Genomic DNA, 72,089 nt, shown 5'->3' with positions numbered 1-72,089 from the left:
GGTAATTTCGTTGTGTTATATTCGGGTATACTCGTTGTGTTATATACGGGTATACTCGTTGTTTTATATACGGGTATACTCGTTGTGTTTTATACGGGTATACTCGTTGTGTTTTATACGGGTATACTCGTTGTGTTTTATACGGGTATACTCTTTGTTTTTTGGGTCTTAAGTTTGCAATGTTTCGCCGACTGTTTTCAGTCTAGCAATACTTTGATAACGTTTCTAATTGTTTCATCAAATCTAATTTTCAAATGTATGCTTTCTTTTTCCGACAATAATTAAGTTCTTGGCAACATGCTGCTAATGAACCCCAAACACTACCACTTGGTGTTAAACGTGTATATGTCAGATTTAAATAAAACGGAATTAATTGCTCTAGAACGTGCTCAGAGATTCTCTGTAAAACTTGTTCAAGGCCTACCTAAAACAACGCGAACAGATATCTGTAACGCTTTGACAGGATTATATCCAATTGAATCTTACATCGATGCTAAAAAGCTGCTGTTTCTGGGACAACTGTGTAATAACCCAACACGCTACCTCAGCAGAACATTATTCACCACACGCTTATTCCTGCTCAGAAAAGGGTGTTCCTAAAGGTCTCGTGGCTTTGTACCAAACATTGTTCAGATTATACAGAAGTACAACATGTTTGAGCATCTAACAGCATTCATGGACACAGGGCAGTTTTGCAAACCATCATTCTGGAAGAAAAAGGTCAAGAAGCAAATCGAAGAACATCATGACTCGGAGTGGCAACAGCGTCTACAAACAGACCCGGACCTACACCATTTTTCAAAAATACACAACAAAATCAACCCTCACAAAGCATGGAAAGCTGCTAAGCATTGGCCCTTACTAAAAGACTCCTGCAAATTTGTTGTGGACATGTGCGCACTCTGACGGCCAGCCAAAGTACATAACAAAGGTTATAATGATCTTCTGGTCCATATGATATGCCACTGCAGAGCATCAGAATTCATCAGGGATCGTATGTGGTGTGAAATTGTCAACTGTTGTCCAGTAGAATTGAGTGTTCCCTTACACTCCATGTGTGACCTTTGACCTAGTGTGCAGTCTGTTGTCATGCACACCTCCTGTACAAGCGGGTGAAGAAGACAATGAGCTGTTTGCAAGAACTGTGATCCAGAACATACACCAACTGTGTTTGACACTATATCCTGACCCTAAACCTAATCTTGTTATTTCTCTTGTTAATATCTGTATAACCCCTAATGAACTGCATGTATCTCTCCTATGGAGGAATAAGGATGATAATAATAATAGTTTGTTATAATACACGAGCCGTTCCTTATGGTATTAAGCGAGACTATTATTAATCAAACATATATACAATGATATACGAACTGTACAACAATACAAGAGGTTTCTACGACGTTGTAAAATTAAAAGCAGGTTTTGGCTAACGACGTTTGCAAATATACACTGACCATAAACAATTCAATTGTTCTAAACGTTGTAAACTGTAAAATGGTACGTCTATGTTCGATGGATGTTAAAAATGGTTAAAACGTTATAGTGAGTATAGTTTTACGCCAGTGTCAGCAATATTCCAGCAATATCACGGCAGGGGACACCAGCGATGTGCTTCACACATTGTTGCCATGTGAGGAATCGAACCCGGGTCTTCGGCGTGACGAGTGAACACTGTAACCACTAGGCTACCCCACCGTCCCCTGAAACGTAATAACTCGGACAGCACATTTAAAAGGCCATAGAATCCTTATATACATTGTACTAAGAAGTGGTTCACTGGTCTTTTGAACTATATAGGCCAAGGAAACGGCAATTATACTACGCACATATAAACTGCTTAGGGACACACTGACCGTAAAACCGTATGTTAGTATGTTAGCAATGGGTCTAAAAGCAGTATAGGATTTTGGCACTCACCGACTAGAAATTACACTAGGGTAGATATATTCGCTCTGAAATCTTTGTTCAATAACGCTGTCGAAGATGGAGTACATTTTCCAACTGACTGCTCGTCTGAGACAGATTTGAGGCAAGTTTCATAGAAATTTAACCCCATTAAATTCACAATTAAATTTACGTGATCCTCTTACGGAAGACACTGAACAATCCCTCTTTGTAGTCTCTGTCTTGTATATTTGGTACACAAGAGGAAGGGTCCATTCTTGTGAATCACAAATAGTAAGGAAGAGAATATATGGATGTCAACTTCTTTGATAATAAACGCGAGGGGCGGTCGGGTAGCCTAGTGGTTAAAGCGTTCGCTCGTCACGCCGAAGACCCGGGTTCGATTCCCGACATGGGTACATTGTGTGAAGCCCATTTCTGGTCTCCCCCGCCGTGATATTGCTTGAATATTGCTAAAAGCGGCGTAAAACCATACTCACTCACTCACTCACTGATAATAAACGCGACGTATATAACTTATGAAGGAGTAAGTAGAAACTCCGAAACGTTGTGTTCCTCATAATAAAGTTGACATCCATAAATTCTCTTTGTATCCCTTCTGAATGCCTTTCTAAGACCAGAACTAGTGTCATAAAAACATGCAACTCCTATATAGAGCTGCCATGATGTTTGATAAGTCATTTACAGAGAAAAATATCAGACTGTACAATAATATTTGAGTCCATATATCGACCATCATCACTGATTGTTTAGCTAGTATTAGGGAGAAACAGTTTTTCTTGAGTTGGATATATACAGAGATATTGAGCAATATGAGGTTTCTAAAGTATGAAAAACTTGGGCATTCCAGCAGAAAGTGTTTACAAACTCGTATGTGATTAACTTCCATGGTAATCAATGAAATCACAATTGACCGATAATCCCTATAATCCTCATAATAATCCGATAATAACGCTCTGCATGCAGTAATAAATGAGGTAATCCATTCCAACACAAGTAGGTGAAAGAAAGCCTGTCATCAATAATCCAATAAATACTGGGATCGTTCTCGAAACAAACATTATTACGATAGAAAAATAAAATCATTATGATTCCCTCACTTGTGAGTTAAAGAGTTAATTGACCACTTAAATCCCAAATTACGCTCTCAACACTAAAGTGACACTTTCCATCGCAAAAGCATAAAATGAATTTAATTTCCCGGTAATTGTCGGTAATCTCCGGAACACAAACAATAACTGACCATTATGGCTTGTTTATAGCACCGGTCAAGCACTCAGTGTCAGTTTATGGCCAAGTCAGTAATTGGGATCGTAATTGACATACTACTAACTAGCTAATTAGCGGACCATCAATTTGTTATGACATCGTGTCAATGTATTTACTTGTTTATTACTTTTTAAAAATATATGAAAATGTTATTTTATGTTTTAATTGGTCTCTCATCACCCAAAATTTGTGGTTCTTGTATATCATGGTGACATATACATAAGTAAACTTATGTGTTTTGAAATCTGAATAAATATATTATCCCTGTCTAGGAATATTGGTTGTGAATGAAATTATCATAATTGGCATATTTGATCATATATAATCATCACTACGAGCTCGCCTCCTACATCAAGCTGGCACGCCGTGGTATAACTGGAATACTGTTCAAAGCGGCGTTAAACCCAACTCACTCATATATAATCAACACATGTGGGGATTTGGGTAAGAATATAAGCCCCTAGCTACCTATGCTTGTGGTAAGAGGCCTCTAAAGGGATCGGGTGGTCAGGCTCGCTGACTTGGTTGATGCATGTCATCAATCCCAATTTTCCACAACTACATCAATTTATTATAACATTTCATAATCTTCTCTCATTTTATCAATATTAAAAAAAAAAGAGGTTCAAATTAAGTTAATTCTTTTACATCTACGTATACTGCCGGACAAAATAAGCATACACTTGGAAATTAAATTTGATCTAGAAAATACAACGTTATCAAAACTTGTAGAACGGTGCTCATGTCAACAATCACTTCAGTCTCTGATCCAGACTCGAGATATTTACAGACCGCCGTTATACAAGTGTAATATTGTTGTTAAAGCGTTAAACAAGCAGCAAACATGTATGATCAAAGCTGATGCAACTGTCCCAGTCTTCAGACAATTTTACTCTATTTCTCAGGTCATCTACCGACATACAGTAAATACACTGCCGAGCAAAAGAAAGTATACAACCACAGACCTCAAGTTGACAGTGTTTCGGTGAGTGTTTTCAGCCAAGTAACGTTTTGATAACGTTGTATTTCTAGATAAAATTCAATTTTCAAGCGTATGCTTATTTTGTCCGGCAGCATACGTAGGTATAAAAGAATTAACTTAATTTGAACTTCTTCGTTTTTGAATATTGATAAAATGAGAATGTTCTAATAAATTGATGTAGTTGTGGAAAATGTACAACCTAGGTTACTTCATCTAAAATTGATTTTAATGAATTCAAGGTCTTACAAAACACATTTCCAAGACGCATTATCTGCTGTTATGAACGATTCCGACTATATCATGAGTCGATATTCATCAATATTTATGAAAGAAACAATCAAAACAACACCAAATACGATACGCTTGTGATTAATTCACCGATTGAAACCTTTGCACTTATTGGATACATATTTATGTTGTTTTTTCTTTGGCTTTTTACAACGTTAGTGCATATCATTTGACTAAATTCAAACTGAATTATATTAAAAATAAACATATCCAGGCAATAGTAAGACCCAAAGCGCTTTTTTGAAAATTCCTGTTTTCTCGAAATCGAAATTAGCGTTCCTTTTCGCATGCGGAACATGCGGTTTACCAAACAACCAACAATGAAATTAATCCACGGAAATGCATTATGTAAATCAGTTGTAGGTAAACGTAATCCCCATTTACTTAAACATCGCCCGAATCCTAATTTGTATTCTAAGTAATGATGGTTCAAGTATATAATAGCTATCGTTACCACCCGCTATCGTCCATCTGTTAATCACGTATAATGACGTTCAACTATCTCCAGTCTCTATCTGTTGTCTCCTTGTTTACCTGAAGATGAGCAGGATTAATGCAATAATTGCTGTTAATCCATCTATCAGAATCTTTCCGGTGATGACAATATGATTACAGGTTACAGGAGTCGTTAAGGGATCAACGCGTGTAATTGACGTCATCAATGGACGTTAATATGGCGTCGTATCGACTCCTGTGGAAATTGAAAAAACTTGATTGTTAAAGTGTCATTGCTTTCGCATCAAGTGAGTGAGTTGGGTTTAACTCCGCTTGATGTGTGTGTGTGTGTGGGGGGGGGGGGGGGGGGGGGGGGGGGGGGGGTTATGTAAGTGATGCACGTTTTAGATGTTTACAACTTTGGTGAAACCCACGAGCACGGGTATGGTGCTGACAAACCCAGGAACATACTTTGTGCAAACCGGGAATCGAACCCGGCGTACCCAAGGTATGCAATTCTGCACAGATAACTGCCGCGCCTAAGACGACTGGGCTACCCGTGCTCCTCTTTCATATCAGGACATTTATGAAGTGTGTATGTTATATACAGGTTACTACCGTTGAACGGAATGTTAAAGTGTTATGATTCGAGTTAGCGGTCGTGATATGGGAATTCGTCATTACTCCCTGATTATTAATATTCCCGTACTACACATATTCCTTGATTGTAAATTGTCCCCGTGTATTCATATTCCCTGATTATAAATAGTCCCCGTGTATTCATATTCCCTGATTATAAATAGTACCCGATTGTACATATACCCCGATTATGCATATTCCATGATTATACATATTACCGATTCTGCATATTCCATGATTATACATATTACCGATTCTGCATATTCCATGATTATACATATTACCGATTCTGCATATTCCATGATAATACATTTTCCATGATTATACATATTCTATGATTATGCATATTCTTTAATAATGGATATTCCCTGATGAAACATATTCCCTGATGATACATATTCCATGATTATACATATTCTATGATTATGCATATTCTTTAATAATGGATATTCCCTGATGAAACATATTCCCTGATGATACATATTCCATGATTATACATATTCTATGATTATGCATATTCTTTAATAATGGATATTCCCTGATGAAACATATTCCCTGATGATACATATTCCATGATTATACGTATTCCATGATTATACAATTTCCAAGCGTATATAAATACTAAACGCGTTCTCATTAGATACCGCACAACTATACAGTTTATGACTGTTATCTTTCTATCAATGCACAGAAATAGGAAAAACCAACCTACAAGTCATCATACCCGGAGAGAAGAGGAGAAGAGAGTACAGAGAAAGGGAAGGGGAGAAGAAAAATGAGAGGGAGAGAGAGAGAGAGGAGGGGGGGACTATATACATCGTACAGAAACTATATACATCGTACAGAGAATATATATAGTGTACAGAAACTATATACAGTGTACAGAGAATATATTCAGTGTACAGAAATTATATACAGTGTACAAAAACTATATACATCGTACAGAAACTATAACCGTTTGGTTGGGATTCTAGGAGAGTAAATAAGATATCGTACACCTTTAATGAAAACAACTTGTTTGTACGAATATAGAAGTTGTTATCGATACAGGTGTACGATTTCTTGCATAGCAATTGTTGTGGAGAGAGCAAGAGTTTTACAAATGCGAGAGGTTCAGAAAGTAAAGATATACATATAGATAATGGATACTTTTCATATCAATTATATACAAAAATCGATCACCGATATCTGGAGAAGCAAGAAAGGTTTTGCTATCGAGTACAATGTGTAAACTATGTGATCTTGTTACCATAGTTACAGTAGTATGTCGGAACAATTCTGGACATTGGTATTACCCAACCAAGTTGATCAACTTCCGTAAGCTTAAAAAACAGCAAATGACTTGGATAGGTAAAGTCCTTCTCATGCTTAATTACGTCTATTGAAGGACAGTTTTCTTCTCGTATAGTTGTCGTAATTATCTGGGGGAAATATGCCCTAATTTTAAGTTCTCATGTCCCGATAAATATTACGTAAGCTATAAAAAATAGTTTTAGCTTCTTCGACAATAATTACTCGATTTATATCCATACCTACTAAACTAAATATGAGAATAATATTACATTTGTCGAAAATATGCGATTTGGGAAATCAGATTTGTCAGGGGGCTTCATGGGAACGTTATATCATTAGCAGGTAAATACAGGGCGTTTCCGAGGGGAGGTAACTCCTGCTGGCAGTATCACCGCCACAGGGCGTTTGACAAGCTATAATCCCCGAGCTGCTCACATGGCTAGCGATGATTGAATACATGCAGTGAGATAATCCAGGTGTGTTGTGATTACCTGTATATAGGTTTATAACACCTGCCAGGTAGACATCAGGTAATCATCGACCCCCTGCTACAGTAATCGGGGGTCGTGGGTCCTAAAAGCCACGGAGATACACCCCTTTACTGTCATTCTTTTGTTGGGTTGGGAAATTACTTTCAAATAGAAAAAAACGCGACTTTCTCACGGTTAGGGCACACTAAAAATACTCAAGTCCAACAATAAAATCCGTAACAGAAGTATATTTCGTTTGCTTATTTCGCAATCCAATTCTGATTTTGTGTATAGCCAACAACGAACAACATTTCATGTTTTAGTCAATTTTGGTCCGACAAGGTAGAGATAGTCCTGCAGCATGACCGTGGAATATATTTATTTTATGAAAAAAATTAATCTAGAAACGCATACAAAAGCATGTCTAGCCAGCTCTAGCTAGCTCTATTTCACAGAATCAGCATAGGGATTTTTTTTTATTTTTAGAGTCAAGAAGGATATCGTGTAATATAAGATTTCAGAGACTAAATGTTAGTCTAGAACTCGGACAAAACAGAACAGACAATGTGAGCAATAATAAACTGGACGATTTAACATTGTGCTTTCAAAATAAACAAAGGTGTTTTGGTACAATTCAAAGGTGTTTACGAATATTTGCGTGTTTAGTCTTTCTCAAAATTCTTTTTGTCTAAATGTTAGTCTAAGGTAGAGATAATGTATTCTTATACTTGCCTTGCCTGACAACGGTATAAGGTTCTACACCGAAACGTCGCGTTACAGTTAATACAGAGGTTGTTATCCATACATTCTCTCTACTTTGTCATCCGTCAACTTCGAAGCAATGCCCATCAAATAATTCAATTTTGGTCCCGTAAATTGCATATTTTTGATGTTGTGCAATTTTCATGCCATCAAACGGACTTGATAAATGAGGTTCTTTTGGGTTTAGTTGGGTAAGTGCCTTATGCTATCAAATAATTTTCTGTATGAGTAAAACGTTTTACAGAAATGGTTGTTATCACGCCATATCACCGCGCACGCTGACAATGAATCAAGGATAGACGTTATTGTTAAAGAATGTAATAGTCTCACCGTTGTTTAAATTTGGCACTGGGGTGTAGCAATAAAGTCATTTATAAATAATTAATAAATACGCTCAGTTGAACTAAACTGTGGTGTATATCTGCAAATATACTTTCAGTCAATGGTTTTAACGTGTATAGATATTTCAGCGCGTTGAGAGTTCTGTCTGTATTATTATGTTAAAATGTATCTCACGTGGCTCATCACAGGACGGTGTATCATATTTTTTTGTGATCATTGTTTTATTTCGAGTGTAACATATGCACTGATCACAGATCACACTGACGCATATGTGTTTTCAGTGAAACCCCGTTTAACCAGACTGTACCGTTTCAAGTGAAATCGTTCGAAATATCACATTCCGGATTAACGAATCACAGAAAAGGGCAAATGTCCATAGTATGTTACTATACTTGTCCGAAAAGAAGTATTGTCGGATAAACAAGGTTACACTGTAATATTTTTTTAATGTGAAGTTTTGATCCGTGAAGATCCGAGGTAGAATAGGTCTTCAGTAACCCATGCTGGCCGTAAAAGGCGACTATGCTTGTCGTAAGAGGCGACTGACGGGATCGGGTGGTCAGGCTCACTGATTTGGTCGATGCATGTCATAGTGTCCCAATTGCAAGGATCGATACTCATGATGTCAATCACTGGATTGTCTGGTCCAGACACGATTATTTACAGCCCGCCGTCATATAGCTGGAATATTGCTGAGTGCGGCGTTAATCAACTAACAACCAACTAATGTGAAGTTTACACGTTATACTGCTTTTCCACTGGACGAGAAGTCGGTCACCTCTCTTTTTGAGAAACAGCTGGTTGTTGTATGGCGGTCAGTGTACACATGCAGTCAAACACTTAGATCTAGCGCTACATCCCTCGAGGTATTAAATAGTCATATAAAAAAATATAAGAATTTACTTTCACTATTTACTTTGTGTGAGTCCATTTGAGTATGAATGCTCAGGCGTACAAACAGTTTGGGCATCCATATATATATAAGTTCACATCCATATATTCTCTTCCTTATTTGCAATATCTTTAGCAACTGTCCATCATTTTTTAAAAATAATATTGCAATAATCCAGCCACATTTCGGCACGGTGACACTAGATACGTTGTATCATGTAGTTAAGATGATATGGACAATATACGATGCCTTCTAACATTGCTGTTCAATTAACTATCATGGCTCCACGAACTGGCGACAGGTGTGATTGAAATTGACAACATTCAATCAAGTGTCATATACAACAGATGAAATAGACATAAATGGAACGTAAACACTCGGCAGATTAAGGGATCAGTGCGTCGCTGTAAGGACAAAGCCGCGTGCATACGTAATGAGTGACGTGTGCTGGGTGATCACGTGACATGTTCAATAATTCAAACTACGAGTATCTCAAGGTTTGAAGGTTGAGTATTCAAAATACAGAATTTCTAAATCACCAATCGATAGGAATATTTACTTAACACATTTATGTCAATATTATTTCGTTTGTGTTCAATCATATTCAAGTAGAAGTAGCATCGTTGTCGTCAATGTGGAGGTGAGTGAGTATGGTTTTATGCCACATTTAGCAATATTCCAGCAATATCACGACGGGGGACACCAAAAATCGGCTTCACACATTCTACCCATGTGGGGAATCGAACCCGGGTCTTTGGCGTGACGAGCGATCACTTTAACCGCTACCCTCGTCAGTTTGGACGTTGTTGTCGACGCAGAAGCAGAAATAGTGGCAGTATTCAAGAAAGACGTTAGTGAGAAGGGGTTTTTTTTTATTCCGGGTGCGTTTCAATATTCCAGCAATGTCAAGATGGGTACACTTAAACTGGGATTCGCATGGTGTTATACAGGAAGGGAAATTGATTTTTCGGCGTGACGAGCTAGCGCTTTAACCACGAGGCTACCGCGAGGCCCCGTTGAAGTGTAGAGTGAGTGAGTGTTTTTTGTTTGTTTGTCGGCACAGTCAGCATTATGCCAACTAAAAACGCGGCCTGTAAAAAAATCGAGGCTGACCCGAACAAACCAGTGATTGATATAACGGGAAACGTTCAATTTCGCCACAGTCCGGTGACCGACTCAGTCACAGAGCCTGACAATAATTATGATGATATACATTGTCATAATGCACAATGTTACACTGATTGAATAAAAATATTTTTTTTAAATTACAAACAAAAAACTAAATCCATCTCCACAGAGGCAATACAATTACCCACTGGTCTAAGGTCCAGCGATCCAAATTGTAGAGTTGCGTCCCTTAACTGTGTCTGGATCCGGGAGTCGAAAATCCCAGATTTGCTATTATGAGCCTGAATCTGTCAGCAGTGGCCGTGGTCGTGAGTCTCACCTACGTTAACGTCTACGACCAGCGACGTATCCGACTGTCCTCTCACATCAAGAACCCATCGACATATTAAATATTGTTTTCAAACAGCGTTTAACCTCACTCACTCACTTACCCATCGACATATTAAATATTGTTTTCAAACAACGTTTAACCTCACTCACTCACCCATTGACATATTAAATATTGTTTTCAAACAGGGTTTAACCTCACTCACTCACCCATCGACATATTAAATATTGTTTTCAAACAGCGTTTAACCTCACTCACTCACCCATCGACATATTAAATATTGTTTTCAAACAGCGTTTAACCTCACACACTCACTCACTCAACCATCGACATATCAAATATTGTTTTCAAACAGCGTGAAAACTCACTCGCTCGCTCGCTCACTCATTCACCCACCCACCCACGCACCCACTCACTCACTCACTCACTCACTCGGGGTCAAATTAAAACTAGAATGGCTAGTGATTGAGGGCAACACTTTCTATATTACAAATGTCATTCATCATCCTCTCGTCAAACCTTGTAACAATATTCGTATTAACATGATTAAAGTTACATTCCCCTGCAACTATCAAAATGTTACACATTCAGTAAATATTTGTGTTGTCAAGTGTCTGGAAGTTTGCCGTGTTTCTACAAGGTGTTGTGGTCAGTTCATCAAACACCACATCGACAACACGAGGTCGGGGATCCGGAGCGGAGTGTTGACCGATGTCCAGTGTCCCTCCGCCAGGGGTCAGCTGGACACGAGAACAAGGCGCGTCTGTCACGTCACGTTAGCCAGCCAGTCCGAAAACTTTAAATTATCACGGGATGAGCAATGTGGGCATTTTAAAGATTGCAACAGTATTTCTAAGTGTGACGTCACGATTCACCCATGTTGCCATCCAACGATTCGATGCACAATGCGCCTACCCATGCATCGATTCATTAAGACTATATTTTATTCAAAAAGTAATATTTACGTTTGGCAATGACGCAGCCTGATAATTAATCAGAAAATCATAACCTAACCTGCTATCGGGGCGGTCGGGTAGCCTAGTGGTTAAAGCGTTCGCTCGTCACACCGAAGACCCGGGTTCGATTCCCGACATGGGTACAATGTGTGAAGCCCATTTCTGGTGTCCCCCGCCGTGATATTGCTGTAATATTGCTAAAAGCGGCGTAAAACCATACTCACCCACCTGCTATCGCGGGAGGTCCATTACTGATTGAAGTCAATATACATTTTCTTTGATCTCGCAAAAGGGTGTATTTTTATATTAAAATGGTTATTTTGATGAAAGTGGCCTAGTACCTCCTTGAACCATATATATTTAAATGTGTTTATTATCTTTCTGCTTTCAGTTTAATAATATCTACCCTCACTATCGAGCGGGTATTGATGTCAACCATTGGTGGTTAAACCTGATCGATGTATCGCCCACGGGCCATGAATACATGCAATGCGTCAATGGTCCACGCAATTGTCACACCCTTTATAAATAACCTCTTCTTGTGCTAGGACAAGCACGTCCTTTGTGCCTAATATTGAAAGATCTGAGTAGCGCATATGCAAGTGTTTGTGTTTTTAATATATGTTTGTACTACCTACCAAACAATACATATGTGTTTTCAGCTGATTCAGAAGTGGATGTCCCCTAAAACTGCATTAAAAAGTTAATTGCTTACTTGATTATTGGAATGCTACTGATCGTGTTTAGTTAAAGACGATTGTTTCTTTATGTGCAGAACATGTGCAGGTGTTTGCAGTTAAACGTGTGCACGTAAGCATAAGGAGGTTTAAAAATGTTAATGGGGTTTTTATAAATCCTTTCCTTTCAGCTTGGACAAAACATCCTACACATACCCCATTAGCCTTCGACCGAATCTTAACCCATGGGCAACGGTTTCTGTTTTTAAACGTAAATTATATGTACTTTAAGTACTAGTTTTAATGGCTGCCTACTAATATAGCGCAAGGGGTATCTCAAGGCGCATTATTTTGTCACCCTGACAAAGGCTCGATGTATACACAATACTTTCTCAGCCACATTTCAAGTGCATTTTGATAAACGACTTATAATTGGAAATAATAAAGTCACAGTAGATCATTATTCAGCTTTAACGATGGGCGACCCTTTGTCGCGTAGGGACTGACCATATGATATTGTGTATTCTGGCGTTCCGGTGAAATAAATAGATCGTCCCCGAAAATTCTTATAAGAAATAATTATATTTGAGACTGTTAAAAAAATAAAAATGCATGCCTCAAAAATGTCATTGCTGCCCGGTATTTTCTTTTTTAAAAATCAGGCTTATAGTTTTAATTTTATTTAATTTAAAATATATAAATATAAATTTAAAATATACAAATATATGTGGCTTTGTAGCTGAAGCTAAAATTATCTAATTATCAGATGGTCGTCCCTAATACACTCAAAGGCAATAGAAAATGCAGGTAATAATATCTGAGCTTTAATGATGATTATGATGATTATGATGATATGGACTTTTCAGGTCGACCGATCTTCAAACTGTTTACAAACATCATTTGTCAAGACGAACCAGCAGCGTGATGATAAAGGACGCTATACCCCCTATTTGCTGTCCTTGTTAGGGGTCACAAGTAACTCAGATGGCTAAGGTGCCGCAAAGCTATGATGTGCCAGAAACCTAGGATTGTGGGTTCGAATCCAATGAGCACTACGTTGCATAAGATCTGCATCCCTTTGGGTCTCCTTCGCACAGTAAGCTGACACGCCGTGATATAACTGGAATACTGTTCAAAGCACCGTTAAACATTTATGTACAGCTCTAAAGAACCAGACATTTCATCATAGCTTGTGTGAAGAATACAGTTACTACAATCCAAAATATGAAGTTTAAATGTTATTTTCGGAAAATTCATTTAAAAGTAACCGGACATTTCACATGCTTGTGTGAAGAGCATAATTATTGCTTGTTAAAATTTAAATTTAAATTTTACTAGATTAAATCTGTTGAATGTCTTTTCAGTCCAACGAAACATCAGTACTTTTGAACCTAAAAAGAAATTGCGAGTGGTGTTTGAGTTGTTCCTTAAGCATAAAAAAGGATGGTTCAGTTACTTTTGCCCCTGAGTATATACACATGGACTATGTACACATGGAATCGCCGTGAAACTGTTTCGTGTATCACCCCGATGATTGATCTTCCATGGATGACCTCCAACAGAACTACTTAAGAAACCAGGCTCAAAGTATCAACCCGATTCACGAAATTGTCAAAGAAAATAAACAGGTATCACTATTTCAAGTCGTTTCACAAAGGATATATGCCGCCTTAGTATTCTATTACTCGACCTGCGCCACATTTCCGCACTAATGTCCATTAGTGAATGCTCACTGTAATGCAGAACTGACCATTTGTGAGAAATGACCACTCGCATGCAATGTGTTCCACTCAGACTGGACACTGGAACGTTGGAATGTCCGGTTGTTAAAGATAACCAGGTCCATTCGAGAGCCCTTTCCTACCCAAGTGGATCAGCAGAGACTTAAAGCGTACATTTATCACGAGAGAGAAAAGAGCGTTACACTTCGGGATTAGAGAGGAATTTGGGGGTCACTCATAGTCGACGGTTTAATGGGTCGTTGATAAACATACATAAACACGGATAAACATGGATAAACGTTGTCTTTTTATCGTAATAAAGCACAATTGGAATCAAACATATCCGATGCTCGTTGAGATTTTGGGCGCAATAGAAATTACAATAGAGGCAGACAGATATTGTTCAAATTAAAATAACTATTGCTGTACCAGATTCCAATAGTTTTACGAACAGTGCAATAGTAATGCTCCAATATAATCGTTAAATAATTAAACAAAATGTAGAATTGGGGATCATCAATGTCTCCCCACCATATTTTTGAAAAATAAAGAAAAACACATTTGTACCTTTGTATTTCTAAAATGACTCATGATTCGACCAATCACACACTGACGTTAAGAAATATAATGTGTGAACCTCACCTCCCACCCCTCCCCCAAACCCCTCCCCCACCCCCACCAAAGACAAAATATAAAGAAAAGGTAAGCTACTGAAATTTAGGTAATGCCATATATAATTAACAACCTAGACATGTGTCGTACAATTCGACTAAATGGATCTGGTGGTCAGGCCCGGCGGGGGGCGTTCGATCGTCACGCCGAAGCCCCGGGCTCGATTCCCTGCATGGGTACAATGTGTGAAGCCCATTTCTGGTGTCCCCCGCCGTGATAATGCTGGATTTTTGTAAAAGCGGCGTAAAACCATACTCACTCACTCAGCGTGGGATGTTGATCATAATATCAATCACTGGTTTGTCTGGCCCATGCTCTGTTATACGCCGCCATTATATGACGGAATATTGCTGAGTGTGGCGTGCAACAAAACAAAGAAACAGAAAAATTACAAAAAAAGAAATTGTCTGCATTTGTTTATTAATAACGAATAAAAGAAAGAGTGTTTGAGTACTGCTTGAATCGCGTATCGCGGGTAGCACACCGGATTTCGAGCAGACAACGTCCAGAGGTGAGTGAATTATGTCATCTGCGATTGAAGGACGGAGTCTGATCAACACGAGCCACCGCACCCATCTAATATGACTCGCGTGCCGAGCTCAACAGGCTGTTTATCAGGCGTTATTGAATAATAACCCACCACTTCCTGCCACCCCTGAAGATGATAACCTAACATTGACACGGATGTCGGACAAGAGAAATAATGTTGTGATAATACACAACCGTCGCGTTTAAAATACCGTGGCTTGTGTTTGACTGGTTCCGTTGTTAGTGCGCGCAGCTACCTTGCGCCTGTGAGGGTCCCACATCACATGCATTTAAACAGTCCGTGCGTTCGATTATTAAAATTTGACTGACATCCTGAGTCAACCGATTTTATCACATTTCTGGTCATCAAGGATAACATAGGGCAGTACCCGAAATCAAACGCATTAAATTGTAACCTTAGAATACAAAACGGCTGCTAAGAGAATAACATACATTACAGCCACGTGTATTGCTTTTACACATAACTATGAGTGAGTGAGTGAGTGAGTGATATTCCAGCAATATCACGGCGGATGACACCGGAAAATGGGCTTCACATATTGTACCCATGTGGGGAATCGAACCCGGGTCTTCGGCGTGACGAGCCAACGCTTTAACCACTAGGCCACCCCATATGACTATGAGAGGTTAACGAGTGTTTCATTGTTTGACAAAACTGTCATTGTGTCTTTTCCTTATAACAGCTTGGAGTGGATCGTTGCTCACAACATCGTTGACACGATAATTTACAGGTCGCCGTCACGTAACGTGAATATTTCTGAGTGCGGCGTTAAAGACAAAAAAAAATAAATCAAGCTTGATCAAGAGTTATTTCGTGTTAAATATAAATATACTTTTTAAAACAGGTCTCCGTACAGTCATACAACTGGTTTTGTAAGCGTTAGAAAGGAAACAATGTTGGGAGCTTGACCCCCGCAGTCATGGGTACGTGACACATCGGCCATGCGTCCACCATTGTGTCCATTCGGTGGTCATTCCAGTCGGCTCTGACCAGCATTAGCACGGTTCGGAAGTTGAATGCAAAGAACAAGCTTAACTCCGGATACCTCGCTCAATGTGGTCGCAGCGTGGATCTTATTTCAGTCCTACAGTTCATTGTGAACATTTAAAAGGCCATGCGACAACTCAATCTCATTAAAATCAGATGTTTTACTCCGATACGATGATTTTGCATCATGCAGACAGGTATCGTATCGGACTGAAAGATCGGACGTTAATGAGATTCACGGTCATCTATCAGCGATTTGAGAGCTTTGACAGTCGTTACTTCATCTAGCTAACAGTGACATCTCCTGTGTGACCTTATGGAAAAGGATGCTAGTTTTATTGATGACAAGACGGCCACAGGAAATGGTTTCACACTTTGTACCCATGTTGGGAATCGAACCCGGGCCTTCGGCGTGACGAGGCAACGCTTTAACCACTAGGCTATCCCTATCCAAAGCGTGGTTTGGAGGGGGCACGGTTGTGCCGGCTATAGGCTGTACAGAGTTGCGTTCCCGAGGTGTTCCCGAAGCGTTACCGGGGCGAGATCGTCCTGATTACGTTTCTAGATTTGCCAGCACCGCATCCGGTCGTTGGTTTTTCCAAAGCGATAAACGTCTGAGACCTGCGCCATTTCGCGCTTTCCTACCACGTCAAGGGCGGCGGGGTAGTCTTGTGATTAAAACGTTTGTTCGTCACGCAGAAGATCCGGGTTCGATTCTCCACATGGGTACAATGTGTGAAGCCAATTTCTGGTGTTCCCCGACGTGATATTTCTGGAGCATACATCTCATCAAGCATACATGTCATGATATAACATAAATGTTCGTCACTCACTCACTCACTCACTCACTCACCCGTTAAGGCCGACTGTGTACCTGAGAGAGATACGGGTAGCAAGACAGGGCGATGCGAAGCTTGAGTCGGGTGACGTAGAGGTCAAGACTGATCTTGGGAAGAAATTATGAATCCCTTAGGCAATAACTGACACCTTCAAAAGACAACAAAACTTAAACAAGCACGGCATCTACGACAATGCCCATTGATGAACACCAACTGTAATGCTGGATTGACCAGTTATAAAGTAGCAGTTAACTGGGCGAGAAATGGCCTCTATATTTGTCCAGGATGACCACTGGAACACCAGAATGTCCAGCTGTGAAAGATGGCTACCTATTATTCTTCTCGACTGTGATAGGGGTACCGGGCCATCGAAGCCTCTCTGGACCATTAACTTCCAACTTACACTCAAACCTCGTTAACCCGAACACTATTGACTGGATATCGTGCTAAGACTGCGTAAACGCATGGTGCCTGGCTAAACCGTAACGGTGATGATGCCACTGCCGTCAATGGTATAATAGGTATATCCCTAACAAGAGGCGAGCAGTATATACTTACAATAGCTACTGAAGTACAGGCACATATAGTGAAACCCTGCTTATCCAGACTCTCAAAATCTGGTCGATCACTATGGTGAATGTAATTGTAAATTAATGTGTTCCTAGGACATATTAATCTGGTCGTTTTCATAGGGCACGATTGATTTTCTTTATTTGACCCTACAGACAGCAATATAACATCTCTCTCATGGTGGTCTGTACGCGAATATTCGAGTCTGGACCAGTGGTTGATATTGTGAGTAACATCCCACGCTGTCATTCTAGAGGAACATATTGCTGACAAGGCCATCAAGTCACCGAGAATGAATCGACGTTTACGACAAACCCCCCTTGAAGATCCGGGTTAGAATAGGCCTTCAACAACGCATACTTGTCGTAAGAGGCTACTAGCGGGATTTAGTGATCAGGCTCGCTGATTTGGTTGATGCATGCCATCGTATCCCATTTGCGTAGAGCGATGTGTTTGATATCAATCACTGGATGTTCTAATCCAGACTCGATTATTTACAGACCACCATCATAAAGCTGGACTATTGCTGAGCGCGGTGTTAAACAAACAAATAAACAAACTTCCCACAAGCACACGTCACTGGGATCAATTCTTGCCGGAATCCCCAAGAGTTCCCCCTTTAATAAATTAATACAAATACACGTATTGAATCGTATTCTGTATTAGCGCCAGGTTAGAGGCGAGAACAGCTGACCATGTGGACACTAGGCTCCCGAGAGGGGCGTGGCACCCTATCATATCGGCCCGGGGGTAGTTGTTATAACTCAACGAGGCGGATGTGGAGAGGGACTGGTGTTTCTACGAAAAACAAACCACACAATTCCAATAACTTGATTATTAATTACATTAGATGTTGTCTGTTACCCTGGTTATGCGGAGACTGGATTGGGAGGGGTTGAGCTGGGGGTGGCTCTTGTTGATCGGGGGCTTGGGTGGGTCTCAAACAAGGCCCTTGGGGCAAAATTTGGTGCTCGAATAGTCAGTTACAGACCCATATGCTGCGAAGCGACAAAGGACACTATTGTTCAAACCTTCACGTAGCTGAGTTACTGAGAGTTTTCTTATTCAGGAAACCCCTTATTTCGAACTATTTAATTTGGAATAAATTATTTAACGAAACATAATCAACGTTTTGTCTGTCGGCACCCATGTTCTGTGGTACATATCGTATTGTAACGACTCGGCAATATGTATTGGAAGACGAACGAGGAATTCGGGATACATTAATCTCAACCTTGATAACGCGATAAAAATTATCAGAATAAACTAGTGAAAATTCTATTGACTAAGTGGTTTTTGTTCTCAATGCTGTCGTCGTTCGTGTCTCTGTTGTAGTTGTTTTCGTTATTGTTGTTGTAGTTGGTTATGTTACTGTTGTCGTTGCTGGTCTTGTCATTTCTGCTGTTGTTGCTGCTGTCGTCCTGCTGTTGATGTTGATGGTGTCGGTGCTGCTTGGGGTCTTATAGTTGTTGGTAGATTTAAACAAAAGTTACAAAACACTTGTCATATTCATGGGAAATCCCTGCAAAATATAAAAGCACAGCCGATTGTATGATTCCGACTATATGCTGAGCACGTGTTTATGAATCACTATCAAATAGTGATGATACCAGTGATGATGTTCGCGAAAATGTCTGCAATTTCTTTCCCCTATCTGACAAATAAAAACAAGAATCAAACTTTACAAGCACCTGAATGACACTAACAATTTCCATTGAATCTAAATTTGGTAGAATCGCAAGTTTCATTCGTACTCACCCATACTCCTTCAAAATAATAAGGGGCTGTCGGGTAGCCTAGTGGTTAAAGCGTTCGCTCGTCACGCCGAAGACCCGGGTTCGATTCCCGACATGGGTACAATGTGTGAAGCCCATTTCTGGTGTCCCCCGCCGTGATACTGCTGGAATTTTGCTAAAACGGCGTAAAACCATACTCACTCACTCACTCAAAATAATCAAACGGTGAGATGTTGAGGTTAAGGCTTATACAAACCATGTTGTGGCATATCTTGTCGACAGGCATATATTGTCTCTGGCAACAATATTTGCCAACGTTCACGGCACATATTGTCGTCAATCGTCACATGTTATCGCCGACGACGATATATGCCGGGGTGCAGTGATTTGAAGGCCACAGATATGATAGATTATTAGATGACTCGGGATATTGTTAATGCGGACACCATTATGAAGATGCTTTACATTATCTTTTCATTGGCCCTCAGTTTACTGTTATTATGTATTTGGGTTTTTTCTATAACAATGGATGTGATCTTAGACTATTTTTTTTATGGAAAAACAAATTTAACTGAAAATATTAATATACGACCAGAAACCAGAAATGTTTTATCTTATGAAATGGGTATATGGAATATACCTCTGATACACTAGTTATATACAAGTGATACACTAGTTAGACATCTATAGATTGCTGTATAAAAAATTATCTGTAAAACTTTAGATTGTCTATGTATATATTACACTATATGACACTTCCATTTTGCTAAGTATGTTTATTTAACTATTCTGTGCAATGAGTGATGTAATTTATATAGGGGAGAGAGATTTTTAGAGGGGAAACCTTGTTTATAAATCCCCATCCACTGTGCATATGATTGTAGAAATATATATGGTTTTATAACTATATAATCCCCCGTGGGTGTATGTGGGGGATAAAAATCAACTCTAACATGTTTTCCATAAATGTAATGATGATCATCATGATCACGACCATCATCATAAAAAAAACATCGTCATCTCCAAGTTTATGTTTTTGCTCAGACGAATGCCGACGATATGTACAGTGAACTTCGGCATATATTGCCGCCTGCGACAATACATTACTGGTAACATTATGCGCCGGCGACAATATATGCCCGGCGACAAAAAGCGCCCGCCGACAATATAAGCCGGAACAAACCATCTCATGTTGACGAAGTCCGTTTGGACGTTCAAAAATACACTCCATTCAAAAGTCGTAAAAAGCTATACATTTTACACGTTCTTACCTTGTCATGTGATTAATTTCTACAGACAGAAGATTAACACACCTTCTAAGAGGCGACATATTTGACAGCAACCGCATCAAAAACTCAACGCGGTCGACAGAACTGTAACACTTGTATGACTTATGGATTTCAGCGTCTTTAATCTTTGTTGATAATACTGCTTCTAAAATGCTACAGATGCAAACGATGATACATAAAAGTCTTCCCTTCGGCAATATAAGTATTTAATAAATACCCATAACAAACAAAACACGTTAATTCTATGAAAAACAGATATACATGTGAATACAATGATTATCGTTACCTTTGTTTTCTTAACGCGCCAATATTGCCGTGAAATATACATCACCCAGACATGTTGATATTAATCATGAAGTGTTGTCAAAACATTGTCGAGACGATCGATGACGAGATGACGAGGCGGTTAATACGCAAACGAAAGCGAACTTAGTAAAAGTAAATAATTTGTTTAGGGTTTGCGGCATTGAAACTTAATTTGCATTTGTCACCGCAATAACGGCTAAGTGCAATTAACATGACTTATTGTCTACATGCTGTCTTTTTTGCTTTTCATGTGTCGTTCAACATTCTCAGAAACACGAAATTATTATAGTTCTAACATTTGCTTCAATTGTTATTCTATTACTTTTTAAATATATAAATACAAACGTCCATATATAGATATGTTTATTTATGTGGAAAGACGATCTTAATGGGCACATATCGCCACTCATTTGTTCATTTTAAAAAGGCTCCACTGGCGACTGTTTTCCATACTCTTACATATCTTTTTAATAAAGACGTTTCACATTAATTTGTACAAAATTCAGCCTAAACAAATATGTAATTTCAATTCCTATGATATATATATATATATATATATATATATATATATATATATATATATATATATATATATATATATATATATATATACCAGGGGTCTATTGCAAAGCGACCACGACTTAAAGCGACTGTGTGTGGTCGCGAAAATAAAGTATGTACTGGAAACCCAAGTGGAAACGCCTAAATATTGTACTGCTATAGCTTCTTAGCTGGGCTCGGAGCGGTGTGGTAGCTCAGCTTATTTGAGGTATATATTTTGTCTCATGACCCCTATAGATCAAACCACATTCCTGATGAAGTGCGATAATTTATCCTATTCTGTAGCTGCACTAATTAAATCCATGTACAAACGTAGGTTATATAACAACGTGTCACAAACCAATTCTTGTATTGTATGCCTCTGTATATTTTATAAAACATGTCATTGTATGGCAATGCTTGTTATAAATTTACGAGTATTTTACTTCTATCAGTATTTTGTGCACCATTAATAAATAAATTCATCACTGTCCACTATAACTATTTTAGCACTTGCAGTGCTTTTAAGAACATTAGTGTCTAATAGGCCCACGCTGGCCGGGCGATGTATATCTTTTAATATAGTTTACCTCCTGTATAAATTGATGTAATTTTATGTATACACCGCTGGACACTAAAATAAACTATTTTTCTTCTTCTTCTTCTTCTTCTTCTTCTTCTTCTTCTTCTTCTTCTTCTTCTATATATTACTGAAAGAGGGGGGAAACACAACGCACTCACTTCCATATACCTAACTTGTCTTGTTTAGCTGGCAAATGCAGAACGTTTTTCAAGTATGCTGTAACTCCAATTACTATTATCATGAAAGTGTTTACTGTTATCCTGTTTACAGCTCGCCATACACAGATGTGTGTCCATCAGTTATGTGAAGGGTGAGAGTGTTGTTCAAAGGTCCGATGTCGTAGTTCCATAATTATTTTGTTGTTTCTTTTGTTGAGTTCCATTTAGGAGATAAACCTACAGTGTTTTGAAATCTGATGTACTCCCACTGTAGAGTAGATACCCCTTTCTTTAATTTTGAACCGAGCGTTTAAGTGATTTGTGTTGTTTTCTTTCTGAAAGAAATTATTAGGGTACACGTTAACACTTTCGCCATTGAGTTTTTAGGCGAACAAGTGTATGTTTCAATACTTAAGGAAAGCAGTTTCTTATATGACATCGGACATTTGATGACACTTTTGTGAGTGGTATGACCAGTAGAACAGGACATGCTTACCCTTCTCTGGAACACCTGGTATCATCACTACTTGATATTGATTCATAAAAACATGTGTTATTATATTGTCGGAGTCGTACAATGGACTTGTGTACTCTTATGATTCTGAAAATGCTTTGTCGCTTCTATTTATATATTTTAAGCTTAGAATTTAAACAATTTCGAATTCGATTTCGGCCTACCATGACAATCGCGCAACAGTCGTAAAATGTCACACGTTTCAATTTGGAATGTCATTTATTCAAACAGATTCACGACAACTATTTTACACCTAACCTTGTTTTTATTTTAAATCAAGTGTTAAAATGGCCATTAGCTCCAATGCACATTTTTCAAAATGACGAACAATACCCGTTTGGGTGGCATTGGATGAAATTGAATTCAGTGTGACACGTTCCTACATTCTCTAGATTGCAACTGGTGTCAGATTCTATGCAATGGTCGTTCCATGACGTCATACTTGAATCTCCCGCCATTCTGGACGTGACTAATGACCCTCGCGTGCCTCCTACATCACCATGGTGACGTAACAATATGTTTAATCCCATAGCAGTTACTTCCCTTGGTATGTTCTGTTGCGCTCACTCACGGGAGTGTGTTCGTGTGTGATACAAGCCCCTGGGGTTGAGTTGATGCGCCGAGGGGGAGATACCATCCTGTCCCCCGGACCAACTCGCCCTGATCCCCCTCACACAAAGGGGAGACAATTTCACGGACGTCGGAATCCCCCGGGGTGCGGAATGGGGGTTGAGAAATCTTTAGACTCTTCTGACACGAGATTCGAGGAACAATGGCCGACAGAAGACAACGTAGCAATTACTACATTAAGTCCAATTAAACTACACGAGATTTTGATTTGGATTTCAATGCTCGAATTGCTTCATTTTGTTCCTCCTGGGGCGCGAATCATCAGTGAGTAATGACGGACGAGGGCGAGGAAAGTAAACACCAGAATAAACAACAGAATAAACAACAATTGCTGTTTAATCTGTATTTGGTGACACGCGTTAAATTAGGGAAAATAGGAAGGCGTTGAACCAGTTTACTTCCAATCCATGACCTGCGTGATCATATTCCAGGCAAGGAAACATAGCGCCAAATTTCATACCTATGTTTTAACACGTTTTTTACACCTTACGCAGAATGTCTCATTGGCCACCAGGATATTGTACAATTAGGACTTTTATGCCTGTTTTTTTCTTGCCAGACATTGTAACCCGTAAATAAAATAATCATATTGTACTAATATGTTTCCGTCTTGACAGCATGTGGAAATGGGGTATTAGATTTTGTAGGGGACGTGCTCACGCCTGACACATCAATAACAAGACTCAATTTTGTTGCTTTTACTTCTTTAGATTTCGTTGGTTGTCCTGACAAGACATCGACTTCTATTTAAACGAGCGACAAAACAAAATGATTACGATATGTTCCAATAGTTACAAGAACACAACACGCTGAACCGTTCTAAAGAACATGAGTGAGTGAGTGTGTATGGTTAACGCCGCTTTTAGCAATATTCCTGCAATATCACGGCTTCACACATTGTACCCATGTCGGGAATCGAAACCGGGTCTTCGGCGTGACGAGCGAAGGCTTTAACCACTAGGCTACCCGACCTCCCCCTTAAATATCAGTCTTCAAGTTTAGAAGTCATTGTTTGATAAAACTGTAAGATGGAAGTATTAAGTACTTAAATGAAATGGGCTATCTTAAAGAGACGATTATTAATTCAACAGCAGTCAGCTGAAAAGATGTTTTTTTAAATAAATCGACGGCCTTTCCCTAAGTCATGGCTGACTGTAGAGGAAGCTGTTCTCACATCAACGCCCTCTAGCGGCAATTGAAATTGCATCACACCGTAATGGCGACCTAGATGAGATTGCAATTAAAGTTCACGTGACCACTGACATATTTGCTTGAAGAAATTAATCGACTGTTAATGACTTGCCTAACTACACACGTCAACTCCATGACATACGATTGATGGACAGGTCACAACTTCATAAGTTAAGTTTAGTCAGGAACTGAATAGCTTGTTATATTGACGTGCTTGACTCAAGTGGACATATTATATGTTGAAACTGTGACCCATGTAGATGAATGACCAACAGTATAGTATACAGTGATGCTAAGCATATCTTGTTTGTTTGTTTGTTATTTAACGCCACACTGAGCAATAGACCAGCTGTATGACATGAAATAGTCGAGTTTTGGCCAGACGATCCAGTGATCGCTAGTGGGAGCAACTATCCACGAGATAGGGTGCAGATGATACGTTTTCAACCAAGTCACCGAGCCTGACCATCCGATCCATTAAGCCTCCTCATACGACCAGCATAGGTTGCAGGGACGATTCTACCCCTGATATCCCATGGGGAGGTGCACCTGTACAAGCTACCATCGTAGGGGATCCTATAAAACAAAAGTATAAATCGTTTTCGGGCTTCTTAATCCTTTAATACATGAAAACTAATAGTATGTCGCACTAAATTAACATACAGATTGTCATCACCGACGACGACAGATGAACTGCTTAAACATATTATGAGAATATATCAGAAAATTATTGTGGCCGTCCTGTCGTCAATAAATTCAGCATCCTTTTCGATAAGGTCACACAGGAGATGTCACTGTTAGCTAGATGTAGTAACGATTGTCAAAGCTCTCAAATCGCTGATAGATGACCGTGAATCTCATTAACGTCCGATCTTTCAGTCCGATACGATACCTGTCTGCATGATGCAAAAACATCGTATTGGAGTAAAAAAGCTGATTTTAATGAGATTGAGTTGTCGTGTGGCCTTTTAAATGTTGACAATGAACTGTGGGACTGAAATAAGATCCACGCTGCGACCACACAGAGCGAGGTATCCGGAGTTAAGCTTGTTCTTTGCATTCAACTTCCCAACCGTACTAATGCTGGTCAGAGCCGACTGGAATGACCACCGAATGGACACAATGGTGGACGCATGGCCGATGTGTCACGTACCCGTGACTGCGGGGGTCAAGCTCCCAACATTGTTTCCTTTCTAACGCTTACAAAACCAGTTGTGTGACTGTAACAAATCCTGTTTAAAAAAGTTTTAGGAAGATAGGTTTTATTTATTATTTATAACATGAACAAATTCGTCATCAAGCTATATATGTGAGTTTGTTTGTCGTTCAACGCCGCACTCAGCAATATTCCAGTTATAAGACGACGTCCTGGATATAGTGAGCAACGATCCATTCCAAGCTTTTAAATAAGATTTAGACACAAACTGGGCTGATATTTGATGAAACGTTAGTCTTGGGTCGCAAACTTTCACAAAGGCAATTGTCGTGAACAAATAAGTCGTTTTATGCAAATTAATCACATATGGATTCGAGCATTGTTTGTGGTGGGGTTTTTGTTTTTCCTTAAAATAAATTAGATGTAGATGTTAGTTGTCTTGAAAAAATATGTTGTAAAATTTGTTTTGTTCGACTTTTTCACACGAAGCAGTGGCCGAAAAAATCTTGCCTCTCACAATCAGCCCAGCACCCAAGTGAGTGAGTGAGTGAGTATGGTTTTACGCCGCTTTTACGCCGCTTTTAGCAATATTCCAGCAATATCACGGCGGGGGACACCAGAATTTGGCTTCACACATTGTACCCATGTCGGGAATTGAACCCGGGTCCAGCACCCTAGTCTATTACATGGTTGATCTGTATATATGTTCTGTATGTTGTTGGCCCGCCTCCCATTTAACCTCACCTCACCTGTATGTTGTTGTATGTGCAATCTTTATAAATGTATATAGACAGCAACATGCATCTGCACAACTGATGTCGTGACGCTGTTTTTTAGATTTCCCAAACAGTAACAGAATTGTACCATACCTCGTACTTTCGGTTTTGGAGGAAATCCCAAATTCCTTTCAAAATACGTTCTATAAATTTGTTTACGTTAAATATGTAATTCACGTATTTACATCTGTCATATATTTAGTACTATAAAAACTATTCTTTCCGCCCTCTATCTTATGACAAAGGCCCGTATATATACGATTAATTCCGATTTTGGCCCATCAAAGCGGTTGATACAATATATGTGTCATTAACATTCTTATGGAGACGAAGTGCCGTCTTAACATGTTGATCACATTTGCATTTGATATGAACAACAAAACAAACAATATTAATGTTAAGCCAATAACATGACTTTTACTGCGGTGGCTGCCTTCCGGGACGTGTTCATTACACAACCACGTGGGTCACAATGCCACTTAACTGTTTGTACAAATTTGTTTCAAAGTTCAGAGTGATAAAACAAATCCTCCTTACGAATGCTTGAAATAGGTCATCTGGTCAATTTCAAAATTTTGAAACAGGATGTCATTTTTAAGAGCACAATGTGACAGTGTCTAGTCAACGACTAACGGGATCGGATGGTCAGGCTCGCTGACTTGGTTGATGCATATCATCGTATCCCAATTACGTAGATCGATGTTCATGATGTCAGTCACTGGTATGTTTGGTCCAAACTCGAACATTTACAGATCGCCATCATATAACTGAATATTGCTGAGTGCGGTGTAAACAATGAAAACAAACTTAACAACTTTATTATTATTTATTATTTGAATACCTTATCAGTCTCTAATCTCTCTTCTTCTACTTCTTCTTCTTCTTCTTATTATTATTATTATTACTATATATTATATATTATTTTTTCCTAATTTGCTTGCTGGTATTTTAACAAGGAATATGAATAAATGGTTAGAATAAGTTTATTTGTCGAAGCATAACTATTTAACATCTACCATAGATTTGTATTTCAATGCAGATGTAGCCAGTGAAATGTTCTGTTTGTTTGTTTTTGTTTTTATCACATCGTCTTTTTATCATAATAAGGTCAGATGTTTTCAAATATAATGGTTAAACGGTTTCACGTGCCGCTCCTTTGTATAGCACCGCTCCAGTGATTGATGGCTTGTCGTGTTAATATCATTAATGCCACTCAAAAGATAACCACGTATATTTCAGTAGAGGTTTGTGAAGAAACGTAACGGTATAAATTATCACGTTAATCTCACAAACACATAAATACACCTTCTTACAAACGGCTTTCACTTTGAAGAAGATTTCATTATACGGACCCTCGGCCGTTGGTCAAATTGACTTTGGGTCAGTTTACAATAATAACTTGACCAGGTCAACCAATTTAATTTCCGTAGTGGCTTTATATTACAAATACCTTGATATCCACATGATTTAATCCTCGTTTACACACGTGTGAGGGTTAGTAAAAGGAAAATTATTTAGCCACGGTATCATCTTACACATTTCTGCGTTTGATCTGTATAGAAAAATCACGAAGATACACATGCATGAAAAACTACTTTCTGTGGAATTTGTTTAGATTATTTTATGATAACAGTAAATATCTTCACTATAAAAATGGCCATGCTTTTACAAACAGTAAATTAATCTAATGAAAAAGGTTCGACACTGAATGCACTTCGCTTTTATAGAAAACACAAACATGTAAATCGTCCAAGTTTCAAATTATAAATTTTGGTATCCTTTACTGCCGCGAGACGATTTATTTCCATGAAGAATTAATTATATCCGGATTAAATAACTCACTAAAATTCGTCTTTAATACAGCAGTTACTTGTAATGTAAAACGATACATTCTGATAAGTTGAGATCGGTCGAGAGCTTCCGTACTTTACGCATAGGCAAGGGGAGGTAACTCTGAAACAAATGTCCAATATTCACATTGCCCGAAATTACAACCAGAACTTTCGTTTTGTGTTCTAAAAAAAGCGCTTTATGCTAACTGTGTTGCATTTTTTTTCAAATGGAGACATATTTATTCAGAAATATCATTTTTCTTAAACCTTTGAAAAGAGAACGGATTTGAGGTTAAATTAATTAAACAACCGGATATTACGCCATGTATGTATTCTCTAATTTATTACATCAGAAGTTATTGTAATAGTATACAACAATTCAACATACGATCTTGTTGAAGATCGTTTAATCTCAAACTTCCGATAGGGGAATGAACACATTACGTATTGTGTAATTTCTTAGGGACATAATCGTGCCGTTATTACTTCTAAATTAACAAGAATAAATGCTGTGTCTAGTTCTGTACATCAAACACGAATCCCGGGGGTGAAGCCGGGGGTTTCTGGGGGGTAACTTCGCATACGCGTGCTCGAGATTATCTATTCTGATTTACACAGATTAGCCTCGGTCACGAGATTCCTCTGCGTGAAGATCCCCACCCCCGGGAAACGGTCTCATCCGCAGCCCCTGGGTGGGTTCGGAGAGATGGCCAATTAAATCCACATACGATCTTGTAATGTCATTAACTAAGTGATTGAGTTATAGACAATGACCTTTCTTAACGACGCCCTTAGAGAATTTCGTTATGGGGAATTATTTTCACTTAAGTCGGATGGTCGCATCAGAACGGATGTGATTTAATTGAAAGAAATTTGAATAACTTCTGTTTAATTGTTTACGTCAAAGATTGTACACAGTTTGGATGTAGAATCAGACCAGGTCATTATATGTAATTATGTACATACCGGAAAGAACTGATGGTGTCTAGCGATGTACAATAACCATGGTAAATTGACATCCAGATTTGAACATATTGAAGTCTACTGGGACTAGACATCCTAGTCTCTGACATGAACATATTTTGCAGGAAAAAAAACATTTGTTAAATTGTAGTTATAAAATATTATAAAAAGGAGTCCAGTGACTTTCTTTATTGTAAGTAATCTGGACTTGCCAAACATTATAGACTTGCATGGGCTGTAGTGGATATATTTGTTTCAGGATCTGTATGCCTATATACACTATGACTATAGACATCGAAACGTTCTACCATATATATCATAATAAAAATACAGCAAGAACTACTATTACTACTACAACCATGATAATGGTGACTGTACAACAACTACTACTACCACTACTACAACTACCACGACTACTACTACCTCCACCGCCACTACTACCACACTCAGCTCCATTGCAGCTATATGATGGCAGCCTAGTAGTAGCAGTGGTGGTTGTAGTGATTCTGATTCTGATGATGCTGATGATGTTGTTGTTGCTGCTGCTGCTGCTGCTGCTGATGATGATGATGACACAAACTTGTACCACTGCTTCAACTACTATCACGGCGTCTACAACAACCGTAACAAATGAGATTATATGACGCACTTCTCATGTAAAATAAAAAACAGAGGTGTGACACCAATTCTATGAAAAGTGTCTCATTGTGGCCGGATATGCTGTGTGAACACTTTCGTAGGTGTACAAGTTGTAACAATGTCATTTTTTTATAAGTTTATTAAACCAAAAAGTGTTAAAAAGTCATTCAATTTCCGAGGCAGTAACTTTTAATTGCCCCATGAATACATTCAAGGGTTATTACTAACTTTTAATTGATTCATTATAACCTCCTGTGTTCACAATTCTATTGTTTAAAGTCAAAGCGTTCATCTCCATACTCAACGGTGCGTGAGCATGGGGCGCGATATACCGGCCATTTCCTGGGAGCGGGCCCTAAATCACGAAACATGGCCCCTAAAACACGTACACGATTCGCCGATGACAATACCCTCAGGTAACATGGCGATACAGGGTCCCTTTAAGTCCCGGTGACTACGCTTCATTGATTCGAAGTACACACAATCACGTTTAAATCAAGATCTAAATTATTCAACAGGCTAATTTTAAACTGATTTTCAGCACAATTTCGCCCTTTCGACCAATAATGTATATGAATGTTTCAGTTATAAAAAATGACAATGTTCATCTTTTAAAACACGTTTACAGTTGAAATTGAATGGTAATAATTCCCGTTTCAAAATCTATTAAATATAAAATTATAGAGGCTAAATATTTCATAATTTCGACCAATAATTTCTGTCATTGTAATCCATAAAGAAATGTCTAGAAAACTATATAGTGCGACTGTTTCCAAAGCTCTAGCAGTGTGATAGTGACGCCACTGTGTTGAATTCTTCCAGACACCCGATCCGTCGTTATGCCCCAGTGCCCGCATTGAAACCCCTCCCCCATCCCCCCCACGAAACCGCGCAGCTGCCGCTATCACCGGATTGGCCGCCAGAGGGAGTCTTGTGACGTCACATACCGCGGCACGTTCAATTCGGCTGCGAATGTACACATTGAACCACGAGAAGTGGAGAGAGCAGGACCGTCGCGGACAGTTGGGACGATATCTGTGTTTATAATTTGGAATATATTGGATTACATAGCTGGAGTGCTTGTGCATACTACATAGACTATCAACAGAGGGGTTGGATATTTGTATTTTCCCTATATACGGTGAGTTTTCAGTTTGTGTTTCTCGGCTTTGTTTCGTCTGGCCGGCAGACGATAGCTCACATCAGCAGACGACAACCGACATCTGCCAGGCCAGTCACTATGGTAACGTTCGCAGTTTAAATGATATCGCTCTTCCATCTAGGCTAGGGGATAATTGTGCCATTGCGTACTCGGCACATATAAGAAATTAATGTGACACTTTTACGAGTGGTAAGTTGTGACGGATTTCAATATTATCTAACAGTGGAGATAAGCCGACATTTTATTTTCATCAATGTCATGTTGCTTTTTTCAAAATTTAGAACTTGCCAATCAATTATTTCCTCCAACTTCGAATTTTGAATAATCGAGATAAATCTGTCATTGTCATTTTGATTGATTGTTATTTGTCGTCTGATGATGTGATAGTCACGTTTTGTGATAGAGTGTTTATTATAATTGTGAGCCAGCTTTACTTGTCAATGAAACCAGAAGTAATGATTTATCATGATTGATTCACGTTATCATACATTATTTGTTATTCATGATAATGTCATTTCGTTTAATTAATCTTATTAATCATTATCACGTGTGTAAATTAAGTTTGTTTACATTTGAATATTTACCAAAGCCCACATGACATTACGCTTTTAGGTGTGAATATATTACACCTTTTACTATATTTCATCATTGCTTCTGATTTGATTGATGTTTAGTTACTTTCACTTTTTCGTCAGTAATATATTTGACATTTCAGTTTATGTGTCACCGCAATAATGTTATCAATATTCATAGATCTGTTCAGTACATCCACGAAGTGTTTGTACTTGTAAACAATTGACAACCCGCATTATTGTCAATGAAGTTATCACATAGTGTTTTTATTGAAGATTATTTTGATACACCTTTTAAAACTTGATACTAAATTCTAGACAAAGGGGTAACTTTTATCACTTAACGCGCCCCTTTCATCACTAAATCCCACTATTATGTCCACTTTAACGAAAACAGTTGGTCCCCAGAAACCCATCTATCGGATATAAAACACGTATCTGCTAACTTCAATATTTTGCCTCATTGTTTTATTCTCATGTTGGTGTTGCTGCCCCCGGTTCTCTGCACCATGGCACGCACTGTCCTCCCCATTCTTCCTGTATTTGCCCCGTGGGCGTTGGGTATCCCACAGTCAACACAGCACGGGAGAGATAACCTCTTCGTCTGAGACCAGGCCTTTGTCTTACGCCATTTTCATCGCTTCATTGCCCCCAGCTTGCAAATATTACGTGAGGGGAGATATAGCGAGGATACTCCTGATATCGGACTACTCATGTCAACAAACATTGCACTCTAGCACTGTTGGAGCAACAATCTACAGTCAAAAACAAACATTATAAAGTGGTTTATACTCGGACATCGAGTTAACATGGCAGATATGTGAACAGTTGACAAGTTGGTAGTTTGAACGGAGTATTTTCTTATTGTTAAACTTATAGATGGAATGGTTTATGACAGTGTGAATTCATGTATATTTGACTGGAGATTTATTCCTAAACACAGACTATATTGTTGGTATGCGAAATGGCATAGAAATGAAGAATGTGAAGAAACTAGGGCAGTTTTCGTTCTTCTTGTTCAGGCACAGATAAAGTACAACAAGTGTGCAGTAGCAGTGTTGGGAGTGTGATTGTGGCTATTAGTGGTTCCAGTAGGAATGTGATTGTAGCTATTAGTAGTCCACAATGGTAGCGGGCACCTGCCAGAAGCGATCTGCTTGTCACAACCACGAATGTGTTGTGATAGACATTAAATTAATGTACAACGCTGAGTGAATAGCAGCTACCGGTCTCTCACTAATGGACTTTCATTTTATTATATATTGCTGAATAAACAATCACGAATGAAATCAGTAATGAATATTTAACATATTTGCTTTACAATCTGTCAATTTAGCACTAGCTTCTGTAATGAAGTTTGACACTTGAAGTAATCATTATTCACTAATTTGACATTAATTGCAACGTTAAAATACTGAATTTATCTATTTTGTAACTTTTCAATTAATGGAGGTAAACCAAGTTTTCCCTGTTGAGGTTATTTGTTACTGGTGAGCTGTCATTAGGCCAGAAAACGTCCATCCTCATTTTCTACCCATCATTAACTCCGTACATGCCAAGTGCACCATTAACCCCAAACATGCCAACTGCCTCTCCTTGCCACAGTCTCGTCGCTTTGTCTCTTCGCCTCATCACATCAATTCATACCACAACTTCGTCCGTTGCACATGAGGGACTATTCTATATAGGACTACAGGGTGTATCCGCCTCTAAAGTAACTTCTGGCTATCTATTTTTCGCAAATTACGAATAAGTGTTATTCAATACACCGCCCTATTATCCAATAACCAGATGCTGAATTAGATATTCCAAGTGCAGTTTTGCTCTTTGTATTCTAAAACATGTATGATGTCAAGAAATTTATAAATGCGACAGTTTTAGAAAATTGACAATTATTTCTAACATGAAGTTTCGCAAGTGATATCGAGTGATGTCACGTTTTCAGTTTTACGATGTGGTATAAACCGATTAGACGCGGATGCCGTAACTGAATATAAAGTTAACTAAGGAAAGGGCGTGTATCTTTAATGAAGCACACCAACGTACTGTCTAGAACGTCTCAATGTTTTACAGCTTCTGTTGCTCTTTACATCGAATGCAACATTAGATTTTCTTCCACGATTTCTTACACACTGGTTGATATGTATTTGATTATCGGTAGGTCATAAAAGTTAATATACTGACAATGTTACGAGGTCATGGACATCAATTAATAAAGCCCATCGTTGTGCATCCCTAGGGATCAAAAGAGCCGCCGGACCTCTTTCCAAATGTGGCTAGTTTGCAGGGTTGCACTAAGGAGGCGGGGACAGGGTTGGTCAACCAGTCAGCTGTTTTACATCATGGAATTGGCCATCAAAGAGCCTTGTTGAACTGTGCAAGGTTACTCCACAGACCTACAATAAACTTACGTCCTGCTCACATAACCGTGTTAATGTCCACTGACTGCGGCCACCGGTCATCAAAGAGGACAGCGCGTTACCTCAATACCCCCGAAACCCCTTTAAGCAACATGTGGTTGTATGAGATACTGGACAATATCATGACTGTCCGGCCAAGTCGACCATCAGTCGTTCTGACATTTCGAGTGAGAAATGTATTACTGGGAGCAGGTTGGAATTAACTTTTACGACAACGGCGTTGGGCTTGATGCTTGGGGTGATGGACGTTATTTATGGAATGTCCCCTCTGTGTTATATATGTCACTAAGGTATATATTGACCCGAATAATACAAATAAACAACACACGTCTTTGTTAATGCGACTCGGCAGGACTCAAGTTTAGCTGATTGATGACAGTAGTGTGGTCATCTGCCAGAACCCCAATGGCTGATAGGGTCAGCCATGGAGTGCATTTTATTGTCCGGCTTGACCGCTATGCTGTGTCTCAGTGAACAAAGCCCCGGCAATTTGCTCTTGCGGGGGGTTCGTCTGTTATTTTATTCTCGCAAATTGCTCAGTCTTTTGAGGGCAGTTTTGATCCCTATCTGTCGAGGCTCGAAAAAACTTTTGACAAGGTCAGATTTCACGATCCCTAAATATTCTTTCAAAGTACCCTCATAATTGCTCTTGGAGCTGTTTGGACAATTTAAGCGGATAATTTCATAAGGTGTGGATTCACATTGTCAAAATACTTCACTGAGCCAAAGGATCAAAGTTTTTTTCTTTTCATTCACCTGAATATGGAATAAAAGATGTTGATAATCCAAATACCCAGACATATCCCGTAGAGTCATCTGCTAAGCTGGGGTAATGGGTTAATCAACTCCAGCTATGCTTAATTCAAAGAACAAGGATTCCCCATGGTGATCCTGGGGTAAGCTCAAGTCTCACCATGTGACTATAATCATCTTCAGGTGGTCTGCTCAACCATGTGGGTGGTTTGGGCAGTGGTCATCAAATCTTATGAGAGAAAAAACCGAAATGAAAACATAAGTTGAACACTTCTATTATTTGAACTCAAATTTAATGTAAATGCTTGTTCCGGTGCGGTTGCATTTCCTTGCGATATCAGTGATAATATTACTAGAGGTAGCATGAGGCAGGTATAGCTGTCATCCGGTACTGTGGAAACGCTGGACCCCTGGGGACCAAAGTCGGAAGTAGCATGCGAGTTTCACAGGTTTGAGAGTATCAAAATGTCACATTTCTGGCAGGAATAGCGTCCAGTTTCTATCTGATCTGTTCCACGTGTGAAAATCATATCGCATATCCATCGACATAGAAGCTTGTATGTTTGACGTTAAGTTTTCAACAGGTCTTCAAGTTCCTCTGCCACCATTGGCGTGCTGGGTTAGTGTAGGTGGGAGGGGTCTTGTTATGACAACACGGCGCCAGACAAACATCCAGCCATTCCCTGGTGTCATTTCTATAACATAAAATCTCTAAAACCACATGGTTTGGCGATGGACATCAAGCTATGGCCTGTTGGGTCAGTCGTGACCACAAGAACACATATCCTTGATTCCTGTTCACAAACTCCATAAACATGCAACCCCAACATTGACGGATGTGCCTGAGTAAAGAATACAGGATTTTAAAATGGTCAAACACATTCTTCCCTTGTACTATCCTGCCACATGGCTTCTTTAAATTCGAAACATCGGTGCATATCTGACATGTTGCGCCAGGCATGACATGAATAATTGCTGAAAATCAGCAGGACATGAATATCTTACTGCAGTTCCCATGTCCCTAGCTGTACCCAGTGACCTCCATGTGCACGAGTATAGCATAGGCAGCGAACACGTGTTCATGTCGTCATTGCAATCATCCAGAGTTGGACTAGTTGAATATTTTTGTGGTTTGTCTCTGTTTATGGCATTTATCATACCTCTGTACTGATGCTTATTATCTGTTATCCCTACGTATTCCTGTGGTGTAACTAAAATACTGTTCAAGGCGTCGTTCAACCAAACTCACTCACTGCACTGTACCTAAGGTGTTATTCCACCCCTAAAGCCATGTTATACGTTGCGGTGATTTTGTTAGAGACAAGCGGCATGACCATTTTATCAGCGTTTGGATGGGACATTCTTTATCACTACCAAATTTGAAACAATCGTTTTTTAGGGGTGATAATCAGTCAGTTGCTTAGAAAATGAACCGTTCTGAAACCCTGTGAAGTTGTTAAAAGTTGCTTCTGTCCAATCGTGAAGCGATAATCGTACATATACGTTGAGTTCCGATGCAGTGTATGGGTTAATGCCGGGGATGACTCTTGGATTTATATCAACAGGTAGAGATATATATCGAAACATTCAACCCGTTTCGCGAATGCAGAAGTAGCATTCAACAAGAATGCAACCATCTTCCCTCTTATCACATCACAGCCATGCAACCTTCAACACCTGGCCGCGATATGTCCACGCTGTGTCCATCTTAACGGGAGATGGAGTCCTTGATTTCTCGCTTCACATATTTTCCAAATTATCCTATATCTGACACCCGTGGAACCTTCATGGGAGATTGGGGATACGATGTCACCTCCGATATGATCCCCATGGAACGGCGTCCATCTTGTTTTAGTTGGACTTTCCTCATTGTGACAGCACAGCAAGGAGCCTGGGATGGATTACATATCCAAGTTAACTTCAAGGGCTCTGGCAGACATTTTTGACAAATCCTGTTTTGGCAAGGAACGGAATTTTTATGACACCGAGGTCGGCTGGCTAGTGACCCGTGTCAAATCTGACAGAGGTAGATGAAAGCTGGACAATATCGAATTTGAATTTTTATTTCGATATAATTTACCTAAGCCAACAAATAGGCACATGATTGCCAGGCTGCTTAGCAGAGGTTATGGTATAAATTTCAATATAATTAAATGCCGCAAACAAGATATCGTGTTCAACGATGTATAGTCAGCGATGAACTTGTATTTATGTGTAATTTTAAGTCTTGTCAGAGTTCCTTTCCTCTCAATCTCCATTAATTATTCCCAGTCCACAGGTGCGACGTATTTCTACGGCGTTGACATGAACAGTTTGAATCAAATTGGGATATTTCACACGGTAATTTGCAATGTCTGAGAGTAGAACTGCCAACTGGCTCAGCAGTTGGTAACAGTCCGGCACCCTGGAGGTGGTAATTTGTTTAAATACAAGTAATCATTGCAGACAACTGGCCCTCGACCACAGCGCACAAACTGCGACAAGTACCTAGATGGGTTTTCATAGAAAATATTATGACACAAGCGTAGGAAGGGGGTCGTCCCTCCCAACTCAGCGTCTGCTCATCTCTAACGCTGGGAGACTGACACTTGAGATGATAGTGACGAAAGCTGGTCAGATTATAATTGGTCTGAATCATCCCAACACTACTCTGGATATCATGTTTAAATCTGGAACGGGATGTCTGGTGGTTCGTCGGTGGGAATTTCAAAATTTGAATTAACTAATTAAATCGATCGAGGTCTTAAATTGATGCTTGGCAGTGTTTCTTAGAGGCTTAATTGACAAGTCCATGGTCGCATTGTCAGGCGTGAATAAGGTTTTTAGTGAGACATCTAAATATGGCCAAAACTGACAGTATCGGGTGCTGTTTCCCATACAACACAATAACACTATTGGATTTGAACCACCCCACTTAACATGACTAATTGCATAAACGTGAAGTGGGTTTCTTATTATCCGATATTGAAAACTATATATTGCTCCTGACGCTATTTGAAATTAAGCTAATAACGTGTGAAGCGAGTGATTTTGGAATATAAGTGGATTGGTGAGAATAGGTTCGTTGCGTCGATGTTTTTGTCATTCCTATTTTAATCAAACTAATTCCGAACGAAGTCCCGGTTTTAAATTACATTAAGAACCAGTAAACCAGCATGTCAGTTTATGCAAATCCCGGTAAACCCTTCCCATCAAGCTAAGTGATAATGTGGTCTAGAGGTCTCCATGTTAAGATTAGGCACGTTTTAGACCACCGGTTTTTCCCGACCTGCCATGTTAATGGTAACCTTTGACCTTCCTGCAACTCGTGGTTGATCGTTTTTCTGCCAATTTCCTCATTTCTCAGTTCTGATTTACACCAATTAGATTTAATGATAAGCCTCATTAACAACGTTAGTGAGGGTGGTACAGCGTGAGAAAGCGCCCTCTACCGAACAGCCTCGTTGTGGGGTGTGATATTACGTCACGTGTTACGTATCTCAGCGCTAAACAACTCTCGACAAGTCAAATATCGGCCTCGAAATCAAACATTATCCTCCACTTGAGTAGCTAATGTTGACAGAGGTGTTTTAAATTCTAAAGAGAATTTAGTGACTTCCTATCCGTGATACTGTCAAATTCTCATAGCTTTTTTACTTGGGTAACAAGGAAAGTATTTGTTGTCAAATCGTTGGATTACCAACCATTCTTTCAAAATAACATTGCAGCGTGTGTATCTGTGTTAGTTTGTGTTTGACACCGGAAAGGTAAACGTATTCAGCCAAGCATCACTCAGTCGTAAACTTAAACTGCAGCCAGTAAAATGAATTGTTACATATTTTTGTTGCTTAGCAACGGGTAATATAGGTACGAGGCAGGTGCGTGTTGTGGCTTGCAGGGATTAGGATTATAAGTCATAAAACCAGAAATACTGTTTGTGGTGTAGATAGAGTGGTAGATACACGGTCATAGCTGAGGAAGGATACGGGGTGTAGGGGGTAAATATGGCGGCTAGGTCTTGCTATCGCCACCAAAGAACAAACTAATTGATGTCATTTCTTATCTGGTTAAATTGAGGGTACAGGTCAATCGATCTAATAGATATGCCAGTATTGCACCATAAACTGGTAGGATAAACTGTGATTTTGAATGACAGTTGTACAAAAGACGTAACACTATTTGTTCAGAGTTGATAATTGACGTCGTTGTTTGGCCCAAGTGGTGTACAAAGTCTCAGGTTTCGAGGTGAGAATTGGCAAAACCACCATTTATCGCTATAAACATTAGATTGGCCTCTGACTTCCACATTGAAGTCAGTGATTGTCTGTTACACGACAGTGACGTAATGGAACAAGCAGGGATGTTTTCCCACTGCATGCAATGGTGTGTTCGGCTTGTTAAACATTGCTTTCCATTCAGTCCTCTCCTGGTCTCAACGTCACGTGCAATGAAGCGAACGCCACCCTCAGTTCTTATCATCTCCATATTTCCGCTATTTTCGGGTGGGATAGAGTTTGTTCGACGAGCGTAAGGACAATTAGTGTCAGGTAAAATTCGGGGTCGGTTCGGGGGAAGGGGGGTGGGATAAAATGGACGAGGTGGTTTCACAGGCTTGTGTACATCTGCGGGAAGCTGCTATTCAAAGCGCTACTGTTATTCAGTAGTCTCAATTAAGCTAATGCTACTCGGTGAAAATATGCTCTTACGGCTTTTATTCGGAACATTCCCGTTGATCAACGTAACTTTTTCTTAAAATCTTAGAACTCTTAAGTGAATAATGTCGGTCTGAAAAACACGAACCATGACTTCTAAAAAGAGAAGTTTGAGAACAGGATGTTCACGGTGTAATTATGTTCTTGGTCTTTCAAAGCGGGAGAATTAACCGAAACCACATTTCAGATAAAAGTTGTTTCATCAAAACCAGTAAGTAGAAAATTACAGACGCAAGCTAATTCAGATACTTCATAATCTGCAAAACGTCCTCAAATTGTTTTGTAACAATTTTTTATTTGTATGATAATCTACAAGTCAGGTCAAGTTGAAGTTATCGAGTTTATGTTTGAAGTAATTATCACTCTAAAGTAGCTGGCATCAAATGTAACCTTTTTATGCAACATAAAACCAATCTCTCATCAAACATTATTTGTGATAAGTCAGTTCTGGCATATTATTATACTTTCGGGGGTAACCTGATGTTAACATTTACCCTTAAACCAAAGTAAGTTTAATCAAAATGTTGAGAAATTTGAATAGAATTTTACAATATACATGTTATAGCACATTGTTATATCCCAATCATGTGATGATCCCTTTATATCGCCTAGAGAAAGAGGAAAGTATAGGATAATCTCTGGTAACTGTCCACTGTTTCAGTGCTGTTGATCGTTCCCAGTGATGTCGTAGGTTGATGTAAGAGATTATTCAGATTGCAAGGTGAGCACAGAGGTTCATTGTGTTGGCCTGCGGGTAGACGATGATCGTTGCGCTGTTGTTCAGAATAGTCGGGTAAACGTGCAACAACAGCCAAAGGGCAAAGCAGTTGTCGACCACAATACAACCAGACCTGATAGGCCTTGCTTGTGAAAAGGCCACCAGAAACAAAGCGGCCTTCATTACAATCTGACCAGGTCCACCGTCTTTGAATGCACAGATTCGGACATCAAGAACCCCTTGGCTTTGAAGTTTCGCCGCCAACCGACTCATTTGCGACATTTTCCACTTGTTGTGAAGAAAACTGATACCCCATTGTAGGGGTGGGAGGATAAGGGTGTTTGTTTGAGGTTTATCTGATACAAGCCTTGAGTAATCCTGGAAAAGAGCTCGTAATAAAAAGTAATGGGCCTATCGCCCATGGTGGTTTGTGTAATGTTGTTTGGTTTGCTTGTATTTCGTTATTTGTATATAACCCTTGATTTATCGGTAGCGATACAATAGGGGTATTCTTTCGGATGAGCTTTCATTATGCAGCTACTAAGTAGAATGTACATGCAGCTGAATCCAGGAATTTTCGGAATGGCGTGACATTCGCAAATATTCTGCGAATTGGGACTCCTTTCTTGATCCCGACCGACTTAAGAGACTTCCATGGATTAAGGAAATATTTCAGTCAATTAAAGCATCATAAACTGTCCACGGATGGTTGTGAGAAATCACAAACAAACCCCACAAATCGGCAGCGATCAAACGTTGAATTTGTGATCATTTCTTCAAATATTTGAAAATCGTCAAAGAGATTCGTCGTGGAAGCACGGGTTGGTGAAAATTAGTAAATTGCTTGATTGTTCGTCGGGAGTATGACACATTCTTACGCTGATGTCTAATAGGAGTCAAAGAAAGTCATTGTCAATTTTGACCAAACAAAACAATTTTTAAAATTTCCAGGCCCGTTTCCTGTAAATGAACAGTTCGGATAATTCTGGCAGTGTTCCGCATACGTTGTTAACAAATAGCCTGATCTATGAACAGATTAAGGGATCTTTTCCATAGACAACAATTGTTTCCCAGATACGATTCTGAAACGTCTTGGTCAATTTCCTCTGTGTCTTTTCTGACGACCGCCACGGATTCACTGCTTTTTGAGTGACACTGAGAACTAAAAATTGTATGGAGAGTATTTAACCCTTATTGTGGTCATGTATCGGACGATTAAGCAACTATGAGCAGAGTTTGTCAAGGAGGGATTAAGCTTGAATGGCGCTCTGGGTAGCGGTCATGATAGAACGCATATCTGTATATATCAATAGCAGCATCCCGGGGTCGTACCTATTAGGTATTAGAAATGATTGACACAAACGGGGGTATTCAACCTGCACAGACGTTAGGTATAAGGAACAATAGTATATTGATAAATGATGCTGTTCTCTCCCACGCCCGTACACCATTGAACGTACAAACTGACACGTTCCGGTCACATAATGAGTTTCAAATAAACAAATGACGAAAAACTGTTATGAAATTGCAATCGTGCTAATTTTGTTTCGCGATGAACCAGGGCGGTTTGCTTTTTCTGTTGAAATACATTATACCATTGGTTGTCATAAGGTAACGTATCTGATACTCTTCCACAATGTGATCTTTCTTCTACGTATTTGAGTTTGGGTTTAGGAAAATCGAAACGCAAAGTTTAACGCTAGAGTTTTACAGCTTTGGTGACGGTTGAGATCCAGGTTCTACGTTCACATGAGAACTATTGGTTTAATAGGATTAAGGCGACTTGGTGTCACAGTGGTGACAAGTGCAAAATGCATTCATTGTATTTCCGTGTCCACCCCTAGGACGACGTACCCCAGACTATCTTGTCACCCCTGACATCTACTTCCAAGTCCACTTCTTGAGGGGGAGGGGTTCCGCCCTCTGAGACACCGTGCACAAGACACTGTGGGAGGGGGTGCCAGAACCGGGGTGGGATTAGTAAAGAGGGCTTCCACTGGGGTGAAGTATGGGGGAGGAGGTTTGCACTGTGAAGGGAAGTTGAAGTTGAGAGAATTCAGAAAAAAGGATCTCTACTGGTTTAATAATGAAGGATACGGGTGATTCTTAAACTCTGGCAGGGAATGGAATGGGTTTCTTTTGTTTTCACCCTAACTTCACAAGGGGTTTGTTCTGTGAACGAGTTTAAAGTACAGTTGTACAAAGACACCGAAACAATCATCGAGTGTTGGTCCGTTTTAGCGAAAGCGTTCACTGGTCAGAGACCTGTTGTTAGTATGACAGACGTTAAAGGTCCTTAATGTCAGGCGTAGCTGCATCTCACTGTCCGTCCTACTTGAGAATGAACAATCATCATGGGAAAATCGTTTAACCCGGAGGGATAGAACAAATCTCGTTGACGAACCAACAGTTCTAGTGTCAGCTGTCAAATACGAGAAAATAACGAATTACAGAAATTGAGGGTAAATTGATTTTTGATAGTAATTCGATGTTTGTTAATAGACAGGCATTAATATTGCAATGTCCACAGTTATAATAAACACAGCATTTCTGTGAACTCATTACTCGAAGGGAGGTAACTCTAACATATAAGTAGCATTACGCAAGACTGATGCGTGCTAGCGGAGGTGAACTATTCAATCACCTTGCGTGAACTTTTAAGGTGCTTCGCTAAAATCTTCTTAGTAAATTACTGTGTTCCGAAATGGCTTGATGTCTCAATTCAATTTATTAACAAATTAATCAACCGAAATCGGACATCTCCCTAATGACATTCGTATTCAAGTTGCACGTGTCGTCTAAACTTTGAAGATTCACTTTGAAATCCAAACTAGATCAAATTTCCTCAATCTATGTCTCCATTAACGACAACAAATTGAATTATAATTAAAGGTCAAAGTTTAGCAACATTAAGATAGGGTTGCTTATTATCAAATGAAGCCGCAAGACGAAGGTGAACTGCATTAAGATACGAGGCACCGGAGCTACAATGAACAGTGGAAAGGTCACACTTGATGAAAATGGTATAATTCTTTCTTGGTCACATGCAACGAAAGTCTGATCGCTGTGAAGCCATTTGCGGGAACAATGGGTGATTTCTCAGGTTTCACGCTTGAGGGAATATCGTCCATGTCGGCGAGAATTCCGGTATGGTCTTTGAGGCCAATTGAAGACAGATGGGCCCTTCCGTGTTAAAACATCTGTGCGAACGCGTGTCTACTTTCTTTCTGATGTCAGTTCCCTTTTTGATGTCAACATCTTTTGAAGACCATTCTTTTATTTTTCAGAAATTGTCCATATGATGTAGAAAGTGCTGCTGTCAAACTCTGGTAATGTGAGGCCGGTTGAATATACATATATGGTGAGTACAGCTTAACTAACTCTTCTGGCACTTGTCAACCTGTTTCTTAAAAGGCCAAAGACTTGTGTTATCACAATGTATACCCACAATGTAATGATTGTCCTGAGTTTCCTGAAATGTTAAAACAGTGTTGCAACTTTTAACACTTGATTAACCCATCATTCCATGTGATAAACTCATACAATGCCTCTCTTAGCTGTTTGATAACCAAGTTATAACCTCTGCTAATGTTATAACAACCCTTTAGTCACCAGTAACGGTTATGCATATTCGGCAAAGGGTTTTTATTGCTATATTTATAACTAAGGATTACAAACGTGTTTTGACTAAGCTGACCTAGATTTAAACTATTCAGTTCAGCCTAAGATCAAGGGGGGTCATTAGTGACGCTCCTATCTCTCTTTTGGAGTCAGGCAAGAAGTTAGAGCATCATATTGCATCAGAAGCCTTGGACAGATCAATTTGCAATCAATCATGGCTGGTGAAGTCTAAAGATGGGGTTGGATGAAGTTAGGACTAAACTATCTTGAACTAATTGAGTGTATATCTGATTGGCCTGGGGAAGAAGAAAATTGGCCCCTTGGTACACCATTAGTAATCTCAAGGGATATAGGGGTTATCTCATGGGTAGGGGCACCTGTTGGCTCCATACACTGTTGAGAATTTATAATGGTATCCTAGAAGCAGGGTACATGAGCTGTTTGAAATATACTACTCAACAGTTTTTAGGGATAATCAGTTATGAGGGATATTTACCTGATGAAGGAGTAAGCATATACTCCAAAACGTTGTGTTCCTCATATTAAAGAAGTTGGCATCCATACATTCTCTTCCTTACTAGAAATTATAAGAAACAGTTTTGTATATCGTGGAAAGATATAAATATCCCTATCAAAAGTGGAATCGTTTAACACAAATGATGTATAGTCTTTGCGATTTATTCTCCGCCTAATAATAATATTTATCATCATGTTCGGCTTGATTAAATATAAACCTGCCAGTGTTCGGACTGATGAGTGCAACAGCCAGTTTAAATTATTCCTTTGTTAATTCATGATTTGATATTCATGTTATTTTGAATAACCTATTGATATCAACCAGATATTATTCCTGATGTTGCAACAAAGGAATTAATTCCATGTCTCAGGAAGCCAATACAAAATGACACTAATAACTTACATCAACATGACAATGAGAGTGTGTGACAATGGCCAACGTCATGGCACATAATTACTTTTCTAAGTGCATAAAGACATTCATTCGAAATTGTAATTTTTAGTAATTACTGTAGAAATAGACTGATTTTGTCCATAATGTATGCAAACTTGCCTCAGTTTGACATGAGAAAGTTTGCTTATAAGAAGTTGGCTCAAACATGACTTTCTGATAACATGATTGCTTTGGGTGACACTTCAACAATGCAGACCCAGTCCAAGAGAATGGACACAGGCTTCAAGAAATGAACTTGACACAAGTAAATTGAACTTATTACCCAGTGCAAACATAAATGGTCAAAATTTTCATCCACACTCAGCAAGGAACAAAATAGTCATTGTGAATGAATAAAGAAGTTGAGGCTGAATTACAATACCACTGTGAGGGCTAGTGTCACGCCAGACTCATATATTTGAATAATCGGTTACTAAAGTCAACTATGAGAGCCCCGAATCGAGGCTTTTGTTACAACGCGTGTGCTTTCCCTGACAGGGAGAGGGGGATTATGGGATTGTTTGAAGAGGGGTCCTCATATCGACAACGTTTTACGCTGATCAACAAATATTGACAGTCTTGATCTGTCACTCACTTCAAATTTACCCTGTGCCCAACATGAGAAGGCAGGTTCAGTATGGGAGTTGGTATGAGATGAACGCCTTCTGGTGTTGATCTGGTCACGGATGTCTGCTACCAAACCGTAGAGGTGCTTCTCCAGACAGGAAAATGATACAAGCTGATCCCTGAGGGCCTGGGTGGGCAGAACAATGACCTGTGGCTCCCCCTACTGTTTTATGTCTAATCCTGATTACACAGTCTAAAACTCTGAGGATACGTTTCATGAGGATGGAATCTGAAAGGACAATCTTATTTATCTCTGGACTCCACAATGTTTTGTACAGGTACTTCAGACTTCATCTCAAATATTTGTATATATCCTTTCCTGAAGCCATGTTTATAATACACCTTAATGCAATGTCAAACATTTTATTTCATTTTCAAATGTTTAAATTTAGCATGAGTTTTGATGATTAATGACAAAAATGGATTTAGAAAATATTCTGTGTGAAGTTTGGGAGGGACCACAGCCATAAAGGCAGAGGTTTGCTGTGGAACAAGTTTCCTGATAACCTTAGTTTTTATCATTTAGATTTTAATGCCTTTTTTCAAACAGAACCATGAATGTTATTTAGATTCAACTTTATAAGATAACCTCACTTTTAACATGGTAAACACATTTGAAGGCTAGTACTTCAGAGAGGCAACGGTCACACTTTGTCACTTAAAAGTCAAATAAGAGATGACTTCTTTTGAAACTTAAAAGAATTATTTCCTATAACTGTCACATTATTTGAGCTCTGCTCTGTTATCAGGAGTTAATAGGGTTTAAATAGCCCCACAACTCCAAAACAACTCCCTGGTTGTTCCTGAAGATCTGATGAACCACTTTATCAACCCAGCAATATCTGTTCTTGTTGACAGAGATGTTTATGGTGCTATATACACACAGGAGTCCCCGAAACAACAGTTGTGGGGTCAGTCTGTCCATCAGCGGACCCATAAACCATGTAGTAGTTATGGACATGATAGCCATGGGTCATAGTTCTCATTACCCTATGCTGCCCCTCAAGGGTCCTTGTTGCCCTGTACAGCACTGCCTAGTTTGTGTTATGTATCACCCTCAGATTACAAGACAAACTGGAATCAAAGGGGAAATCATTGCTCCATATCACTTGACCTTGGAGAAATTACAGAACAAAGTTTTATCACTTGTATTATTGTTGGCTTAGGACCATTTTGTTTGCAATTACCTTTCTGGAATTTGAAATCTGATCGTGTGTGTGCTTCCCAGTTGTTCAGTGTGTAAAGAGCCTACTAGTCTGCAGATTTGCTGGTCAATATTGGATTTATGGTTTCCAGATTGTTGTGTTAGCCGTGATAAGCTGGGTTAATGAGAAGATCTTGGACACATTGTACCTGTTAAAGTAAATTATTAGTTGATCAGATCAGTTCCGTGAAATGTCGGTAAGCCGACAGGTAAATGGTACTAACACTGCTGTAAGTGTCCCTTTGCAGCCTACTTTGTGATCACAGGTGATGGAGTGGCAAGGTCTGATATTGTCGGGACACTTTAATGTCCAACCTCACCATCTTGACCTTGGAGACAGTGGTCATTGAATGACCAAATACCCCATGTCCAGCTTCACAATACCTTTCCAAACAAAGAGACATTCAAACAGGTTTACAGCATGGCACATCAAACAGACTCCGAGTCCTCTGTGATGAGGTGAGTCAGAGCTCAACCCAACCTTGTCTGCTGGAAAAACAAAATGGCTGACAATGACGTCTGCAGATGTTGAAAAGGCCTAATGAACAGGATCAAACAATCTAGATTGAGGAGAAGGAAAAGGGTAGTCACCTACGGTCATAAAACTGTATGAACTGATGAAACTGTGTCTGGAACGGTCACAGATGAACAGAAGCATCTGACCAAAACCTTTTCCTTCTCTCTGCTTCATTAATATGTGTCTTGAACATGGACGACAGATATGGTTGAGGGGTTTTGCACTCGTGGTATTGTCTGATGAACTGATCAATGGAGATAATGCAGCATATCACCATGCAGCTACAATGGCATCTAAGACTCCATTAGCATAGGCAGGAGACCGGAACTAAGAAGCGCATATGAAATTAAAAAGGACATGGATTCCGATGAAAAATAATTGCTACTCTGACCAAGTAGTGTGAATTAAATTGGTCTTTATGTGGATGACCATGAGAAAAAACATGAACTGGATTTACAGTTAGGCTAATACATGGGGAGACCTTTTTGTGAGATACTCTTGGCCTGTTAGTCGGTGTTGGGACAAATGGGGACCGACAAATATGTAACCCCCTGTTGATCTACAGGCTATAATTTACCTGTTCCACAAGCTTAAACTCAGTTACTGTATTAATATACATGCATTAGGAGCTTAAGCAATAATCCTGTCCTTAGAGAGATTCTAAAGACAAACTTTATGCCTGAAAAACTGTACGACTCCTTGGTACAGATGAAATTTTCAGTATTTTTCAATGACTTTGGTCAAAATTAAGCAAGAAAGTCCAATTTTCCTTTTCATCCGCAAAAGTTAAAGATCCCTAGAGTCCTTTAGGTCAGTTGGAAATATTATGTTTTATACCCAAGCACCAGAAAGTCAAATTGAATTAAAATTGATTTAGGAGTATATTGAGTTTCACTTGTTGTGATATCGAAGATAAATTAGTAACCCAATACTAACCAAAGATAATATTTTTTTAAAACTACCACTTATGTACAATACATAAGGGTCTTAAGAAATATTTATCAGATTGCAGTCTGGGTTTGGACCTATATAAATTGATTATAGTGAGTATTAATCCCAAGTGTGCGATAGTATCTGAAGCCTTCAAACCTAAATGAATGGGTAACTGAATCTGTACATGGAGAGACCTGTGTTAATGGGAACTTAATGATAGTCAGGAAGGGTAGCTTAGATAAGGGCTACCACCATATGGGTTTCACTTCTTGTACCAACTCCCAACTCAGGGGCTCAGTTACACAGATAGGGTATCAATGTCATCTATTTGTTAGGGTCATGATTAAGGAGGTCTAGATGGCTTCGAAAATGGCTAAAGTGCTTTCTGCAAATAAAGGACATTTTGTTCTGTGTAAATCATAAAACAAGAAATTGCATGTTGAGCCACTGGTACTTTGTTTTGACATTGATTATGATGGAGTGAACTTTTCAAATTAATAAGACAATGTGAGATTGTGTTTTCAATTTCTTGATAGAGATTAATGTTTATATAAGTTGTGGTAGAAATTCAAAAAATGTTTCAACCAAGCCAGTAAATGTATGGAACTGTGAATATTTCTTGATAATTGAAAGTTTTCGTATTTCCCTTAAGGATTTGCCTGAAGGTATGAAGGTTGTAGTTATTTCAAAACAATATTTCTCTTTTCTAACAAGTAGCAGATGCTGAGAGTGGTGTGTGTCAGCATTTTGAAAGGGAAAAGTTGTTTCTCTAATAATGACCACAGGGTGAAAATAGCCAGAGTAGTTTAGAAATGCATTAAGGATGAAATTAATTTGAACTTAAAAGATGACCAATAACTTTAATAAGGCCCAGAGGACAGGATACATAGTTGTAAGGGTCACAGTATACAACATGTGAAAACGGGGAACGGAACTGAAACAAAACCTGATGCCCCTTTGAGAGCTGATCTGAACCATATTGTAGCAATACGGCTAGAAGCACTTCAGAGAAAGGTTCAGGATAGAAATTGTTAGATGTGGTCGAAAGTTAAGACATTCAAGTTGAAATCATATCATAAAATGGCCAACACCATATAACCTGTCAGCCGGGAGTTTTGTTTAAAGCTGCTTTGAAGTCACTCACCTGTAGAGGGTTTCTTGTTTGTTATTCATCCTTTGGTAACTTGAACTACTGAAGGCAACTGTGGACAGATTCTAGGGCTGCAATAAATCCGTCATTCTACCGACTAATATATGCAACTGATACCCCTTCTAAAACTTCTCTGTTTGAGAGCAGATATTTGTTCAGATAGACCACACATTTTTAAAAGTCTAGTCACCTTGTGAATTACAAGTTCAATACAAGAAAGAGACAATTCTTCAGCCATAAGCCTATCTATGAGGTAGCCTGATACTTACCTTGTACATAAAGGTTAATTAAAGGATGGTATAGTTACCTAGTTCACACCAAACACAATGGTCATTGTGAAAGTGTGTGATTATATACACCGGCTTCAGCTGGACTTGAAAGAGTTAACTCTGTCAGCGGTGATGTTTGTCACAACACTGGTAACAGGCCAGGACAGTACGATAGATTGAGTTAATTAGCATCTTAAAACAACACAGCTGATAGCTGTGGAGTCCAACCAATCATTGGATGTACAGATTACTGTACAAACAGTGTTGGTATGTAGTGGATTAGTGATAATCAGCCTATTGCTCATTGAAAGGATTAATCAACTTTTTTTTGTCCACATGTAGATTACCTTGGACAGGTTGATTACCTGTAACGAGTATCGACTGGCCAAGTAAATAGTACCTGGCCTAGACTTTTGGAATCAATTAGTTCATAGTAATCTTGTTTATGTGATTATTTTAAGGATAGATACACAAGACTATCACCTACATGATAGATTAATCTATGTATTGAACCGAATGCAAACAAGAGTACTGTGGGTCTAGCCTACCTTTTTTGGTCTCGACAAGATGTTTGCTCTAATTGTGAAAGAAAGTGTCCCCAAACTGTTTTGGATAATTAATGGAAAATGGGTTTGGAACAGTTTTGCACCAAAATAAAATGGAACAATTTAAGATTAAAGATAATGTTAGTAGTATTTAGTTTGTATGTCCGTAATAGCATTCATCTAATGGGCATGTATAAAACAGAAAATTGAGAGTTCTTGTCATTCAGTGACTAGTGGATGACTAGGATACCACATTACGTATTTACACATTTAAATGTATTCATTGAACATCTTACAAATGAGGGACTACAGCTACGACCTTGCTTGTTCTGCAGAAAGGTGTAACACTGACTGGGAGAGAGAGTCTCTCAGGTGAGACTTGACACATATTTGGCTGCAAATCTATAATACATACCACTTTGGGCTATCTCATGGGATAGCGGGGTAGCCTAGTGGTCAAAGTGTTAGCTTATCACACTGAAGGTCCGAGTTTCATTTCTCGCACGGGTACAATGTATGAATCCCTATTCTGGTGTCCCTTGCGGTGTTATTGGTTGAATATTGCTTAAAGCGGCATAAAATCCAACTTACTCACTGGTGAGCTTTTGGTGACTAGATACTATTTAACAATTCTATTGATTTTGTGTATATTTTTTTCCAGACAGGGAATGGAGAACTGTATGAAGCGCCGTGATCTCTTGTCTGAGGACAGTGATCAAGAAAACTGTGTTGAACGTGGAATCATTAGCCCCTACAAGAAACTCAAGCTGTCCGACTCCCCTTTCCTCCGCAGTGGAGAATGCAAAGTACAATGCACAGCCCCTATTGCTGCCAAGAAAACACACAAAGTCCTTCAAAGTCAAGGTAAATTTTATCTCTGGTTCCTTTCATCTGTATCAACAAACTCACTTGTGTTCTTACCCGTGAAGATCCGGGTTAGAACAGGTCTTCAGCAACCCATGCTTGCCGTAAAAGGCAACTTTGCTTCTCGTAAGAGACGACTAACAGGATCAGGTGGTCAGGCTCGCTGACTTGGTTGATGCATGTCATCATAACTCAGTTGTGTGGAACGGCGCTCATGTGATCAATCACTGGATTGCCTGGTCCAGACTCGATTTTACAGACCGTCTTCATACAGCTGGATTATTGCTGAGTCCGGCATTAAACAACAAACACACAATGTGTGTTCTTCCATTTCCTGATTGATTGAGAAAAGCCATTAAATAAGTGACCGAATTGACGATTCTTAATAACAAAGGCAGAGGTTAAAAGAAGCACCCTTCAAAACCCAAAATAGAGTTATCTCCCCTGATGTCACCGAAAATATAAATGATAGTCTAATCGACACAACATGCAATATTTAAGCTTAGTAATCATAACAACTAGTATGATGTTAACACTGTATTGTATAATTTGAAAGGAAGTTTAAAGCGTACTCAATGCCCCCTACCCAATGGTCACATGACCTCATTAATCATGTGACTCCATCTGTGGGTTATCAGTGTTTGGACCGTTGATGCACATCAATCAAACATCACTATCTATAATCTTTACAACTTGTAGTTCCACTGTTTTGACTTTTCGCACCCATAGGAATAACAAATAAAAGAACATTTCTCAACATTGTCAATAATTTTAAGGTTCATTTGTAAAGTTCGAGATAAAAACACCGAATGCTGAACACTGGGATAAGGAAACATACCTGTTGCATAAGTTGAACTAGATGTGTCAAAGATAAAGCACAGTTGTCTCTGTCCAATAAACTTTGGATGTAAGTTTAGTCTCAGTCATGCTCCCTCATCACTCAAGAGAGGATGGTTAAACTAGAAGGTAATTCCTTGACTGTCTGTGACTATTAATGTTATGTGCATATCATCCTCATATTCTGCAATTATCTCCATAGTAACACATTATTTATTTAACAAGAAAATACTTCTATCTATTTTCATAACTTAACAGGTAACTTATAGTATTAGGTTTTAGCATTTTCTTATGTTATATCATATTGAAATGAGAGGTAATTTGAATGTTCTTTTCATTTGAATGTAAAAATGTTTGGAGAATCGGTTGAATATATTTAGGTTACATCATAATCAACTACATGTATGTGATATATTCCCGAACGTCTTTTCACATATCAGGATTATCAGCATGAGGTAGAATGACATTTATCTGGTTTAGCAAACATACTACCTGTTCTAATTCATGAAAATGACAGTCTGCCTTGACCAACCATTGTTAAAACATACCTACCTTTCAAACTCTCAGTGGGAAATAACGATACAAATACATCCACATTATGATTCAGGTATGCTAATTACCTGTGTCTAATTACAAGTATTGTACAGGTACGGCTACCTATTAATTAGCACTTATGACCATAATGATCAATATTAAACTATTTATGACAGGCCACTAAAACAATAGCGGGCACATGGCTGTGACATTTGCATGAAGAGGGGTGTGAATGGGCGAGGATGTCATAAAGATATTACCTTACCTGTGTGGAACTTACTAGGGGGCCATGTGTTTGGTGTATATGGGACAGGGATGTAGACAAATATGACCCCCTTCCTGCCATATTACCTAGGTGTGAAAAACATTGTGTCATATTGTTCTTACCTGTAACCAACCAATAGAATTTTACCTTGATAGTACATCATACACAGAGCCTGTATATATTGAGTGTCGACAATTCTGTATCATTCATAGCTGTAATTTTACTTAGTGCTGTGTTAGGGTATTTGGACAAGTACAACAGGAAAACTCAGATATTGATCTTTCAAAACGTTCTGTTTGCTATTTCTGAATATCATCATGGTATACAACCAACAGGAAATGGAAGGTAAGACCAAAATTTCAACATTCTGTATAAAGGTCTCCATGTTTGTCAATACATAAACATTATTGAAGTGTCAATTACAAATTGCTCTAATTCCAAAATATTGAGTACACTAAACTCTTGATACAATGTAAATGCCGGTTGATTATTTTTCTATATAAATCCTTAACCCAACACCTATTTACTAAGCATGGCCTTGTTTACAAACAGTAAAACTCTAATCTATGACAGCTTCTTGTTTCTCTACTGTGGGTGATCTATTACACTCAAAGTTGAAAGAATAAACAATTTGCTGTTCAGTACACAATGCCCAACATAAATATCTCACCTGTGGTGATGTGCAGGTAAACATGCTGTTGTGTTACCTGTAAGGTAGGGGCAAGGCCAATTAGCAAAGAATCAGTGACACTAATGAGTTATTCCATAACGAGCAAGGTGGTATGCCACTTGAGCTAGGCAGCATGCCTCCAAGTCAAATAAAGTCAATATTTAAACAGTCAGGGTAAAACATGGACACAAATTACAAAAATATTTTGTTTTGAAGTGGAGTATTAATGTTGATAAAGGTTTGAGAGTTCAGTTCTTGGTTTGGAATCGCAGAGACAGCTAGTCTGATAGAGCTATACAGGATGGTAAATGCAGTTGATATAGGTAGGTGTTTATTATATGACAAGAAGTTTTTTAGAAACTTTGACTCATTAAGCAAGTGTAGGTACATTTTCTGAGGCATGTTATAATATTATTTGTTTGTATCAGAAGCTTTGTTAAATGCTATATTTTCTTGTTTTCTATATTTGCTTCATATCAAGACAGAGCAGTTGACAATCTTAAGCTAATGAAATGTTTCTTAACACATAAACCACAACTATAATATTTTACTTTGGCTGAATGAAAAGGTTTATTTTCAAAATCAATTTCAGTTTCACTTTCTCCGATGTGTTTTTCAAATTTTGAGAATTAGGTCACGATAAGGATAATACTATCAAGTAATTGCTCCCCTCAAATCATTGCTCAAGTGTGAGGGTCAATAGGTGTGAGATATCTACCCCGAATTATTTATTGATTGGATAATAAATGTGATAAATTAGAAAATCTTTCCAAGTTATTTTCCCTTCAACAAATTATTTTAGGTTTTATTTTGTTCTAACATTTTAACTTGCAATGTATCTATTTGAATACTTTCTACTAAGGGGACCTGTGTAGACCCTCATGCCAGTGGCAGGTGCTCTTAAGACTAACAGGTTACTTGAGAGAGTCTAACTGATCTCTGAGTAGAATAAGACGCGTGCGCACCTGTTGGAGGTACCTTGATAACGCATTCTGATTGGTTGAGACTCCTGTGACCTAGGACAAGACGTGTGGCATCCCTCACGCCTCACCGATCGCCTTGTGTAGTGACACACGCTCCAACAAAGGGCGGATAATTTAGTCGTTGGACAGGAAAACTTGAAAGCTTATCTTCGCTCTATATAATGCATAGCCAAGATTAAACCTGATGTCTTTTATGAAAGAATATCTAAGGCAGTCATGCTGTGCTGTATTGTAGTATACATGGCATTGGGTGTAAGCAGAAGTTTAAAATTGGTAGTTGGGAGACAGATGGTTTCTAGTGATATGATGAACCTTAGAAAGCTGTATTCAAAAAAGATAAGATGACACATGGCTCAAGTCTGACAGGTTCAATATTCTAAATTGTAGTTTGAAATCAAGATGGTATTACATCCTCAGGTGTTAGGAAGGTGCAGGTACATCCTGTCCTGACATTACTGATCCTCAAACATTTCAGTTTTGTATGAACTTGAAATACATTCACAGATGACAATGATTTCTCATCAGATAATCAGAAACACAAGTAGAACTGCGTTTTCAAAATATAATTTATGTGTCAATATAGTTTAAAAAAATATCAGATATTGCATTGAAAAATAGAAATGTCATTAAATTCATAACACTTCTTTCTAAATCGAACCAGTGTCTTTTGAATATCATTATGTAAATTTAATTAATGTTTAAGAAATGGCAATACAAACAAAAGGCAACCGAAAGAGACTTACTTTCTGGGAAATTGATAATTTTTTTGAAAACACATGCCCTGTTGGTAATTGTCAGTCTGACAGTGTGAAATATGTGTTTATGGATATAGGAAGTGAAGCTAGACTGTTAATGAGTGCAGTGGCACCTGACATGAGACACCAGGCATGCTGCCTTGATTACAGGATGTTGATTACGTTAATGATCTTAACGAGATGATCACTGCTCAGATCTGTGTGAGATGGTTAGAGATGCCAGTACAGACTATTGATGAACAGTACAGGGACAATATTGAACACACTTTCAAATTCGTAGAATATGTAATAAATTTAGCAATGGTTTGAAGAAATGTAAAACTGAAAGTAATATCTACCATTAACAAAAAAAGATAAATTGAAAGTAATGGAATTAATATTATATAAATATTTGTTATTAAAAAAGCAGGAAAAGGTTCATGTGAACTTGTATGGAACCCTTAAATTTAAATCATGATCAAATACTTTAAAAGCAGAAAATGAAAATATATTTCTATTGTTTTATAGCAAAAGTATTTATTGTAAGAATAATAAAATAAATTAAGAAAATTTAATTTCATAAATTGTCAAAACATTTATATAAATAAACATCAAGGATGTGATTCATATAAGATATATATGATTCATGTAAAATATATCTAAACTTTTATATTCTCTTCCTATAAAACTGGTTCTCCAGACACTTCCTTGAGTATTATTTTCAAACTGTGCCATATGGCACTGCCAGGTGATTTGCACTATGTCACTGTAAGCCACTAATCACTGACCATGGGGGGCTCATCCCATGTAACAACATGTCAGTGGGTAATTGCAGGTAGGTAATACCTACCTGAGCTACCTGTATATTGTCAGTAATCAGAGGCACAAGCCCACCCATGGTGTCAGCCATGAGACCCATCTGTCACTGGCTGTACCAACATCCCTGATTGGTTGATTGGCACTACTACTCAGCACAGGATATAACCCCTGACCCCAGCCCACATGGCATTCATTCCCTGCTCTCAGTGCTGTACACATCTAGATTTACTTACATACTTACTTACTTGCATTCAAAATGGTTTGGTCAAAAACTGAGGAAACTGACCATCAGAAAACAGTCATGTTAAAAGGTAAAGAAAGTAACAAATGTCAGATACACCTGTAAATAATTACCAACTTCACTATGTTAAACTGTCTTTTTGTTTGCATTTGCCATGTTTTCTTATTTCTATATTTTATTTTACAGGACAACTGAAGGTATCTGCCTACATGAACTTCGGCCTGTTGACTGTTCACGGTATGTATTACTAGGCATTCCCAGAATCATCATTCGTGATATAATCTATATATTTATATTCAACGTGTATCATCAAAATATATTTATTCTACTGTAACTTCAATATTATCAGCATTTTTTATTTCAAGCATTACTATCCTCTACTATAATTTAAAATGTTTATTTGATATTTATGTTATTGAAATGTATTCTCATGATATTCTTTCTTCTCATTTCAGTCGTTCAAGCTCGTAACCTTTCCTCCAACTGGAAACCACAATGTGACTCATATGTTAAGGTAAATATATTATAACATGTAATAATGTAAATATAATATAACAAGATTTATTTAAAAATGTAGTTTATTTAAAGTTTATTTAATAGAGACTCTGAAGCTCATCCTGTGTTGTTTGTTTACACCCAAGCTGTGGTGACATGTGATTTGCCTCATGACACCCACTGAGTTTGTCACACTTAATTAGTAGCTTGGCTTAATGAAGGCCTGACACTGACAACTGAATTCATTTCACTAACAAGCAACACAACAATATTCCCTTGCTAGGTTTCTAAGTTCACCTATTTGTTGCTTTAGATGTCACTGGTACCCGATGAATCTCGCCGTACTCGCTGCAAGACCCAGGCTGTGTTGGACTCCAACAACCCCACATATGATGACAAGTTCTCCTTGTAAGTATATATATATATATACACACAATTTGTTTACAAAATGTATTTGTAAGCTTAAGTAAATACAAATATTATCATATTTTTCTACTTCTGTAAATATTACTAATCTCTACTATTTTTTCTAATCTGAAAAAATAAACAGACATTAGTTTACTATAGAAACTATTTAGAATATCTACCATCAAAGTAATTTGTGTTTTTACATATCTAAAACCATGTCTGCCTAACTAAAAATGAGCTGGCTCCATGACCGAATCACCATCAAATAATCACCAATTGTTAAATCCATTGTTCTTATCAACATCCCTTTGTTGAACGATTGTCTTGTGTCTCACAAGCATTGTCTGCTACTTGTCTCTTGTCTAGTCAATTTGATCTTTGTCAGACATGGGATGGGTCGTCATTAGGTGTAACATCATTAGTGATACTCACACCTTCAGTTTCAGAAATACCATCAAATTAATTTTTTTTTGATAATTTAATGTCATTTAAATTTCATGTATTTCAGAAAACTTGTATTTGATTGTTTGTTGATTGTTTTACAGTGAACTCCTTGATGAAGATCAGAACAAGCGTCTCCTGATTTCTCTCTGGCACAAGGACCAAAATAGCAGGTAAGCATCTTAAATAATTTTGAATAATTCATTTAGATCAAAATTGCAATTACAATTTTCATGTACTTGGTAATTTCAATTAGTCCTATAACAGTAACAGTAAGGTCCAGACTGTTCTAGCTGCTTGCACAGGTTGTGATTTCAGCAATGTGATCCCTATTGTATACAAAGATTATCACCCCCTTCCCATCTCCTGTGATGGCATTGTTAGCCAATCGGTAGTGTTGTTACAAGCAATGTTCGTATCCACCAGCCAGGTATGGTATGGACTAGCAATCACATCAGTCCAGACATAGTTAGTGCTGTACATTACATCAAAGGTAGATCCTTCGTTCACCTGGGTGTGAATCTAGAATGACCAAGGAACAATATTGGTTGGTGTAATTGATTACCACATTAGGGGCAGCTATATTAGGCCATGGTTGCTAGTAGACCCCAGTATCACTTCCAACTCTTAACACAGTAACATCTCAGCTCTACGATGGCTCCTAAGTCTTCAACTACTGATCTCAACATGAACATCAAGATTTCTAACAATAAGCCTATTCTTTCCAGCTTGAACGAGTTCCTAGGCTGCATGTCCTTTGGGGTGAAGCATCTTGTGAACCCTAACAAGGAAGTGAATGGATGGTACTACCTCCTTACTGAAGAAGTTGGCCGCAAAAAGCACCTGCAAGTCTCATCCAGACCCAAAACTTCAGCAGCCCCCCTTAAGCCAAAGAACAGTAAGTACAATCATAAATCCAAATATTAAATTTAAAAACAGAATAGATAATTTATCTAAGTTCCATCCTATAGTCTTATATCTTATATCAATTTAAAGTGAGTAAATATATCAGATTATTATATTTGTACTTGTCTCTTTTCTAGACTACCAGAACATCCCCGTCATCAACAAGGATGTTGTTGGTCTCGAGCCCATCACTGTCAACATGTACCGTGGCAAGAACGGCTATGGGTTCTCCGTCATTGACTCTTTCCCAGTCAAGGTCGGTCGTGTAGATGGTGCTTCTCCAGCCGAGATGGGTGGACTCAAGCAAGGGGACTGCATCATCAAGGTCAACGGCCAGAACGTCTCTCGCTCCACCTGTGTCAGCGTTGCCAAGCTTGTCAAGTAAGTAGCAATAGCAATTAAAAATTTATAAATATAACATTATATTACAAAAGTAGCAATACTTTTTATAAAGTTATAAATTATGATAATTATAAAGTTGTTTATTAAAGTTGTTAAATTTATCCATTTGTGTGTCTTCTATTCATATAATTAATTTCTCACTTGTTTCTCCAGACGTAGCAGTAGCAAGCTCATCCTTGACGTCCAACGTGAGAAGGAAGTTTCCATCGAGACCTTCGAGAAGTCCCCCTGGAAGCCCAAGGCTCCCATCTATGAGTCCATCCACAACAACTCCACCTACGACCACGACTCCTCCGACGGTGACATCGAGGAAACAAAGGCTGATCAGTGCATCTCTGTCGACCATGCCTTTATGGAAGACTTGGAGGAGGATGACTTCATCGCCACCAGCACCCCACTACCTCTGCTTCTTGGTGGTCATAGGGTAAGCATTCTGACTATGCGATATATAGAAAATAACTAAATAAATATATATATATAATAAAAATGTAGCAAAAAGTTGAATGCAAAATGGATAACCAAAAGGGAAATGTTCACAATACTTATGATGACCTTTTTTTTGTTTTCCAGACTGCCTACACTGGTCTTGCCGAGCGCCGCAAGCAGGAAGCTGTTCACCGCCTGATGAGTCTTGAGCTCGACTACATCGACTTCATGCATGCTGGTATGCAGCGCTACTCCCGTCCTCTTCGCCACTGCATCCTGTCTGCCCAGCAGCACAAGGCCGTCTTCCAGAACATTGAAAAGGTTAGCGGGCTTGACGTGCTCTGAACTTGTACCAAACTACCTCCATGGCTGCAGCAACTGAATTCCAGTGTAGATCATTTCATAGGATATGTGTAACTCTAATGGCATTGTAGGATATGTCAAGCTCCATTTGTAGATCTCTTCATGGGCCATTTGTTATTCAAATTGTGAAAAATGTCAATCCCAATGGTTCCTTAAGAAATAAAAGTTTGAATGTTAAAACTGTGTTACTTATTTGTTGACTTTTCTTCCTTCAGCTTGTGACCATCTCGGAGTACCACATCAAACAGATGCAGGATAACCAGCCCTCTATGTACTCGGACACCGATGACGACTCCCAGTCCTCTGAGTCAGGCCACTTCCTTACTTCCATGGGACTAATCTACCAGTCCAAGGTCCACATGCTCTGCCAAGCCTACGAGATATACGCACACGGTCTTTCTGATGCCAATGGTGTCCTCTCAGACCTCAAGAGGAATGAAGATTTCATCCGATTTGTCAAGGTATTTATATTTATTGATAAGAAAAAAAAAAGATTAAAAAATTTAATATCAATAACATTTTCTCTGAAGTAAAAGACATGATGTTGCCATTTCTCATTAGCTAACGGTTCCTCTTTCCTTTTTCAGAATCCCCAACTTCTCTCTGGTCAGCCCAGCATCTCCGCATTTATCTACCGTCCCATCCAGCACGTAAAGGAGCTGTACCAGGTCCTCCAAGACATCTTTGCCAACACCCGCAGCGACTCCCACGACCACATCACGCTCCAGCAGGTCGTTGACGGCATGCAGGCTTGTGTCAACAACATCACCAACTGCAGCAGCGCTCGTGTCTCCAGCTGGTCCTCACTAACCTCCTCCAAGAGCAAACCCAGCAGCGTTGACAGTGGCAGCATGAAGTCCTCCAGCTCCTCTGGTGGCAGCTCTTCCTCCTCCCACAAGAAGAGCGCTGGCTCCTCCATCCCCAGCTCCTACTCCATGAACACCATCCGCTCCTCCGTCGACTCAGAGGTCATGAGGATCCAGGACAGACTCGTGTTCTCCAAGAACGTTCCCGTGTTCCAGCTGTGCCAGGAGGAACGCCACCTTATCTACCAGGGTGATGCCTTCAAGTGGGCGGGGCGACAGTGGACCAAGGTGCACATGCTCATGTTTTCGGATGTTCTTCTCCAGGTGGAAGAAGAACATGACTACCTCCGTGTCCTTGAAGAGCCCCTCTTCCTCCGTGACATCTGTGGAATCGAAGCTCAGAGGAAGCATGGTATGTATTAATTTCTGTGAAAATCCACTTCTTCATTAATTTTAATCATTTTGATTTGTTAAATAAACTCATGAAATACAATAATGTCCAATAATACAAAATTAAATTAAATTGTGGTATTCTTTTATTGTCTTCCTTTACTTATAAATCTATTCTCTCCTTCCAGCAACTGAATTCATCCTCCACACATGCCCCAAGTCTCCCTGTACCGGAATCCCCATCCAACAGAAAATGGTTCTCAGAGCCCCCACAACGGAGGACAAATGTGTCTGGAAGTCCCTCATCGAGCAGCGTGTGTACTCCGTCCGCGGCTCCCTCCATACCTTCAGCAGCAGCAGCAGCGGCCACATTGACGAGATCTCCGCCCGTTCCAGCATCATCATCTAAGTGTTGTGTTCCTATGCCGACTACATACAGAATGATGGATAGACTGGATTATGTGTGTCATCTTCCAAAGACTTTGTTTGGATGTGTTTATAGTGCTCTGACAATGTGGGGACAACTGATCTGAAGTGTGATCCAAGTGCAATCTTTGTATAGTGAATTATTGTACATAGAAAACCATCAGCAATTGTCAATAGCAACTCTTTATCCTGCATTGCATTGTTACAGATACCTGCATGCACCACAACTACACAACTTCCTGTTCTTGCTATCCCATGTTGCAATATTGCTGTCCGATGGTTAAGTGCTATGTTTGTAGAAATGTCTCCGCTTTGTCATCTTGTCCATTTGTACATAGTCCGCTGTGCTGTAATCTATCATTCGTATTTATGTCTGTATAGTAATACAATAAATCGCAAATCAAAACAATTACTTTTTTTGTGCTGTTTGATGACTGAAGGATAACTGTTCTTAGCTGCAGCAAATGGTTGTCTAAGGCTGAAGAATTACATCCCTTGGGCATGTCAGAGACCCGTGCTTGTGGTTTATCACCACTGGTGGTAAACATGTGAGCTTTCCTTAGGGCTTTCCTCCTACTGTCTGTAAAATGGTGTTAAACCCAACTCACTCTGGTGTCACCTCCATTTACTGGAATATTGCTGAAAGCAAATACTCAGTCACACTTTATTAGTAAAGACAAATTCCACTGATGGATGCATATGTCTTTAGAACATGTTGCTATCAGCATATTCTGAAGGAAAACCCATGCCAGAATTGTGTCGCAGCAACTAGAAAGTCTAGATAGGACAACAGTAAAAACACCCTAATTTGAGGAATCAAATCGCATAAGGGAATCCAATAGATATATCCTATCTAACAAACTAATATGAACAAGTATGTTTTATCAGACAGTTTCATAGGAACTGTCAATTTATTATATTGATAAATGTATACAATGAAACTAATGTGTTTAAGGTGATCATATTGAAACTGTTGAAGTTTAATGATGTTTTGGGAGCTCAAGATAGACCCAATGTGTATTCTATAGATAATCAAAGTTGTTTTATATAAAATATATTAAAATGCGTCAGGGCTTGCAGAAGAAACTTTTATTGACCAGTATTGATATTTTTATATCAAAAGCCACACAGATGAGATTCTATACATCAACAAAATCCTTCTTCCGACCTACTTAATTTGTAAAAGGAAAATATCAGTGTCTTCAGTGTATAAGTACTGCTAACCAGCTTTAAATACAGCGAGCTTAGTGATTCTGGCTTCACAATGTCACAGGATGTTACAATGGCTTCCAAAGCATTGTGATGCTATTATCTACGAAATATCAGTTTATCACACCCGGTGGGAGAGAGTTTTGGATAATATATCGGTTGTTTTTTTTACCCTTTAATGAAAATTTCAAATTCTAGTTCCGGTTGGAGTGGTGGGGAGGTGTGATAAGTAGGTGCGTGTCTTTCTCTCTCGATATGTGTGTATGTTCGCAGTGTAGATGATATCATTTTATGGCTATTTCTCCCACCCCTTACCTCAACTCTAAAAGAATAGTTAAAAAAACAACTTTCAACAACGACCTACACTGGGGATTATTTCAGAAAAATTCCGTAAGTACACGCTTGGATAAACAAAATAGGGATTGGAATTACACTTATTTCCAATATAAATCGAAATGACCTGCATTTTTTCACCAATAGCTTAACATCGTTACGGTGTCTGCCGTACATAGCGCCAGAACAATTTTTCTGTCTGGAGATGTTTGAAACAACATCGTTGATTGGCTTATTACATGCAACAATATCGTCAATTGGCTAACAATGACATCACAGGGCTATAGGCGATAAGCATGATCTACGTGCTTGGAGGGACCACATGATCACAGACAATAGCGCTAGGAACGTGCGAAGTCTCACGCTAAGAATGCAGTAATGGACTTCAGTTGACTTCATACATTTCAAGTTATACATCACCTAACTGAAAAAAAGCTTCCGAAGATAAACGATATGAGAAGTTGGGAGGGGGTAGCTACTATAGCTACTGTTTCCACACGATGACAGGATTGACTTACGGATTTCAACTTATTTATTCTTTCAAGTCCACTTTGTCAACTCCGTTTTTCTTGATACCACAACTTCTAAAATGCCACTCAAGAGAAATTGATGTTTAAGTAGACGCAAGGAAAACAAATAGCTGACCAAGTACATATAGTTGGTTTAGTTTAACGACACTTAGAACAGTATTTCCGTTATTTAATGGCGTGTTAGCTTTACGTGGGGTTTGTTTGTTGTTTAACGGCGCACTCGGCAATATGACGGCGGTCTGTAAATAATCGAATCTGTACGCAATTTTGGACACGATGACATTATCAACCAAGTCACCGAGCCTAACTACCCGTTCCATTTAGTCGCCTCTTACAAGCATAGGTTGCTGGGGAATTATATTCTTAGCGGGATTCCTCACGGGTGCTGGAGGAATGCTCGAAGTGAAGACAAGTTTTACCGCTTTACCCACGAAGCATAATCAAGGCGAATATGAGATTCGAACCCTCGATTCTAGGTGTCTGGCATACACAAGGGATGAAAGTCCGCATGGCGAAATGCGATCCCAGGCACCGATCATGTCAATATAAAGACAACTGAAAATTATTTTTACGTCTGATAATGTGGAGTATATTGATTCATGGGTGGAATAGTGTCCTGCTTGTGCACACAGCAAACCACTTGTCAAGACTGCCAAGCGTAGATCGTTGCTCCTTTTGTGCATACGTGTATTGGAGTGAAAAAGAAATTCACACCTCACATTTTCTTTCCCTTGATGCTGTGGTACATATGTGAAAAGGAATGACTGACATGTCACTATAACTTGTATAATGAACACAAATAGTGCTGGGAAGAATTTGAATTTCTTTAAGGTTTAATTTTAAAATTCGCCATAAAGCCTTAGGGTGCCCGTGATGTCCAATTAAATACCAAAATAAACATTATTATTTAAATATGTAAGATGTACACATTTTTAATGTGAAATATTAATATTATATCTGAATAAAGTAATATACTACATGTATTCTTGGCGGCGTTAAACCAAAAAACAACATGTGAAGAAGTATGAAAATCGCCTTGTCATAAAGTGTGTGTGCAACGTTACGATAGCAACATGATTATTTATTTTAAAACATCATGGCAAACGAAACTATTTTAAGATCGTATTTATTATTTTCAAACAAGTTACCTAGCGTCTTATGTGATTTCAGTGAAGCTGTTATCAATGGGTAAAGAACAAATTAAGCAGTTTAAGGGGTCAACTTAGCCGTTTAGTTACCAATTGTACAACGGAGTAAGGTCCATTTAATCGCTGTTTAAATCCCCTTGTACGAACCATCCATCGTAATATCCTACATGCACGTTAACTAATATTCATTAAACCGTCTGCCGTTCAGATCACGGGTAATATAAGTAATATAAGTCTGTCCAAGACGTACCTTCATCAGGTATAACAGCAGCGGTGATTGGCTAATTGTATGTGAAAACACTACCGATTGGCTAACAATGACATCACAGGCGTAAAGGAAAGGGTGATAATCTCTGTATATGTAGGGATCAGCCATATTCCCTGAGACCTAGACGGGACCAACTAGACATTAGCGCTTTGTGTGTTAAACTTACTTTAAAAATGAATTAATTAAGTTGCAAGTGCGATATCGATTGCAATTACCGACCCAGCTGATGCACAGGTATCTGTAGGTCAAAGATGTTTAGAAGACTTTTATATCAAATATTTCAAAGAGTACCTTAGGCCTCTTCCTGCTTTTACCACCGGACACCTACTGGTTGCTAGCATACATACTGAACCAATAAAGTTAGGAATCCTGAATATCTTTTTGGGATATTTACCTTGTAATAACGTACAGGTATGCTCTGTTCTGTGAGAGTTGAACGGGGACACTTGCCACGACCAAACGACTCTTGCGCAAAAAGTTGTTTTATCATGGTTATAAAATGCCTTAATAAAGCTTTCAAAAAGGTTTATGTTAAACATGTGGAGAACATTTCGAAGTTTGACGGGGAATAAGATCCGTAGATATGGTCACGATGGTAATAATGTTTGACACAGCTTGTACGTTTGAGGCGCAGTTCTCTATACAATTGTCACATAGGGCACGATTTGTCCTGTAAACAGTGACAACCGTTAAAAATTGTCATCCAGTGAACAAATTATGTTAGGGAACCCTGGACAAAATTACTTTTTTTTCATCATTGTTGTATTTCTAAATCCACGGGTCTTTAAGTACACCTCACATTTCAGTTTCACGTTATTTACGGGTCGCTCTTGTCTGTCATACAGACCCTGATACAAATATATCCAATACAGCCCATGCAAGTCTATAATGTTTGACAAGTCCTGATTACTGCAGTATCTGGAAATGAAGAAAGTCTCTGGGCTCCTTTTTATTATATTTTATAACTATAATTTAACAACCGTTTTTTCTGTAAAATATGTTCATTTCAGAGACTAGATGTTAGTCTAGGGTCGCTCAAGTTTGATTTATACACGAGTCCAAACCATCATGTACTGCCCGTGGTCGAAATTATAGCATGACCCATGAACCCATGAACTGAACGCAAGGTTTAAAAGGTAAATGTGTCAATTCCGTGAAAGAATTCCCTAAAATGTCTCACATACTGCTCTAAGTAACTTCCTGTTTATAATCCGTCCTAGTGGTTACGACAGTTGGAGCTATGGCTGTTTGAAACAAAAACGTTTTAAACGGAAAAATGAGAAATGCAGTTTATGTGTAATATTTGTAATCCTATGAATGAGAGGAAACGTTTTAAGTGGGTTTGTTTACATTACAGCGACATTTATGCGTCTTGTAGAAGTGTTTAACCATTGTTTGAAAATTGTATCTGAGAGAAAGCTGATAAATGTAATGTGTGTGTTGAACTAAAACCTACAGCGCCACGCTTAATGTCGGCCGAATATTTCCATCAGTGTCCAACTTGCGCGTAGAACTCGATAAGGCCAAATACATGTGTTTGTTTTATGGATAGGCTCACCTTGTTTTACTGTAAACAAAATATTGAGTTTGAGTGAGTATAACCACTAATATCGGATGTAAGTTTCAAAGTCAATAAACATTCGATTTTGCCATGTTCTCACATTCTGTGTCATGATCCATCCAAACATACAATACCATCAGTATAGAATGCGGAGCAGGTTCAAGATAAGTCTGTCATATAGACTCTGAAACAAATATATCCACTACTGCCCACGTAAGTTTATAACAGTGGGCAAGTCTAGATTACTGCAGTTCTAAACATGGAGAGTCTTTGTGCTCCCTTTTGTTATATTTTATTCAGATAATTTAACAACTGTTTTTTTCTGTAAAATATGTTCATTTCAGAAACGAGATTTTAGTGTTGTTCAAACTGAAACCATACAAAAAAAATACTTTCATGTCTATGTTCGAAACACATCATCACATTACTCACTCTGTGATAATTCAAAATACGGTAAATACGGTAATACTATACACACAACACAACAGTTGGCTACTCTCGAACCGTCGGGCTATACACGGATATTGCGGTTCGGTCCCGATGCCGTTATAACGACAATACAATCAACACATCTTTAAAATTTTCGGGGGCACGGGTGGCCCAGTCGTCTGAGGCGCCGCGATTCGCTGTGCAGAGATGCGTCCCCTGGACACGCCAGAAACCTATGATTGTGAGTTCGAATCCCGGTTCACTCCGATTATGTTTCTAGGTTTGTCAGCACCATACCCGTGCTCGTGGGTTTCACAGAAGTGGTAAACGTCTAGGACCTGCATCACTTCCGGCTTTCCTCCCACATTAAGCTGACACGCCGTGATATAACTGGAATAATGTTAAAAGCGGCGTTACACCCAACTCACTCACTCAATTTAAAATTTTCATTAATGACAATTTTACTGAGGGACGAATTTGTCCAACAAGAGTGAAGTACAATGAAGGGCAGACAGTTTATTCCGAGGTGCATCTGTGAGTTATTGGGTTAATCATGCTTGGTGCTATCATCTTGTTAATTTGCGAAAGTATCCATAAATCGTCTCTCTTGACACCGACAGCGTTCGGCACATCAATCCATTAACACCCGATTCATCTCTCCAGCACGAGATGTCTGACTGTCATGTGATCTGTTCAATCGCAATTACTTCCAAGTTAACCAAATCAAGTGACATAACTCGTAACGCCACCAGGGGGCGCTATAAACGCGTGTTAGCCGACAGATGGCGCTTTGAAGTAATGGTCGATTTGAATCCACTAATATTCATATTCATTGAAGTATATGATTTGATAGATATAATATTCCTTAATGGAAGAAATTCACGTGGGTCGTTGTTCATTTCAAATGATCTCGGTAATGAAATCAGGAAGAATTGACCATTAGGTATTCTAGTTATTCTTCAACACAACATCCTTTGGGGTGTTTTATAAGTTAATGGTCGATATATTAAAGTTATAGAAAATTACTTGTCAAGTTGTGAACACTTAAATCGCCGTGAAATGTCGAGCTGATGGGTCACTGGGCTTTACGTGCATGCATACAGCTCAACTTTTGATTTTAGGGGAATTCCTGTTTCGTGATACACAAAACAGATCATTGTGGTTCTACGCCGCTTTCAGCAATATTCCAGCAAAAAACGGGGCGGTCGGGTAGCCTAGTGGTTAAAGCGTTCGCTCGTCACGCCGAAAACCCGGTTTTGATTCCCGACATGGGTACAATGTGTGAAGCCCATTTCTGGTGTCCCCCGCCGTGATATTGCTGGAATATTGCTAAAAAGTGGCGTAAAACCATACTCACTCACTCCAGCAAAAACACGGCGGTTGAAACCAGAAATGGACTTCACACATTGTACCGATGTGGCAAATCGAAGTTGGTCCTTCGGCGTGACGAACGAATGCTTTAACCACTAGGCTACCCCATGGCTATCAAATATATATTCAGAATCGCACTTGAAAGTGATGCGCACTCACTGACTCACAATCCTCGCACCCTTTACCCACATTCAGTTCACTGAGGTTGGGTGGAAACTGATCCGCACCCACCCACAAACCTCACATCCTTTTATCCACGTTCAGTTCAGATGGGCGGAAACTGATCCACACCCACTCACAAACCTCACATCCTTTACCCCCATTGAACTCAGGGAGGTGTGGTGGAAACCGATCCGCACCCACCCACAAACCTCACATCCTTTACCCCCATTTAACTCAGGGAGGTGGGGTGGAAACTGCTCCGCACCCACCCACAAACCTCACATTCTTTACCCCCATTTAACTCAGGGAGCTGGGGTGGAAACTGCTCCGCACCCACCCACAAACCTCACATCATTTACCCCCATTTAACTCAGGGAGGTGGGATGGAAACTGATCTGCACCCACCCACAAACCTCACATCTTTTTATCCACGTTCAGTTCAGATGGGTGGAAACTGATCGGCACCCACCCACAAACCTCACATCCTTTACCCCCATTTAACTCAGGGAGGTTGGGTGGAAACTGATCCGCACCCACCCACAAACCTCACATCCTTTACCCCCATTTAACTCAGGGAGGTGGGGTGGAAACTGATCCGCACCAAGCGACAAACCTCTCACCCTTTACCCATCACTGAGTATATAAGAAGGCCAAAGTTTCATATCAATTTTTTGTTATATTGATGCATATCATAATTAAAATGTTTTTCACACGAGGAGGTGTGTGTGGACAACACAGTAGTTAAAGTCCTCGCTCTTCACTACCAAGATCCGGGTTCGATTCCCCTCATGGTACCATTTGTTAAGCCAATGCTTGGGCTCCCCCGCCGTGAATATGATCATAATATTTCTAAACGCTAATTATGTATTGCTGATTGCTGAAAAAAACAACCAAAAAACAAAAAAACCAACCACTACTTTTCTTGATAATCACGCTGTGCATATCCCTTTTTTTTGTGGTATCATAATAATGTATTGTCACGAGTTGTCTACCTTACGAATATCTCGTTTGAAAGAACTGCACGTGCAGCACCCTAACGTGTTCTGTTTGATGAAATGACGATGTTTTCAATGAACAAGATCCCGTGCAATGATGGGGAAAGATTTACACCGAAATGTATAATTAACACTCATGCAAATAAAGCGTTAATTTGCATGTTTAAAAAAATCGGAAATGGTAATCTGTACGTTATCTAAGAATGTCTTATAATATGTGTAAGAAACGTAACTAGTTTGCGGTTGCGCAGGTGAAGGCCTTAATTTGACCCTTGTAAAGATACACAATGAATTGTTAATTTGACACTTGAAGAGTCTCTATGCTCCTTGAATTTGAGAAGCAATAAATTGAAGTGAATCAAATTAACGCCTTTCTATTTCCCCCTCTTTAAATACGTGTCACCAAATACAGATTAAACAGCAATTGTTGTTTATTCTGTTGTTTATTCTGGTGTTTATCCTGGTGTTTACTTTCCTCGCCCTCGTCCGTCATTACTCACTGATGATTCGCGCCCCAGGAGGAACAAAATGAAGCAATTCGAGCATTGAAATCAAAATCAAAATCTCGTGTAGTTTAATTGGACTTAATGTAGTAATTGCCACGTTGTCTTCTATCGGCCATTGTTCCTCGAATCTCGTGTCAGAAGAGTCTAAAGATTTCTCTACCCCCAGTCCGCACCCCGGGGGATTCCGACGTCCGTGAAATTGTCTCCCCTTTGTTTGAGCGGGATCAGGACGAGTTGGTCCGGGGGACAGGATGGTATCTCCCCCTCGGCGCATCAACTCAACCCCAGGGGCTTGTATCACACACGAACATACTCCCGTGAGTGAGCGCAACAGAACATACCAAGGGAAGTAACTGCTATGGGATTAAACATATTGTTACGTCACCATGGTGATGTAGGAGGCACGCGAGGGTCATTAGTCGCGTCCAGAATGTCGGGAGGTTCTACTATGACGTCATTGAGCTACCATCACGTTGAATCTGACACCAGTTGCAATCAAGAGAATGTATAGAGGAGTGTCACTTGCTGACAGTCACGTGTGTAACCTTTGCATCTTCGCAAAGTTTCGGTCGCCATTTTGAAATTTGTGAAGGACAGTATTTATTTAACATTGTCACAAATACATGACAACGTTTAAAGCAAATCGCGAAACCAAATTATACTCGTGATATATACCAGTTCAAGAATTACTTAGACTTTTCAATGTCCACTGCAAAGAATCCGTTTTAACGCTCAAATGATTTTCCAGAAATATCTGGATACAAGATCGCGATACGATTCAGGATACCACACATGAATACTCCATACTTTGCATGTTAAGGGCCTGTGTGCCGTTGAACAAAGCGATCCTAGCGCTGAGGTGATCGTAAATCCCATACCTTAACACAGACAGACGGACGACAGTAGAAGTGCTGAGGTTGTTTTGTACAACGGCACCCTTATCTCCGCCCGTCATTAGAATGGTTGGTTGGTTTGTTGTTAAACGACGAACTCAGCAATATTCCAGCTATATGACGGCGGTCTGTAAATAACCGAGTCTGGACCAGACAATCCAGTGACTGATATCATGATCATCGATCCACGTAATTCGGATACGATGACATGCATCCGCAAAGTCAGCGAGCCTGACCACCCGATCCAATTAGTCGCCTCTTACGACAAGCATAGTCGCCTTTTACGGCAAGCATGGGTTGCTGAAGACCAATTCTACCCCGGATCTTCACGCATTAATGTCGTGGCACAATTCATCGTTCGTTACCACCCTGGATTATGACAGTGGCGATTATTTATAAACTCTATCAACTGTATGTTGAAACTACTCACATATCTTTATACATCGTATAACAAATCTTCACGTGGTACACATTTCATAAGTGTCATTTTAAGGAGTGATTTACTTCCTTTTCGCGGGGGCGGTCGGGTAGCCTAGAGGTTAAAGCGTTCGCTTGTCATGCGAAGACCCGGGTTCTATTCCCGACATGGGTACATTGTGTGAAGCCAATTTCTGGTGTCCCCCGCCGTGATATTGCTGGAATGTTGCTAAATGCGCTACTGTGGTTGTCTGCTAACGTATGTATGTAAAGTATGTACATATAAACGGTTATGATGAATTTAAAATCAAACTAACAAAATCTCAGTTTCACATATGCCACAAATCACAACGTCTGGATTTTACTGGAAATGAACACCTGGCCGTCGAGCATCGTCCTTGACGGTTGGTTGAACTGAGGGAGACTTGCACTAAGTCTAGCATTGTAAAATGGAAGACATACACTACCGGAAAGTATACACTTCAAAATTGGATTTGACCAAAATATTACAAACGTTATAAAAACGTTACCAGGATGAAAGAGTCTCCGAAAAACTGCAATCTGTGATACCCGTATCAAATACCTCACCATTGAATACCAATTCTTGTTTGTTTCACCAACAGGGCGGTCGGGTAGCCTAGTGGTTAAAGCGTTCGCTCGTCACGCCGAAGACCCGGGCTCGATTCCCGACATGGGTACAATGTGTGAAGCCCATTTCTGGTGTCCCCCGCCGTGATATTGCTGGAATATTGCTAAAAGCGGCGTAAAACCATACTCACTCACTCATGTTTCACCATCAAACATGGGAGTATACTTTCTTTTGCCCAGAAGTATATATGCGTGTGATAGTCCCTTGTTTCACCCGCCGTGGAGACTCCGGGACAGAACAGGCTCTCAGCAACCAACGTGTCTGTGGACTGGAGCTGAGTAGATACAGTATGTGACTGGCTGATGGTGTGTCATCGTACCCCGACGGCGATAGTCGTTGTTCATGTTCTCAACAGTTGGTTTGTCTGGTCCAGACTCGAACACTTCTAACTGCGGCTAAATACTCACAAATCAATTCTCCTAAAATTGTCCACCGTTTTCATCAATCAAGGCAACTGAA

At 39.2% G+C, this 72,089-nt stretch overlaps 1 protein-coding gene across 1 annotated transcript; it reads left to right on the top strand.

The window, feature by feature from the left end:
* Positions 1-30,997: 30,997 nt before the first annotated feature.
* Positions 30,998-61,568, top strand: LOC124151085. The gene is made up of 14 exons (XM_046523386.2): positions 30,998-31,159; positions 43,622-43,695; positions 50,811-51,013; positions 56,283-56,333; positions 56,552-56,610; positions 56,905-56,999; positions 57,545-57,613; positions 58,169-58,338; positions 58,484-58,727; positions 58,902-59,172; positions 59,319-59,495; positions 59,753-59,998; positions 60,125-60,755; positions 60,922-61,568. The coding sequence occupies exons 3-14, from the start codon at positions 50,818-50,820 to the stop codon at positions 61,140-61,142; spliced, it is 2,430 nt and encodes an 809-aa protein (XP_046379342.2). The 5' UTR covers positions 30,998-31,159; positions 43,622-43,695; positions 50,811-50,817; the 3' UTR covers positions 61,143-61,568.
* Positions 61,569-72,089: the final 10,521 nt, after the last annotated feature.

Source organism: Haliotis rufescens, unplaced genomic scaffold, assembly GCF_023055435.1.
Source record: "Haliotis rufescens isolate VD_foot unplaced genomic scaffold, xgHalRufe1.0.p SCAF_8, whole genome shotgun sequence".
NCBI lineage: Eukaryota > Metazoa > Mollusca > Gastropoda > Lepetellida > Haliotidae > Haliotis > Haliotis rufescens.
Note: the sequence above shows the minus strand (reverse complement) of the source record. Positions and strands in the feature narration are given on the sequence as shown.

Coding starts and splice junctions, on each gene's coding strand:
- LOC124151085 (XM_046523386.2), top strand. CDS start 50,818: ATGGAGAACTGTATGAAGCGCCGTGATCTCTTGTCTGAGGACAGTGAT. Junction 57,614..58,168: donor CACAAGGACCAAAATAGCAG/GTAAGCATCTTA, acceptor TATTCTTTCCAG/CTTGAACGAGTTCCTAGGCT. Junction 58,339..58,483: donor CCCCCTTAAGCCAAAGAACA/GTAAGTACAATC, acceptor TCTCTTTTCTAG/ACTACCAGAACATCCCCGTC.